Here is a 72,089-nt window from a genome sequence, read left to right on the forward strand (position 1 = left end):
AAGGAGACATTGAAATACATTTCATCCCCACTGATTAACAGTTAGCTGATGTTTTTACTAAACCTCTTGATGAGGAAACTTTTAAACATCTCATCAGTGAACTGGGTATGTTAAATCCTCATTAAACTGAAGAGGCCCTCCAGTTGAGGATGGTCCAGGTGATCCTTGACTGGTTGGAGATTGAACGCCTTGATGTACTCAAAGACTAGTCATTGATCAAATGGATCATATTTTTAGGGGGAAAAGACTCAAAATATTTTTCAAATTAAAATTTGTTTTATTTTTTCCTTGAAAAATGCAACAGAAAGTCATCAGTTGAAACTGGCATCTGGAAAATTTCTCCAGTTTGCTAGTTTGGTCTTGTCTTAAAATGGTGGTCAGCCAGATTTCATAACGTTATGTTTTACTCGGTGGATACTTGTGACACGTGATTTTACTCGAGTGCTTATTTTGCACTCACAAACGTCACCTGACATTTCTTACGTGTCAAGACTTTTTGCTGAAAGTTGCTGCACTTTTTTATGGGAATTGATGAAGTTAGTGGGTGAGTGGGAATACCAGCCGTCGTAGCATTAAATGCTTGATGGGAGGTATTAAATGTTTTTGAATTCTCAAAATTTCTGAAAATCAATTTTTTACAAATTATTTCAAAATTTGGGGACTAAAATATCTTTTCGTATATATTTTGGTAATATTTTATTACCTATATATACCCCCACCAAATATCCTTCTCATTTACTTCACTCAAAATTCCTTTCATTTACTCTTCTAATCATTCATAATTCGAGATCCCTTTCTCTCTTTCTTCTTTAAGTCCAAAACCCTAAATCCAACATCACAAATGGCTCCTAAATCATCATCTTCTTCATCTCGTTCCCGTGATGTGAATCTACTCACTGTTGAGTATACTCCATCACAAAATGTTACTCGTGCTATTGGTGCTCCCATTAGTTCAAAATTAGTTAAATTAAATCCAAATAATCCAATGGCATCTCTTCAAGGGCACCAGGCCGCTGACTCTCTTATTGGGAAAATCCAATCCTTTCTTCGGATTTCTCCCCTCAGCCATGCCTTTTCTCTGAATCCAAGCAAGCTGTTTCACGACTACTTGTGCGAGTTCTGGTACACTGCTTCTCTTTCTGATGACTGCTCATCCATCTCTTTTTCTTTAAAGGATGGGTCAGTCCCGTGTACCATCACCACTGGAACGTTGAGGGAGGCCCTTAACCTCAACTACTGGAGACAAGATGAAAGTCCAGTGGTGATTCCCTCAAATATTAATTTCCGCCAGGTCTTTCTTGACATGGGGAATAAAGAGGTTGTGGAGGGGGATGTATTGAAGACCAAGGGATCTATTACTATGCGAGGGCTTTCACCATCCTGGAAGTACTTCATGGTCCACTTGGTGGAAAGTTTGGGGGGGAGTTCTGGTGGTTTGGACCAGATAAACTCCTTCCAGGAAGAGATGGCTTACTGCCTATGGAATGGACTGAGGGTGGATTTTGCTAATATCCTATTTAGAAGCATGGTATTTAAGTTGAAAGGCAACAGGGGTCCTTGTGTCCCATTCTCTAGATTTCTATCTCTTTGTTTCATCCATATTCTAAGCAGAGAAGAATACAACAATACACAATCCTTATTCTCTGTGCCAGAACTATTAAGGAATCTGGACAATCTTGTGTCCACTTCTGATAAAGTCCAGATCTCCCCTAGAATGCTTCTTGCATTCTCTAGAACTGATGCACCACCATCTGGTGAGTCAGAAAGGCAACTGGGCGGGCCTCAAAATAATGAGGGACCCACTAGTTCGTCTGTCGGTGATGTGACTGTGGCAGAAGCTGGAGACCTCCCTTCAGGTATCCAGGCGGTTCCAAAAGCAAGGAGATCTACCAAAAGTAGAAGAAGATCCAGATCAGGACTTGCTACATCTGACCAGTCACAGCCTGTGACTGTGGTCTCTGAAGCCGCAGCCAGTGATATTGCAACTGAGGAAAGAGCAGTTGTAGTTGAGGCTCCAGTTACCTCTTTCCAGGGAGAAGATGCCTTGGCAACGAATCCCATAACTGATGAAACCACCTCAAACTGGTCGTCAGGAGTCTGAACAACCTGTTCAGCCACCCCCAACATTTATGGATCTTGGCATAAATGAGGGTGAGTTTCAGCTTGAGTCTTCGGATTCATCTGAGATTGAATCTGACCAGGAGATGGCTGATGCAACTGTACTGGATCAGCTCCCTTCTCTCCTTGGTCAACCCCAAGAATCCCAAGTTTCAGTTTCCCCAACTAATTTACAAAGCTCAGATATACCTCCAATATTCGCCTCTCGCCAACTACTTTATTCTATGGGTGTGCCTAGAAATAGACACATCCTAACACCACCGTCGCCGTCGTTCACACCTGAGCATTCTCAGCATGAACGACAAATTGAATCTCTTCCCTTCATTTCTACAACCCCTCCTCTTCTATCAACTGATGCTACTGCAACTGGAGAACCAAATATTGTCATACCTCATCCAGTTACACCTGTAGCTTTTTTGGCTGGTCCAGTGACACCTTCTCCTCAGTCACTGGAAAGCCAATTTGTGTCTTTCCAAGCCGATCTCTCGAACCTTCTCACGAGGGTTGAGGAGATTCAAAAGACACTGGACAAAAACACCAAGTCCCTCTCCAGGTACCAAAAGGATCATATGCAGAATGTCAAAGTGGTTGACCTGGGGATAAACAAGTTCTCTGCCAATAAGGACTTGGTGTTTGGCAAGCTTAATGAGTTAGTGGAATCCTCCAACCAACTGGCAACATCTTTAAGGGAGGCATTCACACTGACTCAATCTGGAGTCACATCATCAATAACCAACCTGCTGAACAATACTGTCAGATCATCAGAGGTTGATATTAAGAATTTGGAAAGGCAGGTGCAAGAGTTATGTAACAAACCTGGCCTAGATGTGACTGAGCTTGGTAGTCAGTTGGCCTCTTCAGTGGGTCTCAAGATTGAAGAAACTTTGGCTGCCAGTGAGAGAAGTTTAATTGAAAAGGTGATGTCTGAGATCACCAAGACTGCAGCGCCCCAGGTTGATCTCACTCCCATTACATCTGAGATCGATCGGTTGAGGTGCAGTCTTGATACACTGGCTAGCAAAGTGTCTGATCATTCCACTGCTATATCAAATCTGACCACTGAAGTTGGTAAAGGTAAAGAGGTTGTGCAGGAAGTTGTTAAGGAAGTCCCTGCAACTGGGCTTTCTCCAGATGATCTCTCCATACTTAAACAAATCTTAAAGAGTCAAGAACAAACAAGTGGCAACGTAATGACTCAGTCACAAGAGATCAATCATCTGTGGAGGACAGTTCGCATGATATGTGGAGTCTTCAAAGAGTGCAAGACAATGCAATCATGGCAGCCTCTAGATCGCTTGCCCTCCAGTCATGCTGATTTTGAAGCTATAAGGCAAGGACTAGATGCTGCCAAGGGGGAAAGTTCTGTTCATGCCCCTCGCACTCTTGTTGAAACTTCAGGTGCAGGGAAGGAGATGGTTGTTGCTACCAGTGCTGAGGCTGGTGAGCAGGTGATTGAATTGTTTGATGATGTGGTAAAGGGGAATGTGGATAAGGGAAAGGCCATTGCTACTGATGAATCTATGGAACCTGCCACCGATGCACCCATGTTGGAAACTGGCAATGTTGATTTATTGCCTCCAGTTACTGAAAGCGAAAGTCAGAAGTTAGCAAGAGTGGGATATCTGGTCAAGGAAAGGAAGAAACAAATGAAGGTGAATCAATTCAAATCAAGAAAAAATCTTCCAACCCCTCTTGTTGATGTAACTGATGCTCAACTCCTTGGCTTGACACTTGTGGAATACAAGAAAATCAAAGAAGATCCAAGGATAGTCAATGCACTGAAGGAGATGCTTGAAGTTGAACTGGACAAACACTATCAAGATGATGAGGCTGGACTTGATGCCAAGTGTTTGAATGTATCGGTGGAGAAGGCCAAAGAGATAAGGTCAGAAGGGATTCTCAAGAGAATTGAACAGGTAAAGAAGGTGATTAGCAAAGTATTGACTCCACCCAAGTCCAAAGGAAGAAAACAAAAAGCTTTGTTAAGGGATGCAAATCTAAGGACTTGGGTAGAACCATCTGAACCCACAACTGATGACATTTGAGCTGCTACTCAAAAACTGAGCACGAGCAAGATTAAACTGACAAATGAATCAGAGGCTCGCACATATTTGTCTGATGTACAGCGTCGAAGGCACAATAGAGGTAAGATCACTGATGTTAAAGTTTCAATCAAGCCTGGTGCTAAACATTTTGTTGTTGAGGTACAATACTTTGGTGGACCTAAGAGAACAACTGAGAACCCTGATGTCCATCAGTATGGTCATTCAGAGCATGTGGAGATGTTGAGGTTGCTGGAAGGGAGGCAGAGGAAGAACAAGGTTGAAAAGGGCTGGGAATATGTATTGCAAAATCTGATCAAGTTCAAGGAAAACATTGAAGAAAGATTAGGCCTTGATCTTGAGGACAAACAGCCAATTTCATCAATTGCAAAAAGAAGGAAAACTGGCGAAGGGCCATCTGTTTAAGTTTTCCTTCTAACTATCTGCTTGTAATTTTATTTACTTTCTTGTAACTTCTTTGTAAAAGTTGTGTATATACAAGTTGCCAGATTGTAACTCACAAGTTAGATATCTGATAAGATCTACAAACAATTAAAACTAAACCCAAGACATTTGATGATCTATAAAAATGTCTTGGAAACTTAATAGGTTTGATCAAACTCAAGTATTTCAAACTTAAACTTGTATAGAAACAAGTTTGAAAATACTTGGCAATATTTCAAGACAATTAGGGGGAATTTGTTAGGTCCAGTTTAAGCTATGAACTGGAGCTCTCCAGCGACATCTGGAGAGCATGCAGAATTGTCCGAAATATTAGAAGTCCAGTTGCATTGTACAGTTTTAGCAACTGATGACTTCCTCCAGTTGAGATTTGAAGACTAGAATCTGAAGACCTTCCAATTGAAGTCAAAGACAACAAATGGAAGACAGAGATTGGCAATGGCAGCGAAGCCCAGTTGACAATCTACCAGATCAATCAACTTGAGATCCCAATGCTCAATCTTCGACTATAAATAGAGGTCCTTGCACAAGCATTTTCACAACTTTGCAAATACATATATTCTGCAATATTGGTGAACTTGTGCAATATTCTCTCAATCATAAAAAGGAACATTTCACAACTTTAAGTGTTTCGATTGTTTAGGAGAATTTCCATGTTTAGATCAATTGTATTTCATGGGTTGTTAGGATATTTACATTCATGTATTATCTTGGTTCCGCAAGAACCTTGTATTTTATTTAAACAATTAATAAATAAAATACACTTGAAAATTACATATTGTCTCACCAATTTATATACTTGCCATTTATATTATTGCATTGCATTGACTTACACATTCTGTTACCTTAATATATTGACTCCTGTTAACCTGGTACACAATCAATCTAAACTGGTCATATCCAGATTAATTGATTGTGTTGCAAAGTTCACTCACCATTGACATAGAGGTGTCTTCAGCACCCATCTAGTAATAGTTGGGACTTATAAGAACTTTTTCCTTTGTTGATGTGTCCACCCCTTTGGAAGTATTCCTGCAACAAGATAGTTAGCCAAATCTGCATACCATGGAACATTAATATCATCAATACTCATCAAATATTCATTTGGGAAGGCATCATCTATATCCTCTTCCCTCAATTCCTCACGGTGAGGATCCTCAAGTCTACTTAAGTGGTCGGCCGCTAAATTTTCAGCCCCCTTCTTATCCTTTATCTCAATGTCAAACTCTTGCAAAAGCAAGATCCAACGGATGAGTCGAGGTTTAGCATCTTGTTTAGCAAACAAGTACTTAAGGGCTGAATGGTCGGTAAACACTACGGTCTTGCTAAGCACTAAGTAGGATCTAAACTTGTCAAAAGCATATATAACAACAAGCAATTCTTTTTCAGTAGTGGTATAATTCTGTTGAGCATGATTAAGAGTCTTGCTAGCAAAATAAATAGGACGAAAATGATTACCTTCTCTTTGTCCTAAAACTGCTCCAACTGCAAAATCACTCGCATCACACATTAGTTCAAAAGGTTGAGACCAATCGGGAGAAACCATGATAGGTGAATGAGTCAAACGGTCTTTGAGAAGTTCAAATGCCTTTAAATAATCCAAGTTGAACTCGAAAGGCACATCTTTCTAAAGCAAATGGGTCATAGGTCGGGTTATCTTAGAAAAAACCTTAATAAACCTACGGTAGAACCCGACATGACCTAAGAAACTTTTAACGACCTTTACATTAGTAGGTGGAGGTAATTTAGCAATAACATCAATTTTAGCCTTATCTACCTCAATCCCCACACTAGACACCTTATGCCCTAAAACAATGCCCTCTTTAACCATGAAATGGCATTTTTCCCAATTAAGAACAAGGTGTGCCCGCTCACATCATTCAAGCATCTTATCCAAGCTGGAAAGACACTTGTCAAAAGAGTCACCAAAGACCGAGAAGTCATCCATGAAAACCTCCATAGATGTCTCCAACATGTCTTGGAATATCGCGATCATGCACCTTTGGAAGGTGGCGGGAGCATTACACAATCCACATGGCATCCTACGATAAGCATACGTGCCAAAGGGACATGTAAAGGTCGTCTTTTCTTGATCATTGGTGTCAATGGGTATTTGAAAGTTCCCAGAGAAACCATCAAGAAAGCAAAAATACTCATTTCCGGCTAACCGTTCGAGCATTTGGTTAATGAAAGGTAAAGGGAAGTTGTCTTTACGGGTTGCATCATTCAATTTCCTATAGTCAATACACACCCGCCACCCAGTAACCGTCCTAGTAGGCACAAGTTCATTATGTTCATTAGTGACAATGGTCATTCCCCCCTTCTTCGGTACACAATGGACCGGACTTACCCATGGACTGTCAGAGATAGGATAAATAATTCCAGCATCTAAAAGTTTAATTATCTCTTTCTTAACGACATCTTTCATATTCGGATTTAGCCTTCGTTGTCTTTGAACAGTTGGTTTGAAATTTTCATGCAAATTAATTTTTATGCTTACAAAATTCAGGGCTAATTCCGGGTATGTCCGATGTACGCCAAGCAAAAGCCCTTCTATGGGACTTTAAAACAGTCATTAACTTACCTTTTTCACTATCCGAAAGTGATGATGAAATGATAACAGGAAGAAGTGACTTACCTTCGAGGAATGCATATTCCAAGTGCTCGGGAAGTAGCTTGAGCTCCAAATCGGTTGGTAGATTATCCACCGAAGTTTCAATCTTCAAACCATCCCTCTCAATCTCCTCAAAAGTCTCATCCTCCGGTGGTGACTCATCGGTGCTTAATTCCATGATCTCTTTCACCATATCCGCAACCATCACTTGCTCCTCTTCACTACAAGCAAGCAAAGCTTCTCCTTCATCCGTGTCCAAAAAATTCATCAATTCCGTGTCCAAAGCTTCATCCTCGTCAATCACATCAATCCTGAAACATAAATCATTAGTAGAATAAGGATGTTGCAAAGCTTTATCAATGGCCTTAATTAGGTATCGTTATCCACATTTATTTGTTGTTGAATAAATTCTGAGGACAGAATTCTCTTAAAGAGGTGATAATTGTAACATCCTCAATTTATTTTGCTTATAATTTAGTTACTAGTTTGTGTTAAGTTATATACTAAGATTCATATATATTATTATAAGATTGTTATTTTTAATTATCAAGTTTACGTCTCTTTTATGCATCAACGAGACAAAGAGAAAGGGCTTGCTTGCAAAATTAAATAGCTACTAAATGGAAAGTTAGGAGGTCGGTTTTTGTGTAGAGATTTATTAGAATATAAATTAATAATAATTAATATACATAAAGTGCTAAAAGATAAACCTAATACGAGTACAAAAATTACTATGATGCGTCAAGAAACAAAGTAGGGTTCTCTGAGTTTGCGCCACCATTAAAACTCGAAAAGAAAAGACGAAGGGTAAATATGACGATCAATGGATGCATGTTATGGTGTATGATGTCGTTAGTAGAAGCCTTTCATCACACGTTCGAACATGGAGAACAAACTCGTCATAACATGTCAAGGGATGTTCATGAGTAGGATGGATCAGGTTTTCGATCTATATGATGGCGACAATCGGTATCTTAATCTGTAGTAGCATGTAGGCTCGATCAACTATCACATTATGGTGCATTGGTGTACGCTACATGCGTGAATGTAGCAAGCTTAATTGGACGTTCGTTCCCACTCTCAGTAGTTTCATGATCAAGTTTTGGGTTAAATTATCATCACACATGGAAATCGTTAGTAAACTTGGAGAAATAGGCCAAGTCACCAAAACGGGTGTTGCGTAGGTTAAGGAGAAGGCTATAAAGAGAGAACGGTGATGGTGCCTTTCGTTTGACATATACTGGTTTCGCCATTGTGCTTGTGGCAAACATCATCGATATAAAGGTAGGCTACTGTGAATATGCTCATATTGTTACTACGGTGAGAAGATGATTTTCATTGAAGTTTCGGGTAGTATGATGGACGTTTTCGAGGTCAGATTTATTATAAACTATAGCTCGTTCGTAGTTTCAACAATTATACGGTATATCGTTATTAGTATTATTAGGGGTGCGGGGAGGAACTAGGATATGTATGATCGAGTTTCTTACGAGTAATTGAGTCAAGTTGTGATTCAGGCTCTCATATTCGTGTTGTGTATGTAAATATAAATATGATGTTGAATATGGATGATCATGTAGCTTAGCAGAACTACATATATTTAAACGAAATAGTAAGGGATGGAAAAGTGTGATTTTTGTACTACTTTCTTTTAATATTTATTCATCAGGTTACTTTAATTAACAACCCATGTTCCATACTCATAATTAGTTTCGTACAATTGGTGGTAAGCAAAAGTGAGGAGTAATGTAGAAACTCGATCAATCGGGTAGGGGGGTTACTCTAGGAATATGCCTAATTACCATCTATATATTCCTCATATAAATTTACATACATGTATACTTGTAGGCAACTTTGTTGATGAGGAGTAAAAGCTTATGTCAAGATAAGGTAAGATAACATCTTTTATCACATGAGGGACAATAAAACATAGTTTTCATAATCTAACTTCCCCAAATTAATGTTTGTATGTTTATATATATTCGGGAATGAATAGGAGGTCACTATGGGGTTGATTATGACTACTATTGATGATGAATGGTAATCTTATGCATGCTATGACAAAATGATCATATGTTTATGTTATGAAATGATGTCATGATGGAATAAAGTAAATGATAAGCTCAAATGTATATGATGTAAAGATAAGACGATATGATGATAATACGATAAGATGTTATTGTGATACAACAATATGATGTCATGAATGATACATTGATACAGTTTTTTATGATTTGACGATGTGATGTTAATGTGCGATGACGATATGTTGATACTTATATGTCTTATGCTTGATTGCATGGCTTGAACACCTAGTCACTAGACTTCTATAGGTTTGCCATGGCACGTGCACGAGTAAGGGCCCTAAAGTAAAGAAAGATGTATGTGATTAGTTTAGGTGAAAGTGTAGCCTAAGCTAATATAAAGTAAAGAAAGATGTTGATATGTCGTATTTTATGCCCATTTCCCATAGCTTAAAGTGTCGTTTAGTAAGTTTTACGAGTCGTTTTCGTATACATTTGGTGCGTTTATGGTATTTGTTAGTGTTTAAGGTGGAAAACAGGTACCTAAGCGATATTTTGCAGAAAATGAAGTTCCTAGAGCAAAATAGGTGTTTACGGATGTTTCACGTGGCTCGCAAGTGAAGAAATGAAGAAAGTCAAATAGTCAATGCTGGTCAACCTAAAGGTGCGACGCACTTTCAATAGTGCGTCGCCGTTATTTGTGTCGAGGAAATAAGTGCTTCGCACCTCAGAAAATGTGCGACGCATATTTGCAATTGACGACAAGGCTAGTCAACAGAAGTCAAAGTCAAGAAAGTCAACCAAAATGTGCGACGCACTTAGTGAAGTGCGACGCACCTGGGCGCCGAATCTGTCCAGTTTTCTGCATCATATAAATAGCTGCAAAAACATTCCAAAAATCTATCTTTCACTTTTCAGACGATTTTAAGAGCTTTTCCTAGGGTTTATCTTTTTTTCATCATTGTGGAGGATCAAAGACTCGTTCGGAATCATTTCGTTATTCGTTTTTCAATCCTTTGTATTCGGTAACAATGAATTCTTTCGTTTTGATTTGTTATTTCATATCTAATATGAGTGGCTAATCGCCTTTTCATCCATCTTGATGGAGTGAGACATTATGTAGGGATTGCACAATATTTATTAATTCAAGTAATTTGATTTAACGTTTTTTCGTGAACTTAATCTATTAATTCTTTGTTACTCAATTATTGATTGCGGATGATTTGTGCTCATTGCTTAGTGACGACTAGGATTTGGGTATAAGTTATTTTGATTGCTTAGTTAGAAGCAATTGGTTCTATGACGGGTACGGTAGAGAGTAATCAATATTTGATAAGAATTAACGGGTTGACGGTTGGGTACAATCGATAGGCAAAATTGTTATCTAAAATGACCAAAACCATTGTTTAACTAGGGGAGTTATAAAAAGGCGTCTCGGTTTGAGTCTCGGTCATTAAATCACTAAATTGAATTTGAACTTCATCAAAAGTGTAATCCTAACATTTTGTTGAGCGAAATCAAGATGGGTGACCTTTAAATTCTTGTTTTAAACTACAATCTCTTTTTCGATTAATCCTTTGGGATTACTAATTTTCAACTAACTACTTGCATTGTGGCAACTCGGCCACAAAACCCCCCATTTTACTTGAATCATTAAACTTTTTACAAATGCTTGTTTAAGTCCTTGCGAACGATCTCGGCTTACCATTTTTCACTTACTGCATACGATCAGGTACACTGCCTGTGAGTGTGTAGTTATCAGTATTTTTCGGTAAATCGTGTTATAAATTTAAAGCTAGATTTCGCACATCAAGTTTTTGGCGCCGCTGCCGGGGACTTGAATTAAGTATTTGTGTTTGGTGATTCGATCCTTCCTTGCATTTATTTGCGAGGAAGTTATTTGTTTTAGCAAATTTATAATTATTTATTTTAGTATAGTTCTTGTAGTTTCTGGTGCGGTTAATGGTTTTTCTTGTAGTGTGTGTGCAGGAGCTGTGTTAGTGGATAAACACAAGGGCCTCGGGTAGAAAGTTAACCAGTCCTTTGTATAATCCCGGGAAGGTTAGAAGACGTTTGATCAAACCAACCAACACCGAAACCTCGGACACCAACAAAATAGACCCAGATACCGGAAACCGTGACCAACCGGACGTAGATTTAGATAAACATTTTTCAACAAAGGAGTCAACGTCCGGAAACCAATTAAGTACTAACTTTTCTGCAGGTAGTTTCTCTTTTAGAACTGGTGAAGATTCAGACGAGGAGGGGAAGTCAGACAAGGAAGATAAAACTGCTACTCCAAGTTCATCTGTAACTCCTCGAGTTAATCAACCAGCAAGAGTTGTAATGGGAGACGAACAACCGGTTAACAATAATAACCGGACTTATGGTGAGAGAAGAAGAGAAGTGCCAACGAACAGGGGCAATCCGATTCGCCCAGCAGCTACCGGGGTGACTTTCTCGATCAAAGGAAGTCATTTAAAGAGCGTGGAGGAAGAAAAGTTCGATGGTGTCACCAAGAATGATCCTTATGCTCATCTTGAAAGGTTTGAAAAAATTTGCAGGTTCTATCACTATGGAGCAAATCAAGATGATGTAGTAAAGCTTGAGCTTTTTCCACTTACTCTATGTGGAGAAGCTAAAGCTTGGCTGAAGGAACAACCCGATAATTTGTACACCACTTGGAATGAGCTTCGAGTTGGTTTCATTGATGAGTTCTATTCCGTAAGAACTCAAAGGAAGTTGGAGAATAAGATCCGGGGTTTCACTCAAGAAAGGGGTGAAGACTTAGTGGATGCTTGGAAGAGGTACAAAGAAATGATCAGGAACTGTCCGGGAGAAAATCTTGATACAGAAGCAATTGTGGAAATTTTCTATGATGGTTTGCTTAATAGATCTCGTAGGGACTTGGCAGGTACTTTTGGTGGTAGTTTGAATAATGTAACTCCGGCTGAGGGTTACAAAATTTTGGATGATATGGCCAAGGAGTTCTCGGATCGTGATGAGCTTGTGAGTAGGAAAGCAGATGGAAAGACTGTGGCACAGTTAGACAGTGGAACAGAATCTAGTTTGGTTGCTGAAGTGAAAGCTCTCTCGAAACAGATGAACGAGAGATTTGACAACCAAGATGCTAGGTTCAAAAGCATTGAAAGAGATGTCAAGGTGATAGCTGATGGATGTGACCACTGTGGAGACTTGCACTATTCGGAAGATTGTCCGGATAGACCCGCTCAAGAAGTTAGCTATGTCCAAAATCAGCAAGGGAATTTTAATCAGAATACCGGTTATTAAAACCGGTCATCAGGTACTTCCTACCCTTCTTCTAATTTTAATACTAATAATTCTGGTTTTGGTGGAAGCAGGTTTAGCAGGTACAATAGTCAGCAGAATGCAAATGCTGAATTGAGAGATATCATGAAGGATTTGGTTGGCACTCAGAAAGCGACTACAGAGAAGATGGCATCTCAATGGGATGCTATGACTACTAGATTGGATGGCTTGGCGAATAAGCTTGAGCAGAACTCGAAAAGTACTCAAGCCACATTTCAGGATATTGAAGCCTTACAAACCGAAGGTGTCTTATCCTCAACGGTTGAAGCAAGGGAAGATAAAGGAGAACTTCAAGAAGTTCGTTGATCTAATTCAGAATGTTAACATTACTGTTCCATTAGTTCATCTGCTTGCAGGTATGCCCAACTATGCAAAGTTTCTCAAAGATCTCATTTCGGATAGGAAGAAACTTCAAGAAGATAAAACGGCAGTCATGAGTGCCGAAGTGTCAGCGATAATAAAGAACGAGATACCCCCTAAGCTCGATGATCCAGGGAGTTTTCTTATTTCTTGTTCTTTTGGTCTTGAGTTATATAAGGCATTGGCCGATCTTGGGGCCAGCATTAATCTAATGCCTTATTCAGTTTATAAAAAGTTGTCTCTTGGTGCATTGACCCCAACCCGTATGAGCATTAGGCTCGCGGATAGATCTTTCCAATATCCCATGGGGATAGCGGAAAAGTTACAGATTAAGGTGGGTCACTTGATATTTCCGGTGGATTTCGTTATTTTGGAAATGGAGGCGGACATTAATGTGCCTCTAATTTTGGGCCGACCATTCCTCATGACCACGGATGCTATCATCCGAGTCAAGGCTAAGGAAATTTCCTTAGGTGTCGGTAATGACCGGGTTGTGTTTAATGTTGATAAAGCTCTTAAGCATCCATACTCATGTGATGAATCTTGTTTTAGGATCGATGTGATTGAGGAGGAAGATGCTTTGGAAAAGGAGCTTATGGATTATTTGGATATGGAGGATGGACAAGCTGTTCTAGCTTGTAGTGAAGAAGAGCATGAGTTGATTGAAGAAATGATGCACGAAATCATGGCTCTTAGTAGTGACGAAACTCCACCGGAAGATGAATCTTTCGAAGAAATAAAAGTTGATGGAAGCATGCGTGTGCCAACATCGGTTGAGAGTCCTCCAACCGACTTGGAACTAAAGCCACTTCTGGATCACTTGGAGTATGCATATTTGGAAGGTACATCTCTTCTTCCCGTTGTTATTTCATCTTCTTTGATGGAGGATGAAAAGTCTAGACTTATTACCGTGTTGAAAGCCCATAAAAAGGCCTTTGCATGGAAGATTTCCGACATCCCGGGTATAAGTCCAGAATTTTGTAAGCACACAATTAATTTTGTCGATAATGTTAAACCTGTTGTGCAAAGACAACGGAGATTGAATCCAAATATGAAGGATGTTGTTAAAAAAGAAGTTTTGAAATTGTTAGATGCGGGAATCATATTCCCCATCTCTGATAGTTCATGGGTGAGTCCGGTACATTGTGTTCCGTAAAAGGGTGGGATGAGTGTTGTTTTAAATGACAAAAATGAATTAATTCCCACAAGAACTGTCACGGGGTGGAGTGTATGCATTGACTATCGGAAGCTGAATGATGCGACCCACAAAGATCATTTCCCTTTACCATTTACTGACCAAATGCTCGAACGGCTCATCGGAAATGAGTATTTCTGCTTTTTAGACGGGTTTTCTAGGTATTTCCAAATACCCATAGACCCGAAAGATCAAGAGAAGACCACCTTTACTTGTCCCTATGGCACTTATGCCTATAGGAGGATGCCTTTCGGTCTTTGTAATGCACCCGGTACTTTCCAACGTTGCATGAATGCCATTTTTCAGGATATGATAGAAACTTCCATGGAAGTCTTTATGGATGATTTTTCTGTTTTTGGTAATTCATTTGAAAATTGTTTGAAGAGTTTTGACAAAATGTTGGAGAGGTGTGAGCGGGCACACTTGGTCTTGAATTGGGAGAAATGTCACTTTATGGTTAAGGAGGGTATTGTTTTGGGACATAAAGTTTCTAAAGAAGGGTTAGAGGTAGACAAAGCTAAAATTGATGTAATAAGCAAATTACCTCCACCTACAAATGTTAAGTCGGTTAGAAGCTTTCTTGGTCATGTCGGGTTTTACCGGAGGTTTATTAAAGATTTTTCTAAAATCACTAGACCCATGACTAATTTGTTAGAGAAGGATGTCCCGTTTGTTTTTCATAAAGATTGTCTTGATGCATTCAACTTGCTTAAAGAGAGTTTGACCAATGCCCCTATTATGACTCCACCCAATTGGTCCTTACCATTCGAGTTGATGTGTGACGCTAGCGATTATGCCTTGGGGGCCGTTTTAGGCCAAAGGGAGGATAAGCATTTCCGCCCTATTTCGTATGCTAGCAAGACTTTGAACCCGGCTCAACAGAATTACACCGTTACTGAGAAAGAGTTGTTAGCTGTGGTATATGCTTTTGATAAATTCCGTCCCTACTTGGTCCTTAATAAGACCATTGTCTATACTGACCACTCTGCCCTAAGGTACTTGTTCACGAAACAAGATGCCAAGCCCCGTTTGATTCGTTGGGTCTTGCTTTTGCAAGAATTCGACATTGAAATTAAAGACAAAAAGGGGGCAGAGAATGTGGCAGCTGACCATCTTAGTAGGCTCGAAAATCCTCACCGTAAGGAATTACAAGAGCATGATATTAATGATGATTTTCCTGATTGAATTTTTTATGAAGATTGAACAGGGTCCTTGGTTGGCTGACATTGCTAACTATGTTAGTTCAGGTGTAATTCCTGATAATATGTCGAAGCAAGATAGGAGGAAACTTCTCACCGAGGCCAAACATTATTTTTGGGAAAATCCGTTTTTGTTTAAAATTTGTGCAGATGGGATGATAAGAAGGTGTGTAGCGGAAGATGAAACACGCCAAATTCTGGAAGCTTGTCACCATGGGCCTACCGGTGGACATTATGGAGCTGCAGTTACCGGTAAGAAAGTTTTTGATGCTAGATTTTATTGGCCTACCGTGTTCAAGGAAGCACAAACATTGGTAGAAGTTTGTGATGTGTGTCAGCGACAAGGTAACATTTCTAAACGTGATGAAATGCCTCAAAACTTTATTCAGGTATGTGAAGTTTTCGATGTTTGGGGTATAGATTTTATGGGACCTTTTCTTCCATCAAATAGAAATGTGTATATACTTGTCGCTGTTGATTATGTTTCAAAGTGGGCCGAGGCAAAAGCCTTGCCAACGAATGACGCACATGTCGTCATTCATTTCTTGAAAAAGCTTTTCTGTAGGTTTGGTGTGCCTAAGGCCTTAATCAATGACCGTGGAAGTCATTTCGTGAATCACCAACTCGCTAAGGTGCTTAAGAGGTACGGTGTAAATCACCGTTTTTCAACCTCATACCACCCGCAAACGAGTGGCCAAGTCGAAAACACGAATCGGGCACTTAAAAGAATTCTTGGGAAGACCGTAGGAGATAACCCGAAGTCTTGGTCCACCAAGCTTGATGATGTTCTATGGGCATTTCGGACCGCCTACAAAACACCGATTGGGACTACCCCATTCCGGTTGCTTTTTGGCAAGACTTGTCATCTTCCTATAGAAGTTGAGCATAAGGCCCATTGGGCGCTCAAGAATTGCAACATGGACCTAGTGGAAACCGGTGAGTTGAGATCGATGCAACTTAATGAGCTAGATGAACTTAGGATGTATGCTTATGATAATTCTTTGTTATATAAGGAACGAACTAAAGTATGGCATGACCGTAGGCTTAGGAAAAAGGATTTTAAAGCCGGTGACAAAGTTTTGTTGTTCCTTTCCAAGTACAAGTTTAAGCAACCCAAGTTGACATCTAGGTGGACCGGTCCGTTTGTGATCAAACATGTGTATCCGTCTGGTTATGGGGAATTGTTTAAATCGGATGGTACTTCTTTTATTGTTAATGGTCACAGGTTAAAGCTTTATCATCAGGAGGAAGAAGATGTGGGAACCGTCGTTCATGAGGTTCCATTTTTCGAGATTAAGCAATGAAGGAAACTTCGAGTCTAGCTAAAGACTCGTAAATAAACGAAGCGCTTTGCGGGAGGCAACCCGTGATTTGTGTTTTTATTTTTTCTGTTGAAATTTTAATGTTTTTAAGGTGTTTATGTCGAGTATTGCAGGTCTGGTGGTTCTCTACGCAAACCGGTAAGTCTTTCGAGGACGAAGCAAAAGGTAAGTGTGGGGGAGACCCGGTGCGACGCATTGTCAAAAGTGCGTCGCACTTTTTGTATAGACTGTATGGGCGACGCACTTTCAGCAAGGTGCGAAGCACATGAATACTCATAAAATAAAGGGGTGTGACGCACTGTCAGATTGTGCGATGCACTGCCACGTGTCATCAGAAAATTCGAAAAAAAAAAGAAAGAAAAAATATTTAATTAAAATGGGCGACGCACTTCCAAAAGTGCGACGCAGTGATGGTCAGATCCGGTCAAATGGGATAAGAGGATAGGGTTTTCTCACTTTTTACTTTTTACTTTTTACCATAAACTCTTCCTATCTTTTTCTCCCACAAGCAAGACCATCCGATTTTTCTCAGTTTTCTCTTTAATTTTCGATTTTATTCTTATCTTCATCTTAATCATGACAAGAACTGGAAAGGTTAGATTTTCTTTTTGTTCAATTTTTATTTTCTTATTTATTCTTTAGGTTTTGGTTTTGAATAAATCTTGTGGTGAATTGATGGATTATAGAAGAGAAACATTGATTAAGGTCGAGGGTTGTAATGTTAATTGTTAATTAAAGATATTCTTGAAACAAATCTTTAGGGATTAAAGTTTTATGAATTTATTGTTTTTATTATTAAACCCTCGATCCCAGAAACCCAGAAAAACGTATGAGTACGACGCACTTTCACAAGTGCACCGCAGTGTGATGTAGTTATGAGGGCGACGCACTTTCGCAAGTGCGAAGCAGTAATTCATTACGAAGTTCGGACTGCTTCGCAGTCCACCCAAAGTGCGACGCACTTTTGGGTGTTTCATCTCTGACCAGTTTAGAGCTTTTGTATCGCAATATATATATCGGGTTTTGATTGTTCGCGATTTTGTTTGATTGTAGGCTGCTGCTACAGGTACTAGCCGTAACCCAAGGCGTGCAACTTCTTCATCCCACACAGGTGAAGAAACATCCGACTCGGCACAAGCTCAAGCTGCCATTGCTTCCGTTCCCGCCCTTTCTGCTCATCAGTGGCTCACTTGGCCTCGCGCTTCGCAAGAGCAGAAAGCCGCCTATAATGCACGGTTAGCAAAATTTCTTTCCAAAGACTTGGAAGCACCTAAGTATCTACCTTCGAGTATGCTTGATATGCTTGCAATTAGGAGAGATATTGAGGGATTTCTTAGGTTGGTCGGGGTAGGAAATGATGAGCATAACAACCCTAGGGAACAGGAATTTCGACTTTGGTATGATATTTTTGGAAATTGGGAATCGGTTTGTCGGGAATGGTGCTTGGAGTTTTACTCCACAATTAATGTTAGTCGGATTGATAAGGTTCAGGATGTCTTTGCTGAAAAATGCATTCATTTTAGATGTGGAGGACGGGATAGGTCCTTAACTATAGCCGAGTTTGGGGTTGCAACTGGAATGTATACCCAGGATTTGTTGGATAATAATCTGTTGTTTAGGCAGCTTCTTAACAATGCGGCTAGGACCGGTTTAGGTTTTTCGGATGGTAGTCAAAAGCTCTACTATAAGCAGATTTCAGGAGGTGTTGATTGGGAAAATGGCATTGGGGCGCGTCACATCAAGTCGCCCATTCTTAGATTGTTTTTGAAGATGATTGTGTATTTGGTTGTTCATAGATCTAATCAGAGGGACAGTATATTTGGAAGACATGTGGTTAATGCGGATGTTTCATGAGGGTGCTCCTTACCGATTGGCTTGTCCACCATACATGGTGGCAAAGCATATGGGTACCCGTGGTATGAGGGATCGAAAGTTGGTATGTGGTCATTATGTCACTCGGTTAGTTAAGTATTTTGGCTGTGAAAATGATAAGGCCAATGCAGCTTATAACTTGAATTGGAAGGATATGGAAGAGTTTGAATACACTGATCTGAAGCGGTTTGGGTTATTGAAGAAGCAATCTCATAGGGATTTATACTCTTTGATAGATTTCGGTGATGTGGCCCCCGAGGATGAGGAAGGGGATGATGGAGATGATGTTGATATGGAGGAAGCTGCTGAGGAGGAACCTGAAGCAGTGAGACGTCCTAAGAGGCGTGTTGCTTCCACTGCGGGAGTTTCTACTTCTTCCGCTGTTCCTCCCACTGATATTGATCTCTCATCCCTTCAGTCTTTAATGGATAGGATGTATGCGGACCAGCAGGCCTTTCATACTAGGATGGACAGTTTTAGAGAGGATGTTGGTGGAGACTTGACGATGTTGGGTTCTGGGCTTGGTAGGGCAGTTTATGACTCACGCCGCTACCAGCCCATGTGGGAGTCTCAGCTTAGAGGCCAGGAGTTCACCCCACCTGTTGATCTGCCAGACTACCATCCACCTGCTATGTTCATACCGCACCAGAGAGTTACTCATGATGGTGGCTTTTATTTCCCTCCAGAGCATGTGGTGGAGGAGGCTCCACGTCATGATCTTGGTGCACTTGGACCGGATATGCCTGTCCGTTTTGGTTCTTTTACAGGTACATACGCTGGCATGGATGTAACGCAGACTGGAGCTACAGAGCGTACCTTCGCGGAGCAGGTGGTTGGGTCATTTTTCGACTATGGTAACCTCCCTGGTTACCAACACTACCCACCTCACCCGCCACCACAGTGAGATCTTTTGTTTGCAGGTTGAAGGATGAAAAGCTGTCAGTTCGCTGTTTTGATGGCTTGTATGATTTGCTTGAACAATTTAATTTTCCGTACTTTTCATTTATATTTGCTTGGTTTGTAATCCACCCTACGGGGTGATGAGACATCGTATTTTCCTTTCCATTTCCGTAGAATAAGTAGGTTGGAATGTTGCATGCTTCACGATTATATTAGTATGTTGGCTTTATTTGTGTTCATGTGTGATAGCAAGGTTGTCATATGCATATGCTGGCAGTAAGTTCAGCGCTCATTATTCTTGTGGCATCATTCGGGCATGGAACACCACTTATACCCGGCAAGTTTTTCTTGTTCTTATTTTGGCTTTTTAGTTTACTTTTTCCTATTTCCCTTATTTGGCTTAGTTTCTTGGACATTGAGGACATTGTCCAACTTAAGTGTGGGGGGGAGGTAAATAGGAAAAAGTCAGGTATTTTTGAAGATTTTGCATGTTTGTCCTCGTAGTTAATTGCTTTTGTCACCTAATTACAGATATAAATGAGCAATGTAACTACACCTTGGTAATACCTTTAATATGTGGAATGTGTTTTGACTGATTAACGTGACATCCCTTCTGGATTAATAACATTACTAGCATGCTTATAGCACCAAAACACCCAAAAGTGTGAGATTGATTGATTCATTGCTAGTTATGATAGGTGTTGCGGTTTTGGAACTATTAACTTCGTAAATTTGTCCCTCTCTTAGGCTTTCGGATTTATCCGGGAGTAAGGGTCTCTTTTTGAGCTCTGAACTAGGATGTGCAAGTTTGAGGTTGATTTTCCATTTCCGAGTTATTTCATTTTCTATGAGTGTGCCGGTGATTGCGTTGATTCTAGAACTTGTCCTTGTTGATCGTTCTGTTATCTTGCTAGATGATAAAGAGGCAAATTTAGGATAAAACCTTTGTTCTTTGTTCATTCACCTTTTTGTTTCGTAAAAAATTTGTTATGTGCATGTTTTGTAATGTGCTTAGTAGCTAACTGCTCTGGTTAGTGAACCACCCGTTGAAAACCCGTATGTTGCACTCACTTTTAGTGCAAGAAACAATAGAAAACTTGTTGTCACTAGCCTGTTCTTTGTTATTAAATCTACCTAAAAATAAACCTTTCCTCGCCATACCGATAGTCGAAGTCCTGGCGGGTTATTGGTTGCCTTTGCTAGATTGGATGGTTTGCGTTTTGCCTTATTATGTCGGGTCGGGATATTCTTATCTTATGGGGGTAGTTTGATTTCGTCATGGTTTTTGGAAAAGTCTAGATTGTTAATCTTAGCATCTTTTGTAATGATTTGTCACTGTTTCTTAAATTTTGTAAGAGAATACCAATTAGTCTGAGTAAAAGTAGCTCACAAAAAAAAGAGAGAATAAAAGAATTGAAAAACAGAAAAAATATATATATATATATAAAAATGAAAAAAGAAGCTTGGGCTGTCAGTTGGTATATCTCCCTTTTGTCAAATCATTTTATGTAAGTTGGTACGTCGTTTAAAACCAACGAAGTGTTCTTAAATTGATATATTTGATTAGAGTGTTTGAGGTTGGCAAGTTTGTTGAAGTCAACACGGTTAGATTTGGTTGATAGGTTGTTTGATTGTCATACACCACAATGGTGTCGGTTTTTGGATCGTTCTATTGGGGTATGGTCGGGATAACTTCTTGGGATATGGACCGTTGGCAACTAATGACATGGGTTTGTTTGGACTAGACTATATGTGAAAAATTTGTTAAATGTTGTGTTAGTCCATTATTTAACACTACTTGTTACCAAAATTTCCATACCTTGTTCAAATACCTTGTTTAACCTTAAAATGTTACAACCCTTAAAGTCTTCTTTTGATAGACGTTATAGGGCGCATGCGCCTTGACGACTTAGGAACGATCCTTGTACAAGCCTATGGTTAAAAGATTATGCATCACAACTTGGCTATTGAGTGATTATTCGAATATTCAACCCCAAAAGAAAGTTAGTTGGAGTAGGATAGGCGAGATATCACTTGCTCGTTTCATTTGTGCTTAGTCGTGTTATTGAGGCTTGTATATCAGTCAAATATTGTCAAACGTTCCGGTTTTCATTTAAGATTAAAAATGCCTAACCATTTATTCACATTCTTAATTATGGTTAAGCTTTTTTTTGATAACTGAAATGTGGTTCCATAAAATACCAACGATTGATTCGTTTTTAGTTTTGGATTTGCTTGAGGACAAACAAGGTTTACGTGTGGGGGGATTTGATATGTCGTATTTTATGCCCATTTCCCATAGCTTAAAGTGTCGTTTAGTAAGTTTTACGAGTCGTTTTCGTATACATTTGGTGCGTTTATGTTATTTGTTAGTGTTTCAGGTGGAAAACAGGTACCTAAACGATATTTTGCAGAAAATGAAGTTCCTGGAGCAAAATAGGTGTTTACGGATGCTTCACGTGGCTCGCAAGTGAAGAAATGAAGAAAGTCAAATAGTCAATGCTGGTCAACCTAAAGGTGCGACGCACTTTCAATAGTGCGTCGCCGTTATTTGTGTCGAGGAAATAAGTGCTTCGCACCTTAGAAAATGTGCGACGCATATTTGCAATAGACGACAAGGCCAGTCAACATAAGTCAAAGTCAAGAAAGTCAACCAAAATGTGCGACGCACTTAGTGAAGTGCGACGCACCTGGGCGCCGAATCTGTCCAGTTTTCTGCATCATATAAATAGCTGCAAAAACATTCCAAAAATCTATCTTTCAATTTTCAGACGACTTTAAGAGCTTTTCCTAGGGTTTATCTTATTTTTCATCATTGTGGAGGATCAAAGACTCGTTCGGAATCATTTCGTTATTCGTTTTTCAAGCTTTTGTATTCGGTAACAATGAATTCTTTCGTTTTGATTTGTTATTTCATATCTAATATGAGTGGCTAATCGCTTTTTCATCCATCTTGATGGAGTGAGACATTATGTAGGGATTGCACAATATTTATTAATTCAAGTGATTTGATTTAACGTTTTTTCGTGAACTTAATCTATTAATTCTTTGTTATTCAATTATTGATTGCGGATGATTTGTGCTCATTGCTTAGTGACGACTAGGATTTGGGTATAAGTTATTTTGATTGCTTAGTTAGAAGCAATTGGTTCTATGACGGGTACGGTAGAGGGTAATCAATATTTGATAAGAATTAACGGGTTGAGGGTTGGGTACAATCGATAGGCAAAATTGTTATCTAAAATGACCAAAACCATAGTTTAACTAGGGAAGTTATAAAAAGGCGTCTCGGGGTACCGGTCTTAATAATGAAACTAGTTATTACAAGAGAATAAAATAAGTTGTTAACTTGATGGGAACGGGGTTGACAATAGATTTGAGTCTCGATCATTAAATCACTAAATTGAATTTGAACTTCATCAAAAGTGCAATCCTAACATTCTGTTGAGCGAAATCAAGATGGGTGACCTTTAAATTCTTGTTTTAAACTACAATCTCTTTTTCGATTAATCCTTTGGGATTACTAATTTTCAACTAACTACTTGCATTGTGGCAACTCGGCCACAAAACCCCCCATTTTACTTGAATCATTAAACGTTTTTACAAATGCTTGTTTAAGTCCTTGCGAACGATCTCGGCTTATCATTTTTCACTATACTGCATACGATCAGGTACACTGCCTGTGAGTGTGTAGTTATCAGTATTTTTTGGTAAATCGTGTTATAAATTTAAAGCTAGATTTCGCACATCAGATGTATGTGATTAGTTTTGGTGAAAGTGTAGCCTAAGCTAATATAATAAAGAAGTCTCGAGTATATGTAAAGTCTTGTGTTAAGCTTAACCCATGCTAGTTCTTCGGAGCTAGTGTGCACGTGGTCACGTGGTGTGGGAATCTAGATACCTCCCCGTGGCATAGTTATGTTTGAGTGTATCCGGGTGGAGTAACTAACCACTACACGCGCAAAGTTCAAACGGTATACTCAGTTGGATCGACTTTGTCTTTCCTTAACGACGATGATGAACCACCGTAAGGTCTACCCATCAAGTCGGGTGTGAGGATCCCATGTAAGGTCTTATGGCCGCCTACACACAACCCCACATCCCTACGTATGTGTGGCTTATGTCACATAGCCTATGTCTAGGCAAAAGAAAGAAAAGTAAAGAAAGATAAGAAATAAAGAAAGTAAACAAAGATCAAAAGTAAAGCTTTATGATGATAGGCACATTTAGGATTACGATGAATTCCTAATGTGTTAACTTATGTAAGTTTCTTTAATGTTGATGATATGATCTTGCTAATGTATGATGTGATGGACACCATAGTAATGTGGTGATCTTAAAGTGCTATGGCGAATATGTGATATTAACATTATGAAATGTTTTTGTTAATATATAATGAATTGACAATGTTTTTATAAACTCATGTTATCTTACTTAGCTTTTAAAGCTAATACTTGCTCTTTTGAAAAACGTTGTTCCCTCAGGTTAAGCAGGTTGAGCTAGTGAAACACTTAGCTTGGTGAGGCGGGTAGTTACTATGAAGAAGACATTTAGTTTTCCCGCTTAGTCATATATGTTAGCCTTATGATGATTGGCTACTATTAATATGACTTATGTATTATTTACATTGGCAATTATGTTGGTGCCAAATCTAGATTATCCTATACTATTTTAATGATAAGAATGTTGTAACACCATTTTTATAAATGAACTATCCATTAAGGGTTAGTTATGTTTTAAGGATTCTGTTTTCCGCATTTCTAAACGCCGTTAGGCAAATGTTTTTGAAAATCCAGATTTTAAAATGACGGGTGTTACATAAGGTGATGACTATACCTAATGTTAAAGTAAAGTGTGAAATGTGGGAAACCTTTCTAGCTGTAGTGTTAGTGCGTAAAAAGTAAGAAAGATATAAATACGTGGGAAACGCTATATAGCTAAATATGTGAGATTGACGTGGGAAGTGTTAAGCTTAACCCGTGCTAGTTTATACCAAGCTAGTGCGTACGTGGTCGCTTGAGTGGCTCCTTGCGGCATAGTTACGTGGGACTAATATTTTCGGGTGGAGTGACTAACCACCAATGTTAAAAGCATTACGGGATACTATGGAAATGACATTGCCTTTCCTAAAAGTTAAGACGTAGGAAATCGTGCTAGTTGTAAAGCTAGTGCGTAACATGTAAGATATAAGAATAAGTTGATTTAGATAATTACAAGAATATGTGAGAAAGATGTACATGTAATTTAAGACGTGGGATTACAATATGACGTGAGATTAAGTAAAATATGCGAGATGTATGATTTAACGATGGATATGCACAATTAGGAGTAAATACTCTACATGTGCTATACGTATATATGTGATATCTTTATGTGTGATATGCCAAGATATGATATGAAGTTACGTTTAAGTGGTAAGTCTATGTTGATATGATACAAGATATTGATTAAGATGTGAGTATATGATGTATATGTTGATATGAAATGAAATGTGATGCAATGTGGGAAAAGGGAAGTGTGGGTTGATCTATGACTGTTGTGGATGATATGTAATGTGATTATGTTTTGATAAGTAAAATATGACGAAGATTTATGAAAGTAAAATGAAGAACGTTTTATCAAAATGTGTGTATTTTACTTAGCTAATTTTATTAGCTAACATTTGCTTTTATGAAAATGTTGTGTCCTTCAGGATAAGTAGGTTTGAGCTAGAGAAAGATTTAACTCGTGAGATGGGTAGATGCAATAAAGAAGATTAGCATAGAGTGTTGAATACTTAAACTTCCCATAGCCTATGTTTCGGCTACATTAATGAATGACATTTATGTTTGTGCCAATACTTGGATTTCATTCATATTGTTTTGATGACGCACGTTAATAACGCCATTTTATAAAGGTACCATCCGGTTACGGACGGAGAAGTTTTAAAGTGATCCTTTTCCGCTACGTTTTAAACACCGGTTGACAAAAGTTTTGTTAAATCCAGGTTTTAAAATGACGGGTGTTACATATAAAATTGGGAGAAAGCTAATCACAAATTATGTTACTGTATCTTAGTATATAACTTAGTTTAATTAACCTTAAGTAATATGTTATGACATGGAAGGGTCACCAACGTAAATTAGTAAAAAATAGTGTTTGTAATTTGTTAGTTATCATAGTATTTTTTACCTTCTATTGTAAAATGAGATGCTTCTAGGTTGTCGTAGACATGATATGTGTCATGTATATTCACTTGGTTATTATTAGTTTTTTTTTAAGTAGAAATTCACTAAAGACACAATAATTAATTAGAGTAAACCTTTACGATTTGATGATTTGAACTCAGGTCTCCCTATCTTTCAAGCCTTCATTGAAAAAGTTTTCCTTTGCCACTAGGTTATTAACACAAATGTCACTTGGTTATTATTAGCTTAGTACGTCTTTATGTGGTTCTTCCACATTGTAATGCTTACCGTATGATATAATATTTATATCGTGTAAACCTTTTCATTCATAACTTTTTTTTTGGATTAATTTAAGAGCATTAAAAAAAAATAAGAATGGACCGTTCTAAAAATAATAAATAATAAAAAAATAACCAATGAAGGATGTTTGAAGATTGCAAATGACCATATTTGTAAATCAAGTAAGACTTCGATCCATTAAAAGAGTGCATGTGTTCTCATATTTGCTGAAAACTGACGTAAATTCTGCGATCACTTACATCCCAATAATAATAAAACCATGCATCGTTTGTTTCTATCTATCTATCTATCTATCTATCTATCTAGTTTACAAAAAATGACCATGGAAGAGGATCATCATCAGTCAAAAACTTGTGTAGTAGTCGGGGGAAGAAGCTTCATAGGAAAATATCTCGTTGTTCGGTTATTAAAACAGGGTAATTGGATCGTTCGTGTTGCAGATTCGGCAGAGTCTCTTAAACTGGATCATTCAGAGTCGCTTCTTACTCGTGCTATTTCTACTGGCCGTGCTTCTTGTTCTCATCTTGATCTTCGTCTTAAAACCTCTATCCTCAATGGTACCATTAATTAACTTTCATTCTTTCTATTTATTTATTTCTCATATTTGTTATCGTTTAATTAAGGGCTCTTTAATTAATTGTTTTTATAAGGGCCCGTGTATAATTTTTCGTGTCTTCATCGAATTGATTCACCATTTTTCATCATCGATCATTGTAACCAAAAGTTGTATGTGTTTAAGTCCAACACTTCCATGCTCTTCCAACCAAGTACTTCAAGATTCTAAAACATATCCTTTGTTTAAGTGTGACATAAAAATACAAACATTTACTATACAGGTTATTTAAATGCCGTATCTATATAAGACGGAAGCAAACAATATGTGTTTGTGTCTATCACGAACCTGCTTTTCTATGCAGCTATTGAAGGTTCAGAAGTCGTATTTTACATGGATGATATGGATTCTTGTAATCAAGATTTCTATTCTGGTTATGCAATAATTGTTCAAGGTTGATCATTACATCACCTTAAAATTGATTGTCTTCTATTCAATACAGTTTTGTTGTTGGTCTTTTGATCGATTTTATTTATTGGACGTTATTTAGGTGCAAAAAATGTGATCAATGCTTGTCGCAGATGCAATGTTAAGAGGCTAATATATAACAGTACCACAGAAGTAGTGTTTGATAATGCACATGATATATGCAGTGGAAATGAGACAATGTTATATTCTTCAAAAGTATTTTCTCATCTGCTCTATTTTTATCCCTTCTTTTTTACATGGAGTATAGTCTACTATTCAGAAGTAACCGGTATAATTCTTTGGTGTCGCAAAGTTTAAGGATTTTTATAGTGAACTCAAGGCTCAAGCAGAGGCATACATTTTGCTAGCTAATGACATTGATGGACTTCTTACTTGTGTTTTGCGCCCTAGTAATGTTTTTGGTCCCGGAGACAAAGTTCTGCTGCCAAATCTCATTGAAGTTGCGAAATCCGGCTGGGCAAAGGTTTGAAAACTACACATTTTTTTTTTTTGTTTTTTTAATTAATTTTCAAATGCATTGCTTCTTGTTAGACTTCAGTTGTAATGACTCTAACCATTGATGGAATAGGATTGCATTTACATGTTTTCTAAACTCTTGTCCGTTTTGTTGTTATAAGGAAGTATGTTTTTGGCTTATTCTTTATATATGTAATAGAGTCTCTCATTCCAGTTCATTATAGGGAGTGATCAGACCTTTTCTGACTTTACCTATGTTGAAAATGTCGCTCATGCCCATATCTGTGCTGAAACTGCTTTGACCTCCCATACGCTATATGTATCCGGAAAGGTAGCATTATATCTTGCTCTCCTTATTCTTTCTTCTCTATGATGATTGATATCATTGACTAAATGTTTAGGCCCAATATATGGTAGGTATTCTTTATCACTAACTTTGAGCCGACCAGCTCTTGGAAATTTGCTTTATGTATGCTGGAGGGGTTAGGCTATTACAGGTAATCTTTTGCTTTTGCAAAAAAGAGTTTCATAAGTAACAGATTAAGTTCTAGTTCTACACACATTATTAAGTAGTTAGAAAGTCAGCATATATATCAAACAGATGGTTAATTGCACAAATGTCTCATAGAGCTGATTTATTAAGAATCGATCAAATGGGTTTTGAGCTATGATCCTTGTATATGATTGCAGGCCTCTCGTCAAACTTCCAGCTGTGGTTGTGAGTTCAATTGTCTATCTCATAAAATGGATGCATTCAAATATGAACTCTGTAGATATTAAGAATGTTCCAGTTCACAATATACTCCAATTAATGTTGCACACCAGAACTTACAATTGTTCTGCAGCAGAGCGACATATTGAATACTCACCAATCGTCTCACTTGATGTAAGTTTTAACTGTTCAACTTATGTAAATAGCTGGCACTCTTTTTTTTTTTTTTGTAAGGGACGGTGTGACGATAAAACGAAATGTAGACTCTACTTTAGTGAGTTGATTGAAATACGTATATGATCTTCATTCTCATATACTCTTTCGTTGATTGTCGAATATACAGGATGGTATCACACTGACTGTCAAATCATTCACTCATCTAGCAAAGGAGTTGCCTTGTACTGTACCTGAAGACTTAATTGAACAATCAAACATAGAGAAGCTGCTGGGGAGCGGAGAAGGTAATAGAACCATCATTAATCTATATTAAGTTACATGAGTTTCTGACATTTCTATAAGTTTTGACTTATTTTCCACCTAAGGTTTCAGTATGTATATGCACATATATGTTTATATACTTTCTACTAGAAGGGGAAAGCACACTAACTAAAAATTGGTATTGGTGTTTAGACTAAATTGCTTAACTACAATCTTTCCTGATATAATTAAACAAGTGATTCCATTATATGATTTTATTTGGATGCAGTTGCAGATATTTTATTGTGGAGAGATGAGAAGAGATCATTCATATCCTTTCTTGGAGTGACTTTTCTATATTACTGGTTTTGTTCATGTGAAAGAAGGTTTATCTCCTCCACTTGTCAATTTCTGGTGCTCATCATAGTTGTGCTTTTTGGATATGCTAAATTGTTACCTAAAGTCAATGGATATGCTAGATTGTCATCTAAACTGTAAGTGAAACTCATAAAGAACACATAAATCCTTCATCCGCTAAAGCATTGTAGTTAATTTTATTTGATTCATGAGTGTGTTCTGCATGTTGAAGGCGGGGGCGTTCAATCTCAAGCAGCTTACCATGTTTTGAGGTATCAGAAATGTCTGTAAGGAGTTCTGTTAGAACCATGGCAACTATATGGAATGGAGTTGGTCATTTTGCTAAATCATTGGCTGAAGGTAATAATTGGAGTTTGTTTTTCAAGGTACTAACCAATCTAAAATTCCATGTTTGTACATACGTTCTAATTATCTGTGATTAAAAAGTTATAATGCTAGATTTTTTGAAGGGCTTTGTATACCATTTTTTTTTTATAATAGTTAACAACATAGATATGTCGAATATTATAAATCCCCTTAAGGCAGGATTTTGTCTGAGCACCTAATAAGCATATACACGTATTAAAAAACATATATTGAGCGAATAATACTAACACCGACACCATTGGAAAGCTTGCTAGAGGCTTGGACATACTTCCCACTTTAATCCAAATTTCAATCTACCAATTGAATGCCTATAAGTAGTTGAATGTCTCTCGCGGATAATACTGATACTCGATGATTGAGAGCTATGAACCAGAACCCCATATATTGGAATAAATCCCAAAAGTCTAATTTCACTTATTTTCTCTAGACACATATAACTTTTTAGTTTTCTCACAGATCATTTCTTTCTTTGCAACACCTTTGATGTTTTCCTTACCCCCACAGGTTATAGTCTCAGTCTATCTATTCAAATTGCTCGTCGTGAACCACTTTCCCACATCAATGGGAATCGGTATGGACTTTTTACATTACCTTGAAGAATAACCTATGTTAACTAACATTTCACTAGAGGCAATAGATCTAAATTAATTCCTAACAGAACTGAAAGACACCAAGACTCTCCTCCCAAACCCCTAAAGCTATGTTATACCACTGTGTCTAGACTCTAGAGGTAAGCAATATAGTCTGGTTGGCTAATAAGTTGGGGATGGGACATGCATTAGTATGTCGAAATGGGTCGGGCTCGGTTGACCCGCAACCTTCCATATTCTTTACTTTTGAATCTTACCAAACAATGCATTATTTGACTGGTTGAATTATGTCCTTCATTTGAGTTTTACCACTTGATGCAGGGCTGGCCTTTTCGTTTGTTTTCTTCTTTGTTTATGAGCAACATGATGTGGAAATCGATGGATTAGTAGGGGTCGTATATGAAATAACAAGGCAATGCATCTTATATGTGACCAGTCCTCTACCAATGCCATCACCATCTCCTCTATGTATCAACACCACTAAATCTACAAAACCAAAGGATCAGAGATAAATGCAGTGATATGATTTGTAAGATTTCTACATAATATTGAAGAGAACACTATCCCTTTTTGCAAGCATTATATATATATATATATGTATATAACGTCATAGAGTTACAACAAACATCCAAACACTTGAACGCTCTTTAAACTAATATTTATTTCTATATTAATGCACTTCCATATATGGACCACCCTGCACTACATTGGTTAATTATGTAGACAATGTTGTGGTACTCTGTAATCACTCCCAGCTAAAAGCAATTGGACTGCTAACAGTGTATTTTCCACCAGTCCATACAAGACGACCATAGCTGATACTTCCTGAAGGCAAAGAAGTAGCAGTGAAGGTCACAGTATACACCTTCTTCTCATTTTTCTTGACGAATTTTAGCACTTCTGGCTCTACTTTGATTTTCACAGCCACAGTCTTTGAGGATACTACAACCCTGTATGTTTCTGGAGTGCCAACATTAGTCAGAGTCCTTGTGTACTTAACAATGGTTTGCCCAGAACTTCCATTTGAAGCCTTTGGTAAAGGAACTGCAAAAGATGGATAGTTAAGATCTTCCACCCTGTACTTCTTTCCCTTGATACATGCAAATTCTCCTCCTGAATATATCTTGATAGTAGTAGAACTGTAATTTAAAGCACAAAGGAAATTGAGGTAGTCAATAGTGGAGGCATCATAGACAAGGCCGGGATCAAGGGCCGAAACTGGGTCAACATATCCTGCACCCTGCTCAAAGGGGGTTGCTGGCTTTCCGGTTGCAACATCTAGTATTTCCTTACCATTTTTGTGTGTATAATAGGCAGTGGTCATAAATGCTGATCTTATTGCTGCTGGGCTCCATTTAGGGTGGGCTGCTTTGACCAATGCTGCCAACCCACTTATGTGTGGGCATGCCATTGATGTTCCTGACTCGATGTTAAATTCCACTCGTCGAGGATCATCTTTTAGTTGAGTAGGACTCCTTTTACCTGTCCAACCAGCTAGAATAGTCACCCCTGGTGCTAAGATATCAGGTTTAAGGATTTTTGGTGTAATTGGATTTGGACCCCTGGAACTGAATTTCGGTACCAAGGGGGATGGTTGGACCCCTAATTTGGTTCCCCCAAATGTAATTTTAGCCTTTGGATTATGATCCGAGGCTATATAGCTCTTTATCACGTCATGAGCTTTCTTATCTACGGACGCTGTTGGTAGAAAGTGGAGGTCGACCTCAACCTCTTTTAAACTGTAAACAGGATTCGCTAGGATCATACCTACACCACCAGCTGCCTTTACCACCATACCCTTTTGCGCACCTGAATAAGCATTAACTTCACACATCACAATTTTGCCGGCAACACTTCCTGGTGGCAAGGAACCCGGGTAACATCCACTACTACCAGTATTGTTACTGACATTACCAGCAAAGACCAGTGGCATGAAGGAATTTGGTAATGGATTTCCAGTGAAAAGAGATATCCCTTTGAATGTCTTTCCATTCCCAAGGGTAACATAAGCAGGAAAATCACGGTCTACAGTTCCTGCTCCAACGGTAGTTATCCACGGGGCAACATTTTTTATGTTTTTAGGAGTGGGCCCCTCATTTCCTGCAGAGAATGCTACAAATATTCCCTGGGATACTGCTACAAATGTAACGAGAGCAACGCTGTCTTGGTCATAACCAGCAAGAGACCCTCCAAGTGACACTGATAACACATCGACACCATCAGTGATCACCTTTTCTAACGCAGCTAGTATGTCAGTTTCAAAACAATCAGTAAGCCAACATGCTTTATAAACTGCTAACCTAGCCTTTGGAGCCATCCCACGTGCAATTCCACGCGCATAACCAAAAAGACTAGCGTTTGTTACTGGACTACCAACTGCTGTAGTAGCGGTATGTGTTCCATGTCCTGCATCATCCAAAGGAGACTTGGATTCACCATTCTGTTCAATTGACCCGTTAAGCGATGCTTCATATCTTTTAAAGAAGTACCTGGCACCTATTAGTTTTCGGTTACAGCTTGATTTGCTGAACCCTTTGCCGGTCTCACACGTTCCCTTCCACCTTCTAGGGATTGGGCCAAGACCAGTATCATCTAGGCTCTTAGTCCCAGGCCAGATACCCGTGTCCACTACACCAACAATCACATCATTTCCACCCGAGCTGAACTCAGGAAGCACCATGTTGTTTCGTTCTAGTCCAACAAACTCGGGTGACCGTGTAGTATGAAGCTCATATATCTTCTCTTCATGAACAGACAAAATCCCGTGTTGTTGTTTAAGCAGCTTAACTTCTTCAACGGTTAGCCTCGTGGAGAAACCATGAATGACGGTGTCGTAGGTATACAATATATTATTCGCCATGGACACTGATTTCATTGTCGTTTCATACCATTTCAAGTGGTTTGAAAATGGCAATGGCATCAGAGACTTGTCCATGTGAACGATATACGTCTTCTTCTGATGTTCTGCAGCTACGTAACTATAACAGAAGACCAGCATTAGTATTGCGATCAGCTGGGCAACATGTTTAGGCTTCATCTTATATATATATAAAGATTTGTATATTGGATTTTGTGTGGAGTCAACGAATTTGTTATTCATATTTATAGTATAAAGGCAAGTCACTTTATTTACTGTCAATTGCTAAAGCAGCATGAACTATAGTGAATTTATTTACTGTCAATTGCTAAAGCAGCATGAACTATAGTGAATTGAAAACATGAAGGTTTCAAATCAACACGCACTAAATAAGGGTTAAAGAGACATTGCAAAATAAATCAACCAATTCTCTTAAATAGTTTGATCACTGATTTGCTTCAAGGTGGGTACCAAAGTCTGGAGTTCGAGTATTGCTCATTGACTTTTCTTTCTTTAGGGTTTAAAATGAAGATCCATCTATTTTAGGAGTTCCGCAATGTGGCAAGGTTTAGACAATACGTGAGGGTTACCTGCACAATCCGGTGACGGCAATAGGTGGTGGTAGTGGCAGTGGTGGCTATAATGACTTGGTTATTAATGTAAAGATAATTGATGTAAAAGATGAAATGTAATTATTTTAAGGGTTAATTAATGTATGTTGTAAATAAATTAAGAGTATTAGGGGCAAATTTGCTAGTTTTCAGCCAATCCAATGTCGCCACGTGTTTTTGCAAAAAACTAGCCAAAACTTGCCAAATCACATGGTGTAGTGAAGATAAATGGCCCAATCCAAATCACATGGTGTAGTGAAGATAAACTAGCCACGTGTTTTTGCAAAAACTAGTCAAAACTTGCCAATCCAATTTCGGAAACACTTAGGCCGATTGGTGCTTTGACAAATGGCCCAATCTGTGTCTGACAATCAAGTGAAGATAACAACTTGGATTGTTGATAAGGACAAATGACGTGATTAGGAAGGTTCCTAAAATCTAGGTTGGTGGTTGGTTTTACATATGCGTGTCCATACTCTCATTGGATGATGAAGAATGTGTTGCAGTAATTTGGGGATCACAAGTACCATGAAAGGCACTATCAAATATTCCTTTGTCATCCAACAGAAATAGAATACGTGGCTTCATTGGATACCAAGTGAAGATGGGCTTTCGCCTATAAAAACCTCATTCCTTGATTGCATATGTGTGGCATTCCTGAGAATTATTCTCCACATAAGTTTTCTCTGCTCCTATACACAGCTTAGTCTATCTGAGATCAGCTTTGGCTGATTCTCTTGAGTAGAAACTTGTTGATTGTAATTTGTCATTTCAGAGGTGTAACACCCATGAGTTGATCACGAAAGATTTTTAGTCAAATTAAAATTTTAAGCTTGAAAATACGACCTCGTATTGTTAGTCGACATCCTAATTGTAAAATGACTTCGTAATTTTGTATCGACATCGTAATTGTAACACGACTTCGTATTTATGAATCGACATCGTAATTACGTAGCAGCCTCGTATTTTTGATTTGGCCACGTATTCGTGTTTGACATCACATTTTTGAGTTAACATGGAAGCACCTCTGTTTTACCCTACATATAAATAGTCTTATTCTCTCACAAAACCCTCATTCCATCAACTTAGCCTCCAAGAAAAACACACACAAACCCTTACTCCATTTTGCTACCCCAAATTGCTACCTCACCTTTACTACCCCATTTTACATCAAGTTTTATGAAAATCAAACCTTATTTAGTTTAGATTTAGCTTTAATAACAGTGTTTTTACATCCTAAACATCTTTACAAACACATATTTTACAGATTCAAGGTATAAAATCAAAACCTACTTTATGCTCTTCATTTTGGTATTTTTGTTTTTTCTTTTAATACACACACTACACCCGCCAAGTATCAAACTTTTTACATTCTAAACATTTAGAAACATATATTACAACTTTTGTCAAAGTTTCGTGTGATTTCGTTAACAAAATGTTGAGATTTAAGGATTTTTATACAATTTTTGTAAGCTTTGTTCAAATGGGTCTTTAAGATTTAAGTCCGTTATCGAGTTTCCGACTTTAGTATTGTTTTTCCATCATATTTGTGGGTCTAAAAGTACAATCTGATGTTAAAAACACCTTCCAGATCAAAAGAAACGATTAGGGTTTTCTAGAATGAATTTTGGGAAGAACAACCCAGTTTACGACCCCATCAATTTGCGACCTCGTATTTCCAGTTTGCGACCTCGTATTTCAAATGTGACCTCGTATTTCAAATGTGACCTCGTATTTCATTTGTGACCTCGTATTTCTAAATAAGACCCCAGATTTACTAGCCTCTCAAATTTAGCCTCTTAAATCTAGCCTCTTAATTTCAGTTTTGTCTTTTAGTGAAATAAGACCCCAAATTCAATTTAAGACCTCAACTTTCAATTGAGACTTCGGACTTCCATTACTACCTCGATTTGGTCAACTTTGGTCGGTTTAGTCAACTTTGGTCAACTTTGGTCGGTTTAGTTAACTTTAGTTGATTTGGTCAACTTAGTGAAACTCATAATTTGGTCAATTTTGGTCAAACTTATAAAATTGGGTCGAAATCAAACTAGCACGCTTTTGGACAACTTAGTCGACACTTGGCGACACGTTATGAGCACGTTTACCTATAGTGAATGAATACTTAATTATGATAACTTGAAACAGATTGTTGCATACCGGTTACTTGCTTTTTGATATCTTCCGTAGCTTAATCTTGTTGCTACCGCTCAGGTGAGTTTTGTAGCCCCCTTTTTACACTTTTTCATGGGGCTGAAAGGATACAAACTATTTTTCTAATAAACTGTATTTACTGGAAACTATGCTATGATGATTTTGGAGAAACATATTTTGAATACACATATGATTACTTATATTGTATATATATTTGGTAACTTATTTTGGCTACATATATGACTACCTAATTTGGAAACTCGTGCCTTTGTGTCTATCATCATTTATGGCTATTTAACTGTACTGTATGATGTGCACTATGATACTTGGCACTTGATACTTGATACTTACGTTGGAGTTTGAGATGCTTGAGACTTGATACTTATGGTGAAGTTAGAGGCACTAGATACTTTATACTTATGTTGGAGTTTGAGATGCTTGATACTTGATATTTATGGTGGAGTTGGAGGCACCAGATACTTGATACTTGATACTTGCACCTTAGGCCTGGTATATCGTAAGTGCTGGTGACATAGAGATACTTGATTCTTGCTATCATAAGTAAGTTGATAGCCATATTGCTGTGTGGATCTTGATGATATTTCGACCTGGCACAAAACTTGATACTTATTACAAAACCTACAAACTCACAACCATTGTGTTAACGCTTTTGAGTATCCTTTCAAGTGAGCATGTGAATCGTATTAGAGGTGGCTAAAGAGCATAGCAGGGTGACCTGTAGCAGACCAGACTAGGGTTTTGGAGCTGCATTAACTCATGTTTTGCTATGGTTGCTATATGTTTAGACTATGACATTATGCCTTTGAGTTATTCCCCTGCGTGGGAGTTTATCTTTGTTTTATTTTGAAGCGTGACTCTATGATAGATATTTATGTTTGAATTTTATGAAATGCATGTTATTTAAGTATTCATGTAGCTACTCTACGTAACATCCATGACGCGTGTACTATGCATCGCATCCCGAGTTTTCCGCCTTAGTCGGGGTGTGACAAGAGGGTTGTTTAGATATCTATAGTTTATCTTGTTTCCATAATAACCCTGTAATTCTTTGTATAGATTATTTCTTAATAAAGAGTTACATTGAAAATTACAATCTATGTACAAGAATGTCTTCACTGCTTTACTCTTTTATTGATTCTATTCTTTACTTATTTAATATATAATCCGGGTCTTTAAAACGTTTTTAATAAAAGTTTGTAAAGGTCAAATTGAGTTGTATTCACCCCCCTCTACAACTACTCTGGGTACAATATACTTTGATATATTGATACACCTTGGGACATATCAATTGGTATCAGTGGCTAAGAATTAACTTGACTTGATCCTAGCTTATTTTATTTAATAGTAAAGCAATATGTCATCTTATGTTGATAATGGTTTTTTAACCAGACCACCCATGTTTGATAAGGATGATTTCAGTGGGTGGAAAGGCCGTATGTCTTTGTTCCTTGAATCTACCGATAACAATATGCCTGACATCCTTGCGGATGGTCCTTATGTTCCTACACAGACTATTGTGGTTGAAGCTGTGGTAAAGGAGGGCTAACCAACCATTTCTGCCACAGTCAAATCCATTGTTAAGGACAAGGCAGATTGGGGGGATGAGGATAAGAGATTGGTAAACTTGGATGTGAAGGCTAGAAATTTCATTGTCCAAGCTGTGCCTAAAGACATTTACCATTCTATTAAAATGTGTTCTACTGCTAAGAAAATGTGAGGAACATTGACTGTCATGTTTGAGGGTTGCTCTACCTCCATGGAATCCACCATTACTACTTTGACCGGGAGGTACGAGAGATTTTTCTAATTGAGAAATGAATCATTAACTGACACTCATACCCACTTTAATGTTTTAGTTAATGATTTAGCTGCTGTTGGAATAACTAAAAAAAACGAAGTTTTAAAAAGTAAATTTCTTAATTCTTTGCCACCTAAATGGAATAACTATATTTCTTTTGTCAAGCTAGGTTCTGTTTATTGTGATCTTGATCTCCCTGGACTCTTTGGTTTGCTTCAAAACCAAGAATGTTTAGAGGCTGAAAAGTTGATTGCTATGGTTGATTCTTATAGTCAGCCTGCTACTACACTTGTTGCCTCGATGACTGAACATCCTACCTCAATGAGTAATGAGATCATTCCTTGTGTCAATGAATCTGCTCTTGTGATTTCTAACACTAACTTTGTTTGCTTAGAATCTGAATGTGATGAATCTGATGGTGAAGAGATAGCTAATTGATGTGTGAAAATCTAGTTGAATTAAAATCCTTAAAAATACTCCGAATCGAATAACACACACAATCAGGCAGTGGACCCGTCTGTATGCAATATAGATTAAAGCAAGTAAAGGTTCGTTCCACGGAGACTACAAAGAGCTAGAGAGTTTTAAGTAGTTAAAAAGATTTTGGTTTTTAAAGACACCACGTCATCTTGATTTTATATTAAAAGGTTAGTTGATTGAAAGAGTTAGAAATTCCTGAGAATTTATCGATAGACTCGAACAAAGAAACTCACTTGGTGGCCAACAAGCTTATAACTCTATTCAAACCCATTAACTAACTAGGAATCTTAGAAAATTGGCACCACCAACGTTTAATAATATTTACCCCAATTAATTAATTTGTTTTGGTTAAGTATTAACAATTATGTCTACTTGAAATTAATGTGACTCCATCAACTATTAACTCCAATTAACAAATCGTTTCCTATAATTACTATGCCGTTTACTATCACTCCATGAACTAGCACCAATTACTCATAGACAAATAATTGAAATCAAACTTATATACTTCCGACGCAATCGACAAAGCATGTAAGAATCACCAACAAGCACAATAATATAGAACAAGAAAATTATTCATTAAGATCACGACATAACGTTAATAAAATCAACTTGAATTAAAAATATGCAACCATAGTCAATGTATCACTTCATCTCAGTGGATGACGAATTATTTAGCTACTCATAATCATAAACATAGCACAAAGAGTAAAAGTATAAGAGAACATATTGTACCAATGTGTAGAAAACAAATAGAAGCTAAGAAAATCAATAACCGAATGCCTTGAAGCTCACGAACAACCCTTAGACCTTGATAGATGAAAAAGCTGCTAAATATTGCCCCAAAGAACCCTAAAATCGACTAGAGGTGATTGTATATCGAATGTGAGGGTTTTGGTCTTGTATTTATAGTGAAAAATAAAAACTCCTTCAGCCGACCTAATTTATGCGCCGCACAGATATGCTATGCGCCGCACAAACTCACAGTTTTCCATATTTCAGACTTTCCTTGCACGATATGCGCCGCATAACTCCTGTGTGCGCCGCACAGGCACTTTTGCCAAATTCCCTGACCAAAATTACGTAATTCTGTGCGTCGCACACCACTTCCATGCGCCGCATAAGGCTCCGAAATTCACAAAACTTGTATTTTTCAACTCCTCTTCACTCGTACTCGTCCAAGAATCATCCTAATGCATCTTTTAACCTTCCAAATGCCATTTCTAACCAATGTACCTGTTCTAAGCCTACAATCACTAACAATACCTTCAAAGCATCGAATATACATATAATTTGCACATTATTAAGCTTAAAACGACTTATAAACGATATGGGAATATGCATATAAATGGACATATCACTAATGAAGTAGCCATGTTGGCTAAAAGGATCAGAAGGAGATCCTTTGGAAAGCTTAAAGGGAAAGGGAAAATTGGTCAAGCTGATAAGACCAAGAAGCCATTTGACATGTCCAAAGTCACGTGTTACAAATGTGGCAAGACTGGACACATGGATGGTGATTGTAGATCCAAAGAGTCTTCTCAAGTTGTATCAACCAAAGGCGGAAGAACTGAGAAATACTCAAAGCTCAAGACCAAATACAAAGCTTTAAAGGCACAAGTGGCTGAGCTAAGTAAAAAGATTGAAAAGGATGAGAAGAGTATGGTAGCCAAAGATTGGGATGAAAGTGCAACCTCATCTGATGATGAGCTGTATGAAGATGCCAAGTGCTTCATGGCAAAAGAAGCTACACAGAAGTTTGCTGAAGATCTTGTCAAAATACAATAGCAATCTGAGTCACCTCATCAAGCATCAACTACTCAGACTGCTTCACTTGAGGTAATTCTCTTTTCCAATCTGTCTAATAATGAAAAGTTGTCTAGATTAAATAAGTTGGGTGATGATGTACTTTTACAAAAACACTTTAATCAAGAACTTAAAAAGGGAATTTTTGTGTTAAAACTTGATGTCAGTTTTAAAATTCACACCGTTGAGAAACTGGAATCTGAAGTGAAAGCTCAAAAACAACTAAACTCTATTTTGGTCAAAGAAGCTAAAGTTTCAGAAGAAAAGTTTTTGAAAATTAAACATATCACTGAGTCATGGTGTATCTGTTCTAAAAGAACTGCTAAGTGACTAAATGTGCAAGTTCCTCATCAAATCCAAGCTATCTTTGATGGTGACTATGATAGGACTATAGCCATTAGTGAAGTCTGTGCTATAGAGCCCTGTTATCAGCCTCCTTCACCTCCTAAAGTCCAAACCAAAGGGAAAAAGTCTAAAACAATCAAATTGGTTGAGAAGTCTAGTATTGGGTATGATGATCCTGAAACCATTGGTCAAACCGTTGCTGAAGCTGTGTCTAAAGCTGATAAGGTTGTTGAGTTAAAACCTGAGGAAAGTCTTGACTTGTCCAAGCTGACCATTACCCAATCTGTGTCAGATTCAAAGTCTAAAACAAACAACAATGTTCAAAGAAAAGCAAAAGAAAGATTAGAGATCACAGAGTTCCAAAAGAGAAAATAAAACTTTTAAAGAATGAGAAGTCTGGTTCTCAAGGAAATTTGTCACAAGCCAAATATGTGTATGTTTAAAACAACATCAAACCTGACTCAGACAAAATGATTTCTAAATATGTTGAGTCCAGAACTGGTGAAATTTCTTCAAATACTAGTTTACTTGAAAATGTATATGATCCTAAAATTGTTGATCAAAGTAAATTAAGAACTGAATGTAAGAAATCTAGAATAGGCAAATGTTTTGCTAAAAACGAAACTCTAAATGTTGCTAAAAAGTACTTCAAATCTGGTAAAGGTCAGATCAAGCAACAACGGGTGTCTAAGTGTGATAAGAGTACTAGTTTTGTTTCCTAATCTGAGTCAGACCCGATGGTCAGCTCTAGTGAACCCATCCTTGGATGGGTTCCCAAAAAGAACTAATCTCTTATTGAAAATGCAGGGCTATCATGATTCACATACCTGGCACTTGGACAATGGGTGTTCCAAGCATATGACCAGGTGTAAGTCCCTGCTCTGTAGCTTTAGGATTCACCCTGGTCCTAATGTTACATTTGGAGAAGACTCTCAAGGAAACACTGAATAATTTGGTATACTTTCAAATGGTCCTCTTACTTTTAGAAGGGTCTCGTGAATGCCTTGAAGCACAATCTATCAGTGTGAGTCAGTTGTGTGATGCTAGTTATGAAGTTAGATTCCGAGCTGATAAAGGAATTATTCTTGATTTAGAAGGTAATATGGTTCTTATTGCAAAGAGGGATGATTCTTTGTACTCATTTGATATGAGAAATCAAATACAAAAGAAGTGTGTTTCATGTCAAAATCTTAAGATGAACTAAATTGGTTGTGGCATAAGAGGCTGTCTCATATGAATTTCAAAGACATCTGTAACACCCCGACTAAGGCGGAAACACGAAGTGCCACAGAACGACATGGTAGAAAAGATTTAAAGATAAAACATCAACATTAAGTTTCAAATATCATTCGAAATCAAAAGACAATAAGTTCAAGATGACGTTTTAGAATCCATTACATAACCATAATCCATAATGAAAAACAAAATGTCCGCATTACAAGTTCACCGAATAACAAGCAACACAAATCCAAGAGGCGGTCCAAGCTACGAACCTAATGCTCTAAACCTGAAAAGCATGAAGAAAAAGTGTCAACTACAAGAGTTGAGTGAGTTCATAGGTTTATACTAGCAACATATTTATATTCCAACAACATTCAAGGATAATATGCCATAAAACTTTCAAGAGTTCATTCATAATACTCATACCCAAACCGTATGTTCAAAACACAATGTCCAACCACAATTGATTTCAAAAACATTCAGCCAAAGGCATAATTGGATGAGTAAATGCTTGAGCCACTACTAAGACCCTTTCACGTCCAAAATAATGATAATAATAACTTGCCCCGAAAAATTATGATGTAAAGGCACATGTTGTCAATCATGTGTAATAATTAATAATTAAGAAGTCGTGCCATGGAGACGACTATATATAAAGTAGATTAGAGCACCCCACGACCGACACCATTGAAGGCGGCCATGTAGGCGGCCAAACAACCTGTCGCCGCTGATGTGAGTGAGGGGACGAATCCTAGTTGCGCAACTCTCTAACTACAGGCCTCAATGAGTTAATAATAGTGTAGCAGGGACTAGACTCTGACAGTATTCAAGCTCATCATATAACATATATCACATTGAACATACATCATAAATCCCATTTCATAAACATTCTTTCAAAGTGTTATTTCGTAAAAGATAACAATTTTAATTACCATGCTTTTCACCCGAAAGTAAAACACATAAAAGAGTTGAAAGGGGGGCTATGACTCACTTGTTTTGAGAGCGATAGAGAGCTGTTCAAATGCGTGAAGAGTGTCTAGTGGTGTCGCCCCTTAAGCAAGCTTAAACCATGGTATTCAAATATACACAACGTAAGTGTGTGTTGCATGAACTTGTAAACTAGATCATGAGATGTACGCTAGTAGACTTGCCCATCTTTGGTTGTTGTTTAATTATGGAATTCAACTACATTATGTTGTTCATCTCCTTTGGTTGGAAAGTATTTGGTGATAAAGGTCATTTATACAATTTTTGTACGTTTATTGAAATTTCGGTAGTTTAACTTTGTTTTATATATATTTTCCATTGCATACTTTGTTTAATAAAAAAATTTGACATTTGTGTTCTTATAATATTAATGTTGATATCTTTTACTGATTTATAATTATTTATTTAATTACTATTATTTAATTAATTATTTATTTATTTTATTGATTTATTAGTTAAGTAATTCCTTATAATTATTTTTAAGTCCTTAAATTATTTCTAAAATTTATAGATAATTATATGTGGATTATTTACTGATCTTTAAGCCTTTTTATTTGTAATATTATGATTTATACATTTATTTGTGCATTATTTCTATTTATTTACTAATAATGATTAATTAGTGATTTTTACTTAATAATTTACTTTTAAATTGTATAGTTCTTGTTCCTTTGCTTATAGTTATTTTTCTCCAGTAGGTTTTGGTCACTTTTATCATTAGTTATGTAGTTTTGATCAGATTCATGATTTATATATAATCAATTAATTAATTTATATATCCTTTTAATTACCATTTTAATTCATTAAATCATAGAAATTCTTACAAATCACCACAAAAGCTTTTGTCTAAAAATATCAGGCCTTTTAGGCAACTTATATAAATAAAAATTTATATCAATTCAACATCTCTTGTGTCTTTGTAATTTGAGGACTTTTAATCATAAAAATCGTTTACCGAAATAACGTTTTAAGCCTCATTTCTTAAGCAATTTAGGTACTTCAAAAAGGATTTTTGCTCTTGTTTCATTTTTTTCAGAAAGTGCATCATATTTTGATGGTCCAAGTCGTGATAGTGGTGGTGGTGTGATATGTGCAAATTTGTGCTTTCAGTTGGTGATTATTTGACCCGAAAAGGTGATTTTTGAGCTTGTTATTGCCATGCATCAAATGACTTAAATTTTATACTTTTGAAAAACATTATTTCCAGTAGTTTTATCATATTTTCTTGCTCAAAAGATTATGGTGCATGTGTGTGCTCAAGATGCATTTTTGCAAGCTTTCGGTTTACGATTTCAAGCATATTTTAACAAGTTTTGATTCAAGCTTTATATCCTTGACATTTTGTAAATTTTTCCAGAATATTTAACATCAAGATTATCATATTTTTCACTTATGACAAGCTTAGCTTCATCTCATAATCCAACAAAAGATTCAACTTTCTTAAATCTAACAAACATGCAATTATATCAACTTTTTAACAATAAATCTTTATCCATCTATAATCCTTCATCACAAAAACCTACTTTTATGAAAATTTCCAGAAAAACTCCAGAAAATATGTACCAAAAATTTACATAAACATGTTTATCTTTTCATGCAAAAAAGGTTATCTTACAACTATCAACATATATCAACACTTTTGATGCTACCTTTTATAGATCTAACTTTCCAACAACAAAAGTCCATATCTTTATAAAATTTCCAGAAAATCAAACTTCAAAATATATAAAAATATGACCATCTTTCAAAGGAAAAACTACTTTAAAAACTATATAATCTATATCTACACTTTTGGGTCTTAAACTAGTTAAATCCTTAGATATTTCTTCATGGATTCAACATGCATGAGCATGGAAAGAAAGATCCTATCAAATTTGCCCTCATCAAGTGTATATTCAAAAGAAAACATAACCTTTTGATAAAACTTTTTTAATATGAACATAAACAAGATTAAACTAGTAAAGAGATGAAGATATATACCCTTGAAGAACACTTTTGAAGATGGAAAATATGCAGAAAATTCGTGACCTTTTAGAGCCTCAAATAACCCTTTCTTTGCTTGAAAAACACCCTTAAACCTTACCTTGATTCAACCCTTACTTAAACCTAGAAGATTCTTATTATTATTGTTGGTTAAACTTGAGTTTTGTCCTTGTTTCTTACCCTTTTTTTTAAATCCAAAAATTATGAAAAGAAAGATGAAGGAGAAGAGTTTTGAGAAAGAGAGAGAGGTATGTGTGTGTATGGGAAGTGAAAATGGAATTATGATGGAGTGAAGGTTAAGTGTAAGGAGAATTAAAGAGTTGGATGGATTTTAATTGGGTGAAGTGTGTTGTGAATGGAGGGGGGGACGGTTTGGGGTTGGAAATTACAAGGGATTTTTGAATTATTTTGAAAGTACAATGTATGTGTAAGTGTAAGTATATGTATGTATGTCATAGTGTAAGTAAGTGTAAGCATTTGTACCTAGTGTACTAGTTGTGGTCCAAAGTTGTTTATGCAATACATTTACATATATATATGGCCGAAATTTTTGTATGTGTATAAGTATATTCTTGTGTTTTTAATTTGTCACTTTATTCATGTCATAATCATGTACTTATTTGGACATATATATATATATATATATATACACTTATTATTATTCAAGCATCTTTAAGTACATAAGGATTTATAATTATATTTTTAAGATAGTCATTTTATTTCATGTCATATTTACATAGATTGGCTTGGTGTTTAATTTGTTGGACAATTTATAAGGATTTTAATTGTTATCTCAACTTGTGAGACTTACGTTATTATTATCGTGACTCGATTGATCATCTCTAAAATTTTTGTTCCGATGTATTTTCATTAGGTAAATCTTATAGCATATCACTAGCTTTAGATTACTAATTTAGGACATTATCTACTAGCTTCAAGTATAACTATGGCTTGCGGGATCATAGACAACCTAACTAGCACGTATACAATATTTAAAAAAAAGTAGGGTTGTTACAACATCAACAAGATGTGTAAGAAAGAATTGGTGTCTGTTCTTCCTGTGATCAAATATGGGAAGCACAAGTTGTGTGGTGCTTGTGCGAAAGGCAAACAACACGAAGCCACTTTTAAGTCAATAACATGCTCAACCATCAATAGTTGTTTATATTCGCTTCATATGGATCTCTTTGGACCAATAAGTACTCTTTCCTTTACCGGAATGAGATATTGTTTGGTCATAGTTGATGAATTTTCAAGATATACCCGGGTTTTCTTTCTCAAGCACAAGAGTGAGGTTGCTGACAAAATTATTCATTTTATCAAGCAAGATGGAATTCTCTACAAAAGGCTAATTAGACAATTAAGAAGTGATTATGGTACTTAATTCAAAAACATCACTCTTAACTCATTCTGCAGTGAAAAGGGAAATTCACAAGTCTACTCAGATGTCAGAACTCCTGAACAAAATGGTGTTGCAGAAAGAAGAAATAGAACTCTTATTGAAGCTGCAAGATCTATGATGGCTCAAAACAATGTTAAGTCACACTTCTGGGCTGAGGCAATTCACACAGCTTGCTTTACCCAGAACAGATCCCTTATTGTGAAAAGACACCAGAAGACTGCATATGAACTTTTTAAGGGAAGAAAACCTGAAATTGGTTTCCTAAGAATGTTTGGAAATCCTTGTTACATTCTTAATCAGAAAGACCATCTTGGAAAGTTTGATGAGAAAGTTGATGAAGGTATCCTACTTGGATATGCAACAATGATGAAGGCCTACAGAGTATACAATAAAAAACCAAAATCATTGAAAACTCTGTAAATGTAAGAATTAAGAAAGAATGTTCAAGCTCTGGTTTTTTATTCTTACATGAGAGTTTCCAGAGCTTGAACATTCTTTAATGTTCCAATCTTTAATGTTCCATTCTTTAATGTTCAAACTCTGTAAATGTAAGAATTAAGAAAGAATGTTACATCCTATAGAAGAAGAACATAGTGTTCCAATCTTTGAAAATATGCAAGTTGGTTCCACACCTACTGAAGAAATGAATCTCATTCCTGTCTAAGTTGACTCAGACTCCCCAACTCCAGTTCAAACTGAACAGCCAATTCCACAAGCTGATCATGCTGAACCCATTAATCTGAATCAGTCTGATGTTCCAATTGCAAATAATTCAACTCATATTTCAAAATGGAAAAGAAGTCATCCAATAACCAAATCATTGGTGATCCTCTTTCTGGTGTTAAGAAAAGAAGAAAAGCAACAGGCAATTTTTGCATGTTTGTTAATTTTGTCAGTAAGATGGAACCAACTGATATTGCTGAAGCTTTGGCAGATCCATCTTGGGTAAATTCAATGCAAGATGAGCTAACACAGTTTGAAAGAAACAAGGTTTGGGAACTTGCTCCAAGACCATATCACAAAACTGTCATTGGAACCAAATGGGTCTAGAGAAACAAAATGGATGGAAGGGGTTTTGTGACTAGAAACAAAGCAAGATTGGTTGGTCTTGGTTATAGATAGGAAGATGGAATTGACTATGATGAGACCTTTGCTCCTGTGGCAAGATTAGAGGCAATTAGAATGTTCTTGGCCTACTTTGCCCACAAAGGTTCCTAGGTCTATCAAATGGATGTAAATAGTGCATTTCTGGATGCGTAATTGGAAGAAGAAGTATATGTTCAACGACCTTTAGGTTTTGAAAGCTGAAAGTATCCTGATCATGTGTTTAAGCTTGACAAAGCTCTATATGGGTTAAAACAAGCTCCAAAAGCATGGTATGATACTTTGTCTAAATTTCTTTTGTCTAACAAATTCAAAAGAGGTAATGTTGACAAGACTTTGTTTGTGAGAAATATAATGGTGATATACTACTTGTACAAATTTATGAAGATGATATCATATTTAGGTCTAGTAGTGAAAGTGATTGTGCACCGAATTATGTAATCCCAATGAATGGGACTATGGATGAAAGAGGTATATGGTAGAAGGGACCTTTAAGAACTCTTAAGGGTTTGCTGGAGATTCCCCTAAGGTAGGAACGGTGTTCCTTTACGCCAACTAAGTTTGTTTAAGTGGTTGTCGAATTGTATTCGACTTTAGGGTTTGTATAAGGTTTTGATTTGATCCTTGATCGTATATGTTAGGGGTTTATTCGGTGTCGTTCTGAATAAGTGATAATCGAAGTATATCGATTATGGGGGAATCATCCTCTTTTTATAGGAGGAGGTTGTTGGAATAAACATGGTTTGATTCAAGGGAAAATACTCACCAGATGATCCTGTGGAACCTGTAAGGGCATTAAACATAGTTGCCATTGATTTCGGGTTCCCAAAACAAGGTGATTGAATAATAATGGGATGGTTGAATTTGGCTGTAAGTGATGCACAAATTTGAGAGGAGAGAACACACGAATTTAGGGTTTTATTATGTGTAGGGATTAACCTAAACTTAGGGTTAATTACACTCTATTTATAATGAGAGTAATTACACATTCAACCCTTTAATATTTACACATTCAACCCTTTCGGTGTTTAATGTATGTACCACTAGTCCTCTTAGTTACAATCACCTAATGGGAAACCCTATACTACGTCTCTAAGAGTAAATACGCCCATCATATATTTACTTAGACATAGGGATTTCAGTTATCGTCAATTATCATATCAGGAATGATAAACGATCAGTGACGGTTACACTAACGTGGTTCCAACAGAGGTTCCTTGGGTGAGAAGGTTAGGGTTTGCCCTATTCCTTCTTTATGTCAGACTCTTCTTACCATCTTTATCCGATCTTGTTTCCTTTAGGAATTTACCCCTTAGAGAGATCGAACTAGGTAAGAATTGTATTTGTTTTTTAGAAAGGATTTATGTTAATCCTTTTGTCCTTCGTCCATGCTTAAATCCTTCGTGAGAGAGCTTCGTATTAGTTATCCTTCGTATAGTGATTCGGAGGGGTACATTGTAAGAAACACTTTGTAAAAAGTTTTCTGAATTAATGTTTAAAAATTATGAAATGAGCATGATGGGAGAACTAAACTATTTTCTGGGTTTACAAGTTAAACAGACTTAAAATGGAATTTTCATAAACCAAGGGAAATATGTTAAAGATCTCTTAAACAAATTTGGTTTTAATGATTGCTCACCTATGAAAACTCTCACAAGCTGGGTGAAGATAAAGAAGGAAAATCTGTTGACACCACAACTTATAGGGGTATGATAGGCTCATTACTTTATTTAACTGCTAGTAGACCAGATATTATGTTTGTCACATGTCTCTGTGCAAGATATCAAGCTAGTCCTAAAGAATCGCATCTGAAAGCTGTAAAAAGAATCTTCAGATACCTTGAAGGTTGTCCCAATCTGGGTCTTTGGTATCCCAAAGACTCGGGTTTTGATCTAATTGACTATTCAAATTCTAACTGTGTAGGCTGTAAGATGGACAGAAAAAGCACTTCAGTAGCATGTCAATTGCTTGGCAATAGACTTGTAAGCTGGTCCAGCTAAATATGTTGCTGAAGGAAGTTGTTGCTCACAAATTCTGTGGATGCAATATCAGCTTCAAGACTATGGTGTTACTGCTTCCAAAACTCCAATACTTTGCGATAACACCAGTGCCATAGCAATCTCAAACAATCCTGTGCTGCATTCAAGGACTAAGCATATTGATATAAGAATTCATTTCATTAGATATCATGTGATGAAAGAAGATGTTGAACTTCACTTCATTCTGGCAGATAACCAGTTAGCTGACTTGTATACAAAACCTTTGGATGAATCAAGGTTCAACTATCTCATAAGTAAGCTGAGTATGTTAAATATGTAAAAGGCAGTGAGCTAAGTAATAACAAATCTGACCCCTTGGAATTTTCAACAAGCTTGGGGGTAAGCTGTGTCTGACCCAGACTACCCTTTCATACTTGATGTATTTTCAAGAAAAAGAGGGTAAGCTGAGTCTGACCTAGCTTTGTGGTTATTTTTGTTATTAAATATCTCAGTGCGTTTTATTATTTTCATTATTTTATTTGGTTTACTTATTTATCCATTTTCTATATAATTGGAAAGTGACATGTGTAATGGCAAAGGGTTTTACTGCAAAAAGTACCCCCACTACCTGTTCATTAACCAATAAAATTTTTTCTCTTTCTTCCCTCTCAAACGGTTATTTTAAATAAAACTTATTTTATTAAAAGTATAAATACTCATTTTTAACCTAAATTCTAAATCACTCCTTATTTCTCAAATCGATTTCATTCTTCTCTTAATTCTGTGTATTGTTCTATCAATATCAATTCTCATAAATTTTCTTTTAAATGGCTTCATCATCTACTTCTTCTAATAACTCTCAATCTACTTCTTATGAATCTGGAGTTCAATACCCAGCTCCAGTAAGCGTTAATAAGCTTTCACCCTATGAGGTGGGAGATAAGGTAGTGGTTGTTCCCACTGATCTTGATACTGATAAAATCAAGATTGTTAGCCTCGTCTCTGCCAATGTTCATCCTCCTTCTTGGGCTGAAGGATATGATGATGTGGTGTCATTCTTATGGCATCATCCTTTTGGTAAAATGTTGATTGAAAAGCCAAATGTGGTGTTCAAAGACCTTCTTTGTGAATTTTGGGCAAGTTGCTTCGTTGGTCAAACAAAGAGATACTGCAATCTATGGCACTATCCTCAACGGTAAGAAAAAGGTATATATTTCTTTAAAGAGGATTAGGTCGGTGTTTGAGTTGTCATATATGCCTAATGATATTTATGAAAGTATTGTGTCTCATATTGATGCCAAAAGTGTTTTGCAAGATGTTGGCTATACTGGTCCATTGGCTTCAGTAGTTAAAATGAAATACTTAACTGGAATAGGGAATTATCTTTTAAGCACAATTTCAAAATCTTTGCAAGTATAGGTAGGCAGCTTTGACCAACCTAATGCTTTAGAAATGCAGATTTTTCATGCAATGGTCACTATAACCAGAATAGATTTTGCTGCTGTGATTTTTAAGGACTTAGTTGGCCTAGTCAATAATAAGAGTCTTACCATACTTTATGGTAGGATTCTGCTCTCATTATTGAAGCTATTCTTGATAATGATTTCAGTCTGGCAACTGGTCAGACTGTTGAATGTAAGGCCATTAATAACAATATTTTCAATAGTCCCAAGGTAACTGCGCAGGGTCTGACGCCAGCAATGCAAATTTACCTTGACTTCTGCAAGCAAAGAGCAAGAGAACAAGAAGCAAGTGAGGAAGCTGTCCCTTTTTCGACGCGATCTAAGTCTCACACTCAATCTGCTAATCCGGGGGACCTAGGTACACGTGCTTCTGAACCCTTAAACTCTCCCAAATCTATTCATTCTTCTCCTGCTAAAGAGGGTGAAGGGTTGGCAACATCATTAGCCACCCTAGCCACACCCTCATCCATTTGTTCTAAATCCGACTCTAAAAGATGCATTGTTGAGGACTTAGTACCCCACAGTGTCAAAAAGAAAAGATCTAAAAGGAATTATGTATCAGCTTCTAGGTTGACAAATCTACAATCATAAGACTTAAAGTCCCCCAAGGTGTATTGGAAGTTGAGTACCATTCCAAAGCTAACTCTGCCACCCAAGCTGATAAACTGAAATCACCACGCCCATCTGCACTCTCCTAAAAGAGTGTAGACGAGAAAAAGGGATCACCTACTACTACCCAACCCTCCAAAAAGGGTGAAGGTATTGAAACAAAGACCTCCTCCCAAGGTCATACTGTGTCACCACCTAAATCACCATCATCAGCCTCCCAAAAGGTTGATGATATCATAAAAGGGACAACAGTGGATCCAGCCCAGATCCAAAATGATTTAGAATCAATGCACATCATTTCTGAGGATGCTCAACCAAAGGATAGAAGTATTGAACGCCGTAGTGACACTGCTTCTTCTCCACAAGCTGATCAGACTCTTCCATTCTTACAATCTGAGTCTGAACAGGCTGCCAATGCCCCTTCTAGATCACAAGGAGGGGTACAAGCCTCAATAATTCTCCCTCGGGATACTTTGGTGCCACAACACACCATTGTTGAAGGGCAATCCTCTACCATTGACATTACACCTAAAGGATCCGTATCTGCATCTGTCCTTGGACAGAGGGATTCTATAGGTTACTTGGCCTTCTTTAAGGAGGTCATGGCAGCCCCTTGTGCAACAAAGGGAAATATAAGTGGTCTTCACGTTGCAGATAAGAAATTAATCACTATCTTCGGAAGTGATTCTTCATTCGATGATGTGCCTTCCCATCCATCCTCAAGGGATGCTCTGATGGAAGATGTCAGTGGAGAAGTTGATCAACACATTCCCACTGAAACTCAGTCTGAATTACAAGTTAATTCTCCTTAGACTGAACAACACATTGTCATTTCTGACAAATCTATTCACGAGACTCACTCTCATGAGAAAACTTATCAAAACTCCCTTAGCCTCCACCCCCTACTATATGAGCCTAATGACCCTGATTTTAAGGATTGCGGGTTGCTCTTTCCAGAGTCAGTGGCCTTTAGGGCAACTTCAAGTTCTTCTTAAGCTGCCACTATCTCATTTTTGGATGTGGTGGGTCAGCTTACTGAGTTCACTTCAACCTATAAGGTTGAGAGCTCAAAGCTGACTGAAAACTTGGAAAAGATTCAAAAGGATCAGGAATTGACGAATAAGAATGTGGAGAAACTGTGCCAAGATCAGACTGCATTGGAAGAAAATTTTAAGAAGGCAGTTGACTTGATGCAGCAGAACCAAACCAAGCTGATAGAGTCTTTTGATAGTCTCACAAAAGCCATGAGTGAAGAAAAAGAGATAACTAAGAGCACTCTGGGTCAGTTTGAGAAAACTGCCAACAAGTTCACTAGAGATGTCATAATTGAACTTAAATTTGCCAACAAATCTCAAGCTGATTTCAAGAAAGAGTTGGTAGATGCCTCAAAAAGTGTCAAATCAAACTTTGCTACCCTCCATGCTGACTATGTTGATCTATACAGAGCCTGCTGCATTAACAACTTCAAAATTGACTTGATCAACATTAAACTCAGTGGAGTTTTTGCTACTCCAGTTAGCTCCTTCCCTGCTGATGATGACAAAAAGGGGGAGAAGAGTGCTACTGATATTGAACAAGAGAAAGCTCAAGTTGACAAGGAAGTTGAAGAATATCTGAAGAAGCTAAAAGAAAGAGAGTATAAGGAAAGAGCTGAGAGGGAGGCCAGTGATATAAGGTTGGTTGTTTTTGGTTCTAAGGTGGAAGCTGATAAGGAGATAAAAATGCCAGAGTCTAAGTCTGGTGATAAAAAAATAGTTGGAACTGTGAGTGAAGAAGCTGGTGAAAAGGGTGAAACAATTGAGGGGGAGACTGATGTTGTGATGAATGTTGTTGGAGAGATAAGGAAGGAGTTCGAAGTTGAAAAAGAAATTGAATTTGAAAAAGAAATGAAGTTGGAAAAACTTCCTAGGCTAACCCTGCACAAGTTGTGTCATCTCAAGCTAACCCAGCTCCTAAAAATAAACTTGCAGAATCATCCTCCAATGAAGACAAAACCACCTTGGGATAGTTTATGTTGAAGAAAAGGTCCACTGAAGAAGGGTCAAGTAGTGTGAAAGTCTTAACTGATAATGAAAAGGATAAGGAGTTTGCAGTACAACAGGCTCCATTACTTGGGGTAATAGTTGAGATGGCATACAAAATTTTCAAGGAAGACAGATTGCAAAGAGAGAAGATGTATATGATTAAATCTAATCCAGATTATGCAAAGGCTCTACAAGAGACATTCCATAAAGAATATGAAGAGCTTGCAGCCGTGGGATCAAAGAAAAAGGAGGGCAAAGGCATACGCAAGAAGAAAGTGGTGATTCACACTAAACCATCATAGAAATTGAAAGTTGTGAAGAAAAGTGTAGAAGCTCATGATAAGTGGGAAGCTCTGGAGAAAAGAAAGGTGTTTGAAAGACTCAATTATAGAAGATATCCAGAGCTGATCACTAAAGTTCAATTGAAAAGGAAAAGAGGACAATCCATCCCCTGCATCGGGATCACAATAGAAGGTTATGAAACAAGTAATGAAACTTGTGATCTTGACAAACTATTTGAGCTGGGATACATTGAGTGGGTGGAGCTGCATAATATCATTACTGGTATGCCTGCCATCCATCAAGAGACAGTTTAGTAGCCATTGAGAAGAAGTTTGTTATTATTGTCAAATTCAAAATTGACATCACTAGCCTTCCAAGACCAAAAGCTTATGATATAGATGATGAAGATGAGTCACATAAGCTTCTCAAGAAGAAAAGGAGAAGACATGGAAAAATTGATGCTCTTGAAGGTGATCACACAGATTCATTAAGAATTGAAACCCATCAGAGTTGCTTGGTTTGTTATCTCTTGAAGCTCTTGACAAGATTCTCAGTCATTTCAATCTGTCTCTACCTGCTGGTGTTCAAGAAGCAAGAAGTGGGTTATTCATTACTGAACCTGAGCATTGTATGTACTTTGTAAATGCAAGAGGCCAATTGGTGTTTCAAAGGACTACTGAGATGAAAAATGTACCACACATGTACCTATTTACCTTGTACAGATTTTGTGTTGCTTATAGTGAAAAAGGTATTGGGTATGAGCAGTTCCTTATCAATGAGGGTCTAGATAGAAATTTGGATGTTACTATTGCCCCATCTTATGAAGTGAAACAAGAAGCTGTAGAGGTGATTGGGGAATAGTTGTCTGTTTTGTAATATGTTTCATTTCTCAATGTGAAATTTAGTTATATGAATTCAGTTTCTTTGTTAGAAGTTCATATCAGATCAAAAAGAACCCAAAAGATTCAAAGGGTCACAAGTTGTTGGTTATAAAATTTTTTTATTCTTTGTAAGCTGATAGTTAGAAGTGTGTTTGGTTTTGTCATCATCAAATAGGGGGAGATTGTTGAGTCCCAATGTTCATTATAAATTTGGTGAATACAAACCTGATATATAAACACTTAGTAATATTTTGGTTCTTGTAATCTGATCTAGGTCAGACTAAGCTAACACAGCTTACGATCTGTTTCTGACCCAGATCATGCTTCATGTGAAACAAGTGTTGTTCAAGCTGCATCAACAATGGTTACAGTATTCAATTCAAGTCGAAGAGAAGGATCGAAGATAGAAGACCAAGCTGGTAGTAGAAGTCAGCTTGGGATTAGCAGTCAGCTTCGAAACACTTACACAGATTGGTGCTTTAACAAATGACCCAATCTGTGTCTAACAATCAAGTGAAGATAACAACTTGGATTGTTGATAAGGACAAATGACGTGACTAGGAAGATTCCTAAAATCTAGGTTGGTGGTTGGTTTTACATATGCTTGTCCATACTCTCATTGGATGATGAAGAATGTGTTGTAGTATTTTGGGGACCAGAAGTACCATGAAAGGCACGATCAAATATTCCTTTGTCATCCAACAGAAAAAGAATACGTGGCTTCATTGGATACCATGAAAAAAAGGGCTTTCGCCTATAAAAGCCTCATTCCTTGATTACATATGTGTGGTATTCTTGAGAATTATTCTTCACATAAGTTTTCACTGCTCCTATACAAAGCTTAGTCTGTCTAAGATCAGCTTGCCAAAGTAGCCAAAGAGCCAATAATGTGTCAACGGAAAACCGACTAAAATTAGCCACAGTGCCAATAATGTGTCAACTACACCTTTGCCAAAGCCAAACAACACTTTGGCCGTAAAAAGTGAACATTTCTGGCCGGCAACCCCAAAAAGAGGGTTTGCGATCTCACCGAAATAAGGGTATTGTATATTAGGAGCATCGGCAAGTTTTTCGGGCATGGATAACGGCAATAGAATCCAAGAAAAACATAGGATCAGCCTCAAAATCGAAACCACACCCCCTCCCCCCTCCCCCCCAAAAAAAAAGAATAAATAAGGTTTCCGGTGATAGAAAGCTTTTGTCACAAGAACAAAAAAAAACGGTCACAAGGCACGCTCTCCCACGTTCACAAGGATCGTCCAAATGTGACTGGTTCATATAGCCGATCCAACTTGTCAATGCTTGTCGATGCACGTACTACAAGGTAGCCAAAAAGCTTAAGGTAGCCGAACCACCCTTGCCCTTTATAGTTATATTAGATGGATATATTTAAATTAGTGAATAAATGAGAGTAATAGTTTGAATAGATAGCTTTGGAAAATATTTTAGGTAAATTATCGGTAGATATAGTGTGTGAGTTGATAATGTCTTGAAAGTTAAAGGTATTTTGAGTTTTTTAAAAATAAAAAGTTATAAAGGGGGAGAGATAATTTGTATTATAAAAGAGTAATAATAATTTTGTCCTCATGATATACTTGCATAATTCACATTTTCCAAAATATTAAAATTAAAAACTCTTACCTCATACCTAGCTTTTGGCGTAGTGGCCAGTCGGGGTATCTTCTGGGTATCTTGGTGAGAGGGGATGTTGGCTTGGAGGTCATGGGATTGAATCTTGTATTCCCCATTGACCTTGGGCATTTACCTCTTTAGCGTAAAATGGGCTCTTTTTTGGGGTACTAGCGGTGCAAGGCGCCTCAAACCCTAAGCATACTGCACGTTTGGATGTCACTGCTCAGCTCGATTGTAACACCCCACCATTGGCGAAAACATGATGTGTCATGAAAAGTACAACACGATATAGAATTACATAGATACTGCTAAATGAATCAAAATATAGTAAATATATTCCTAAAAACATGAGTTCAAAGTCAAAACAATGCTAAAATAGCTTATTACAACCAAGTCCATAAAGAGATAATCCAAGGCATGTAGCTTTAAAGTCTGACAATAAATAAAGGAACACTAATCTCCGAAGTTCAAGCCTAGCATAGCAGTCTTTACCCCTGATTAACCTGAGTAACTGAAAAGTATATTAAAATGTATCAACACAAAGGTTGGTGAGTTCGTAGGTTTTAGTTAAAAAGTACAATAATAAATAAATCTTATGTCGATTCTTTAGAAACAAAATAGGTAGATGTTCAATATATAGTGAGCAGAGCTACGCCATAGTCCAAGTACTCAAAGTGTGGCCTTACGATACCTGCCTTAGATAATGATATGTGGCCTTACAGTTCAACAACTTGCCTTGGTGGCCTTACAGTTAAACAACTTGCCTTAATATAAGTCTCCAATGCACACAATAAGTACGTCTCAATAAGCACAATCATTAAGCACATAATCACACATACAAACAAAAACAAGCACGTCACATGGCATCAGTAACTCTATAAGAACCAGCTCTATATTGAACATAAATAAATATCGACAAACTGTTTTAAAAAGTAGCAGTATACTTTCCACCCCAAAGTACGTAAAAAGAGGGGCTACGAAACTCACCTGAAAAGTGTTATGAAAGTATAACGAACGAGCACGACAAGCACAATCAAAGTCCACGACAATCAACACCTACCAATAATACATGACAAGTCACAATGAAAGTCTTTGGTCTTAAGTCTTAGCCTATTAGAAATGCCTTTAAGTGCACATGTCTTTATTTAATTTCTAAAACGACGTTTGACAAAATTTGAATAAACCGAACAAGAGTCTGGATTTGACAACAAAGTCCTTTATTAAGTTCAAACACATTATTATATCAATACAACCTCATTTGAAATCATTTTATAGTTCAAAATAAGTTTCACTCGAATTTTAATCAAAACTAGACGAAATCGGAGATTTTACCGAAAAGCTTACGAAACTGAAACAAGTAGAGGTTGAGCTCAACCTAATGGTTGAACTCGACCAACTAAAGCCCAAATATGTTATTTTAAAATCTTTTATTCATATGTTAGCCAATTGGACCAAAACTACACCTTTTGAGAAAACTAGTCAAGTTTAAGAACCGAATAAGCGCGTATGGACACGATAGGCTAATGAAATCGACTATATGAGTAGGGAAGTGGTTGAACTTGACCATGGCAGGTTTAGTTTGACCTGGACAGATGTCAAAATGATTCTTTTCTAAGTCTTAAAGGTCCGAGAGTTAAAACATGTCATTTCGGGTCAAACTAGGAACCTTACAAGCCGTTTAAGCGACAAAAGTCAACAGAGGGTCAACCTAGACCACCAGAGGTCGAGCTAGACCAGCCTAGGTCGAGCTAGACCTGGCCGGGTTCGGATTCATACGCGATTTGAGCAAAACGAACGATTTTGACGCGATTTTGTTAAAATAACGAGATCTAAGGCTAGCCAATTCATACCCATGAGTCTTGATTGCACAAAAGTGTCACAAATCAGTACAAAAAGGGTGAAGTTAGACCGATTTCATACATCATGTGATCGACAATTTCACAACCTTAATCTTGGATACGAAATCGACTAGTTTTAGAGTCTTTTAGCCAAGTAAATGATATCTTCAATTCTTGTAGTTTCACAAAATCCAAATTACATGAGTGCATAATGTATCAAATCAAAGCCTTAATCAAGGTTCAATTCGTTTCTTACACACAATTGTAACCGAAATTGCACAATCAACAATCAAAGACATGATTCGCTTAGCTTTTGATAAGAACCGAAAGAGTAAACATATATATACATATAAAAACGAATTGGAGAGATTAAGAATAGAACTTACACAAGTTTTTGATGAAGAGAATGATAATATTCACTTGTTTCTTGATCAAAGATTGAAGCCTTGATTGATTGAAAGCGTTTAGAACCGAAATCGAGAGAATGATTTAAGAGAGGATTTGAAAGACAAACTCTTTTCTTTTCTTGTCTATAAAGTCTGAATTTTTTGTGAAGAAAGGGTGTTTTTCAAAGAAAACCTTAGAGAGAAATCTTATGTGTGTAAACCCTTTGGATGGAATGAAAGATCAAGTTTATATAGGCATGTATATGGTTGAATTCAACCATGGTCGAACTCAACCAGGTCGACCTCAACTAGGTCAAGCTCGACCAAAATCTGGAAAATAGGCTCTTTTATGAAAACGTGGCCGCTTGAATTATCAAAAACGGAGTTACGGTTTGAAAGTTAAGACCAAAACAAAATCAATACGTTTTTCTGTTGTCGACTCGTTTAATTAATTAAAACGACGCCATATACGGCAAAGGTAAATGATATCCGTTGATTCAGCTTAATGTTTTGAAAGTTCATTTTAACTTTATTTGGCATTTCTATGAGGCAACTAGTCTTCTTCAATCATTTGCTCCAAGTCTTAAAAAGATAAAGGCACTAGTACTCAATAAACATGTCTTGTCTTATTCATACTTTAATCCATATAGCCACACGTCTAAAGACTTAAATTGATAGTTAATGACCTTCTACAAACGGAAAAGTATAGTCAGACGAACGCTCAGGTGACGGTTGTCTTTCACATCGATAGAACAACCTTCTCACCCGCCGTTAAAAAAAAAACTCGTACCTCATACTCTCCCTTCTCTCTTTATATATATAGATATATAGTTAGATAAATCTTGTATAAAATTTTACGTTTTCATTTAGTCCCTGAATTGCTTAAGATGTCTTTATCATTTATTTTATATTAGCTTAAATCAACAGTCTAACTTAATTTTATATTTAATATATTTCAATTTTATAATTATATCGTACTACCTTTTTTTATATGAGAAGTAATAATTATATCCACTACTACATAAAGATTATAATAGAAAGATCCACCACTACAAAAAGATAGATAGAGACGGATGACAAGAATAGAAATGAGTCCTTTAAGCCAAATGGTAGACCAACAAACAAATTAAAAAAAAAAATTTTACAAACTTGTATTTCAAATTAGGTAGACCAATTATATATAACACTTCTTTATCTTTTTTCATTTTCATTCTTAATTTCATTGGTGACACATCAATTTATAAAAATTTATTTGTAATTAGTTTGTGAACCTAGCATCTTTCAAAGTTATATCTGATGATAGCATTAATATCACTAAACATATCGTCTATAAACATATCAGTAAACTCTTCCAATATACTAAACATTTAAAAAAACACAATAAACCTATTCTGCTTACAACCTAACATGATGAAACCTAACTTGCCAATATCACATCATCATTTATCTATACTTTCTAATAAAACAACACAGCTATTTTTATTTTTAAACTTTATCTTTGAAAAACCAAAAATACCATTTTCCTTTATTCACTAATTTAAACATTTTCACCTATCATACAAATAATACCCTTAATGAAATAATTAACAGTATAGATCCCTTAACACTTAAAATAACTACAATATTACCTTTAACATCAATTACTATTACATTCACCACTAATGTCATCTTCGCCCCCAGAACCGTTCCCACTGTCGTCTCCACTGCTTCCCCAACCGCCATCACCACCACCACCTCCGCCATCACTATCCCTATCGCCGCTGCATTGCGTGATAAGTCTAATATTACTTAAAAAAACACTATTATTAAAATACAAACGCATGTATGATTAAAAAAATTAGATTGAGATTCTCTAAAATTAAAACCCAACTTTATTAATAAAGTTGGTATCTTGACCATTGGATTAAAATTAAAGGCTCAGATTCAAAAATCATATTTGAATCTTGACCCTTGATTTTAATCCAAAGGTTAATATGTGTTCAACTTTATCTATAAAGTTGAAAACAACTTAAGCTCATAAAAAAAAAATATTATACGCAGTATAAGAAAAGTGGCTGGCCCACTACATAAAATGCCTTCAATATGTTGACGGACAAATTGAACTAGGAAATCGTTTGGCGCACTGGAACTATAAGTCTACAAACGCAACAAAGTGATACTTCCGTATGGTTGACATTTTGAGAGATTTTGGCATTGGAAATAATTTTATTCTGTTGGTAGGCTCCTAGTAGGTCCATATGAAAAAAAAAATGGAGTAATGGACCAATATCCACCTTAATGGGTTGATGTCTTTATAAAAACATGAGGAACACATGTAGCTAGCCTTTTTACCATATCATATTCACCTAAATAGTTTTGGCTAAAATAAAACAAACAAATAATAGGTTTCTCTTTATTGAAAATTACCGTGCATCATGAAAATCATCGTGCATCAATAACTTCGTGAATCTTTTTACATCAATTTAAACATGATTTAAAGGTCAAGATCTTGCCTTATTTATATTACTTTAATACTTATTTTACGATACTCAACCCCTCACCTAAATTCCTAAAATGTAAACATAGTGAAAAGACTTTAAATTTTTCTTTTGATGCATTAAAAATCCCTAAATAAACATAGTGTAAAATTAATTATTATTATTTAAGCGTTTAACAACACATTGATCCGTCAAAATTGAGTTAATTATGTTTTTTGTTTTTTGCATCTATCTTAACAACACATTGACAAAATCTAGAAAATCACGTTTTTTGTTTTATGCATCCATTTTAATGAATATGCATCCAAGATGGAAGCACAAAACAAAAAACATCATTTTTTAATATTTTGACGGATCATTGTGTTATTAAACACTTACATAATAATAATTAGTTACATACTATCTTAGTTTATGAACTTTTAATGGATCAAAATAAAATTTTTAAGTGTTTTCACCGTGTTCTCATTTTAATTTCAAATTCTTGAGGGGATACCAATTCAAATTGGGAACCCATCAGTTCAAGTTCTTGAGGACCGTGTTCTCATTTTAAGGTTGGATGTATTTGATTGACACCCCTTAGTTTATTACTATCTTATGTGTATATATTGTTTTATGCTTTGTACCCAATTTAATGGATGTCAATTCTCTTTTTGATATTTTTTTTTCCTTTTCATTCCGTAGTGATTGGTAGTGATCACATTGAACTCCTACTAAAAGTTTTCTACATATACAACGATGCATTAGGATTGTTACATATTTGCAATTTTAGTTTTGTTTTAAAAGAAGTTTTCACCAATACAAATAAGTCTGATAGTCCCGACCAGAAAATATTAGTATGCAGGTTTGAAATATATATACGTATATATAAACAATAGAGATCCATTTGAATGTTGGTAAGTGGTTTTTATACTTTTTCAGTTTTAATATAATATCCATTAGTCATAAAGACCGATTAGATAACATAAAAAACTCAGATAAGAGTTTTTTTCCAAAATAGTTTAATGGGGAATTTTATTTACCAAATTAGTATGTTTTTAAAAATATTTATTATTTTGGTTTAAAATTTAATTTAACATTATATAGTATTATGGTATTACATCATTATACATTAAATCTTTACAAACAATTATTTTTTTATAACCTCCACCAATCATCTTACATTATATTTTATTATATGAAATTGATTAAAACTTTGAAATTTAAAAATACTGAAAATAACTAATTAGTAAACTCTCTAAATAATCTTTTTCACAAACTATTATTATGATATTATCTTTTTAAAACCTTCGTCAATCATCTCACATTATATTTTATTAAATTTTTTATGGAAAATGATAATGACAGCCCTAAGGGCTGTTATTAACAACTTATTACATGCTTAAAAACTTGTACATTATATATTAAATACTGGCCCCCTGATTTCCCTAACAGCAAGGTACAAAATTTTATGCGCCCAATTAATTTTTACTGACAACCCTAAGGGCTGTCATTAACAAAACCCATTTTTTATAACTAATAAGTAAACTCTTTAAATATCTTTTTTAAAATTTGATTTGTTACCGAAATATATAAGATGATTTTGTAGTTATATTTTAGACACTAACTCATAAAAGATAAACTTTGCATAAGATTTTGAGGGTTACCCATGCCGACCCATTTAGCCAATTTTAATAATAAATGGTTTTCTAAAAATTAAAATTTTGTAGCGGTATTTGAAAGTCGGATGGTTATGGTAGTATTTTTGAATCCGATTACCAAATTATTCATTTCATTTTAACCAAAAGTCCAGATTATTCATTTCCTTTTAACCAAAAGTGTAAGTGTTACTCGTATTTATATATTTGTAAATATGTAATTTTGATAACGATTTCGAATCTCATTGCAAAATTATTCAGTTCAACCGTTAAATTTACAAATTAAAAAAAAAAAAAAATTTATCAGAAAGTTTCAATTTTTTTTTTCCAAAACACATAAAAAAAATTGACAGTTATTACATACGTATATGTTGTAAGAAAACCAATTACTATTATTGTTATTTTTATAAAAGTTGAATAACAACACTATAGCGGGTGAAGTAATGTTAAATTAGTTTTAAACCTAATGAAAAAATTGTTAACTTAAGTTCCAACCCAAAATGGTAAATATTTTTAAAACTATACTAATTTGGTAAATAATTTTTTTCCATTGCACTAGTTTGAAAAAAAACTCAGATAACATGTCTCTATGTGACTTTTAATTTATGTGTTTTAATTTTATATATAAAAGTCATATATGTCATAAACTTTCTAGTTATTTTTAAATTGTTTAGGTGTGGTTTTCGATTAAGAAGTTCGATTAACATTAAAAGTACAATTATGTTTGGGGATCTTAATATTACGAGGGTTAGAGACGTCAATGTCAAACTTTACATATTACTGTACGTGTTTAATAACCTTATTGTCTCCTAAGGAATTGTCCGGATGATAAAGCTAGTTTAAATGAATAAAAAACTATTAACAAAAAGAAAAATTGTATATCCGTGTTGCTAGTACCTGCAAGAAAGAAGAATAATAAAACATAACAAATAAGTAACCTAGGTTTGTGCTGAACACAATAACCTTAAACGAATTCATGGATTTTGTAGGGTACAGTGGTGTACTAACTCAAAATAGCACTATCGTATGGTGGGCCGAGCGGAAACATGAATAGATTGGAACTTAACCAAGAAACATAAACAGAAAAGCTACCGAAGTGGAGTTTTTAATTATGTTTCGGACCAACACAAAACATGAAACTAGAAACCACATAAAATAAGCCTTGCTGGCATTCATTATCTCATACTTATTTGGAATTTCATACTAATCAAGTTGACATGTGATGTGTACAATACGTCATACAGAAGACCTATCATTAGTAGCGTAATCAGGATTAAAAGTAACACGTAGCACAAACAGTTTTATCACTAGCCTTCTATCGCGGTAAAATAATGATAATGACCAAATTGTTACATTTTTGCGATTTTCAAGGTTTTTTTCACTACTTTTTATGCTTTTTAAGAGTTTTTGACACTTTGTTGTTTTAATTTTTCATTTAGTTGCATAAATATGTCATGAGTTGTATTATTAGAATAATCCTTTAGAAGTTTAAGGTTTTATTACATTAACCGATATCTTATATTTGTTTGACCTGTAGCATCAATTAAATATACATCACCTTAAAAAAAATTTACACTACATAGATCTGATGGAATCGTAACCCGGGCTACCCCTATAGTGTATGTGGTGCCGCCTAAGCTCATCACGCATGGTGTATGTATGTGTTGTCATCGACCACATTTTTTTAATAACAAAATATATTAAAATAACAGGCAAATAGCAAACCATTAGTTGGCCAAGAGAATAATACAAGTACAAGAAAATACAATTACAAATAGCAAACCATTAGCAACCAATTGTAGATAAGTTCTTGGACTTAAAAGAGTGAGAATTACAAAAGGGTCAAAAAAATTCGTAGCAATTACATGGACCCAAGATACGGGAAAAATTCTCACCCAACGGAGGACGAGCGACCGATTTTTACTCCGTGTTATTTTTAATGTAATCTCATATATTCCCCAAAAAGAATGACCAACTAAGTGAAATGCAACTGACATTTAAGCCAATCCACTTAAAAAAGCCAATTCTTTTTGCATCTGCTGAAGACAAAGTGTAAACACAGAGATTTTTTTTTTCTCAAGTTTTTTGCCTTTACCCATTGATTTTCACTTATTTTCCTAATTAATTTAGAAGTTTTAGTTAAATTAGTATGGGTTGGATAATGTAAAACAAATATTAAATTAAAACAAATAAGACAAGATCTTGACCCTTAGATCATGGTTAAATTGATCCACGGAGTAATTGATGCATGATGATTTTCATGATGCACGGTGATCTTAAGTGAAGAGAAACCTATTGTTTTATTTGTTTTACTTTAATAGTTGTTTTATTTTACCTGAAACCTATATATATATATGTGCAAGTTATTTTAAGACCACTTATTTTAGGACCATGCTGTACTAAATTTAAAATTAAAATGTACTTATAACTATGAATATTAAAAATCATAAGCTTCTAAAAATGGTCGGTGAGTTAGTTAGGTTGGTTAGAGGGGTAAATGAGTTAGCAAAATTTTACAGGTGGAATTTGAGAGGGTTAAAATTTTAGAAGCCTGCCCCTTACTTTATTGACAAATAGTGAAGCACTAGATTTATCCCCATGTTAAATATGAGGATTATTTGTGACATTTGTAAGATAAAATAAAATGTTAAATATGTTTCAAATGTATAAAATGTAGGTAAAATCAAATTAAAAGAATATAATTCAAAACATTGAACTCATATATTGTATTTAATCTTTTATAATACCTTTTTGTTGACGATATTTGTCTATAATTTTTGATCTGACATTTGTATGCTTATCATCATCTTAGAAATAATTTCGATTGAACTCATAATAATATTTGTAGACAATATTTGTTCATAATTGAAGCGGTTTGAGTTTTAGCATGTTATATCGTTGCACAATTAGAAAAAGGACCAGGATTGCAATAATTCTAGTAATGGCCATCAGAATACGATCAGATTTGCAGCAGTTTTTTAACAAAATTTAACGGTCATCAAGAAAAGGGCCAAAATTGCAACGGTTACATTCTTCTATATTTATTAGTAAATTATCATGTTAAGGTCAAAGATACAATTAAAGATAATATCTTTTTCCTGATAAAGATGATCCCAAAACAAAAGCTTTTAAAAAGTTTACACGTGGCAAGCAATCACTTTTTCCTAAAGCAAGAATTCGTAAAAATAAATCAAAAAAAAAAAATTCTTCTTTTAATTTTTATGCCTAACCATCGCATCTATGGATATTAAGCAAAGGAGTTTTTCTTCTTTTTTATGCCAAACCGGAGATAACTATTGAAATCTTTATTGCAATAATTTTCTTTAATCAGGTACACAAAATATCTATGAAGATACTTTGTAAATCCATGGATAATCTTGATTTGAATTACTTCCATTTCAATCAGGTTTAGATATAAAATATAAAAAATGGTTGGCCAAAAATTCATCAGAAAACCTATGGGGATAATACTTGCCAAGATTACTAAGCTATTTAAGGTATCAATTTTCCTATTTCAATTTAAATATTTTTGAGATTTAGGGTTCTTATTATTATAAATAATTATTTTCTTAACTTTCCAAGTTTTAGGGTTCTTATTATATTGTTTCCTCTCAACTTGCATGTTTTTTCTTCTCCTTTTCTGAACTTGGCGATCAATTTTTCTTTTTTAATTCTTTTTGATGTGTTTATATCCTTAAAAATTCAAATTAAATGATGGACCTATTAATGGAACGCAAGATCAACTAGAGAGGAAATTTAGTTACCTTTATACTCATAAAGAGATTTGATTGTTTCAAAAAACACACATTGTTTGCTACACATTTATTCAGGTTCTTATTCAAGAATAAAAACACGTATATAAATTTAAAACATCACTGCTTTTAGGTACCTTTTTACTCACAGAGAATTTGATTGTTTGCTATTATAATTCTTATTTCTTAAAGTAATTATGGGTTGTTTATATGTCTCCATCCCTAATTTACTTGGCCATTATTTTTTTGAGACCAACGGATGTCAAAGGGACATGGGTTTTACATGATTAAAGGCGGCGATTCAACACAGGGAAAATAGGAAAACTGGAAATTTCTAAATGGTTGGCGGTTGGCCCCGATTCAACGCATGATCGATGAAGGTCTAAAATGCTAATATGAAATTCAAGCCTTGGTCAGGATTTATTATTTAGTTACATCATATCCTCATTGTTCCCAATGTTAAATTCAATTATTTGAATTGATACGTTAAATGTGTAGGATATAAGGTTCTTAGTTGCAACTCTTCAAGTCTAAATATACTTCACGACATCATATTACTCATGAGTAAATATTTTTTGTGAGGTATAATAATGCTTCATTTTGAACTTCAGATTAATAACGAACTTTCTAATATGTTATATGTAACTGTAGAAATTCATATGTATTTGGTTTTTTGTTATCCAAAAGAACGTTGTAGCTAATCGTATTATTCGTCATTGATTTTTATATTGATTGGGTTTCATGGTATGCGAAAATGATAATCTTGTTAAAAATTTTCAAATTAGTTCTCGAGTTGGTTATTGGCTTATGCCCTATATATCATTGCCAAACCATTTTGATTACTCTCACTTTTGCCCCTTTAAAGGTGATGGAAGGCAGAAACAATTATTATATTTAGATACATTTACTTGAATAAATTAGAAAAAGGTGATGCCATAGTTTGGAGCAAACAATTCTATATCGTTATTGTCATGGTTATACTGTCATAAAGGATGGACTTGGTTCCATTGTTGTGAGGCTACTTTGGGTCAACTAAGTTAACTTGTGTAGATTACGATTGCTACAAAATATTTGAGGTGTAATCGGACTCTTCCATCAATTATTACTCCTCTTGCATATTGCTTCTCCGTGGATAGTGTATACTCATAACATGTGTAAATACAATAACAAACATTTTGATGTATGTGATTACTTTATATTTATAAAATGTAATTTTCTCTTTTATTTTCTTATCAATATTACGCAATTGCTTATATATGGGCAACATTTTCTTTTGGTAGAAACAAATAAACTAGCATACCAAAGAGGTATGTGGATATTTAAGTGATTTCCTTATGTTAATGTGTTTACAGAAATATGGATATAGTTGGTACCTCATGAATCTATTCTTGGTGTAAGTCATTTAGCATATTAATTATGATGTAGAATATATCTTTTGTACATTGAATGATCCTTTGTGTGAAGGTCGTTTTGATGGTCTAATTTTACCATAGTTAGGCGATTTAACTGATTAAGTGATTGATGCTTATAGCGTATTCCATGAACGAACTAAGTGAAGAAATTACTTTCTGTTGCTTTTATAGAAAAATATCTAATGTTTCCTTTGATGGGAGACTATATATTATGTGAAGAAGTGATAGATTTACTTTACCCTTCAAATATTTACAGTCCAAAGTTTTCTATGCAGAGCCATATAGGTGGAAGGTGAAACTAACATGGAGATAAAGTTCATGTATAGGGGGTGGCAAGAGGTAAGGAAGAATGGCTAAATAAATAAAGGGGTTGTATATGTGCCACTTTTTTCTTCCTGCCATGTTGACATCTATATTCTAAGGTATTGTTATTTCACTCACACGTTTAATTGCATTTTTGTTTGACACACATTTGCTAAAGTTCAATAAAATATATGTTTTGACCTTTTATTTTGGCTAAGATTTGCGTTTCTATCAAGTACACATGTTGTAGAAGCTCTCACGAGAGAGTGGCATTTCATGGTTCCTACGGGAAGGGAATCTGGGATAAGCTTGCAATGTCCATCTCTCCAATGTGTTGAAGTGCAAATAACAGTGGCCAAGACAAGTACTTCTAGGAACAGAATACAAGTTATTTTTGACTGGGATTTATCATGATACATTGGGGTTTCTCATGAGATGCCTCAAAAGAGCATGAGCTATTGATGTACAAGCTTCTTATTTCAAGTGTGTAAACACATGTCATGTTTTAGCTAACCTTCGAAGCTAATTACCTAAAAAGGTTATTGGTATTGTATTACCCTATGTAAATGTTCCAAGACTTTTTGATGGAATCTATTGGTACCTATCTGAATAAATTCATATGTATTCTACCCATGTATATTGTATGAAGTTAGTTTTCATGGAAAATAAATATACGATATTTTTGAGTTATGTCTAGTGTGAAGTATTGTAAGGACTTTAAAATTATTCTAAAACATATTGGTGAGAAAATATATTGAAAACAAACAAAGAGTTCCAGTGATGTGGGATGCTATTTGTGTTATTTAGTCATTGTGATCTTTATCCCCCCTTTCATACTAAAGGAGGAAACTCAAGTGATATCACAAGTTTGACGTGTCAATCAAAAAGCTCTTCCACATAGGTTTTATGATGTCAAGTTTTAGGTATTTTGTGGTGTTTTTAGTGTGTGTGGGGGGTATTTTGGGAGGGGGAAATAAGGCAGGTTTTCAAATATGGCTTTGGCGGGAGTAGGGTGGCTAGGTGTGAAGGTGGCAGAGTGATGGAGGGTGGGAAACGCATGCAGGATTTCAAAATTGGGAGGGGAAAATAAGGCAGGTTTTCAAATATGGCTTTGGCGGGAGTAGGGTGGCTAGGTGTGAAGGTGGCAGAGTGATGGAGGGTGGAAACGCATGCAGGATTTCAAAATGGCAAATTGGCGGGAGTTGATATATATGGGGATATATATGTATGTTTTGTGTGTTGGTTATAGCATGTGTGTATACTTACTTTAATTCAAAAAAGAGTTGGATTATAATGAGAAATTTGAATTATAATAAAACTCTTATTTTAAAAGGAAAACTCAATTAGGAAATAAGGGTCTATAAGTGCACGTCTATGTCAATAGCAGTCTAGATTGTTTGGGCTTATATTGTAATATGTCTTTGTCATGTGACTGTCATTAATGAACTTTGTATTATGCATACAATACTAGATTAAGTCTAAGTATTAAATGTGTAATAATATTCTGCTATGTGAAATACGACCTCGTAATTGCAGGGTTAATTACGAGGCCACCATATGGGAATACGACCCCGTATTTGCTGGGCCAAATACGAGCCAATCACTTAATTACAACCTCGTATTAGTGATGGGCTAGGCTTGGATTTACGACCTCGAGTCGCTGAAGCCTTTGGGAGGTTTTCCTATAAATACCAGAACCCTAACAGAGATTAGGGTCAAACATTTGTCGAGTTATCAAGCATATTTGTGTAGGTAAATAGGTCAAAGGTCGGTCCGCTAGCCCGCCTGCAAGGCAGCAGGTGATCTAGGGGCTTTCGTTGTGAATCACCACGTTATAGAGAGGGATTCCACACCTCTAGATAACGGGATCAAACTATTAACGATCCGCGTCAAGGGGACTTACAAGTGGTATCAGAGCCTCTTGGTTTCATACCGGAAGGTAATAGTTTGTTGGTGATAGACAACATTGACTTATGGTCGTTTAGACGTGATTCTTTCACGAGTTTACGACCGGAAATCTTGTTTGAGGTATATCTTGGTGTTTGCAGCAGTCGAAAGAGTGTTTTTGGCTTTTAGGGTTTCGAATTCAAGAGAATCATCGGACCAACATCGTATACGACCTCGCGGGCTCGTATTACCTCATCCAACTCGTATTTCGACTTGGGTAGCTAATTACGACCTCGCAGTTCAATTACGACCTCGCCAGTTCAATTGCGACCTCGTATTTCGTTTGCGACCTCGTGAGCTCAATTACGACCTCACAGTTCAATTACGACCTCTAGTTCTAATTGCGACCTCGTATTCTTGGACCTCGTGAACTTTACGACCTCGTTTATTTTTAAGCAGTTCGTGAACTTTACTAGCTTTAAGAAAATGACGTCACAGTTACCCACAAATTATCAGGCGTTAATAAATCAAATGATTATGATGGATCATGAAACTGAAAAGGCCAACTCACCACCAAAGTTGACAAGCCTTGACAGATACTTCAATTGGAAGGGCAGATTTGAGTCGTACTGTAGGCTGATGGATGTGAGGATGTGGATGTGTATTACTAAGGGTTATACTCCTCCAACAGTACCAGGTGAAACTTCAAGTTCGAGCGGTGATAGGCTTGCTTCATATGAGCAAATGGATGTCGATAAGAAGAAAGATTATGAAGCTGAAAGCAAAGCATTGGGCTCGCTTCAAATGGCTCTCCAAGGGGAAGTTCTGCATTTGTTTGAAAAGTATGATACAGCAAAAGGCTTATGGGATGCACTCAAAGAGCATTGTGAAGGTGACGACGATCTCAAGAAGAGTAGGAAAGACTTGTTAAAGAAGCAGTATTATGTGTTCACTAGCTTCAAAGATGAAACTCTTGATGAGATAATGGTTCGTTACAGTCATTTGCTGGTTGAGCTTGCCTACTTTGGGTATAATCCTTTGGGTATAATCCGGATCAGAAGACGTGATCGAGAAGTTGTTGGAAGCACTTCCTATCAAATGGGAAGGATTTATCACTTCTATCCAACAAATTCCCGACTTCAGTAAATAGACTCTGGAACAGATTATTCGAAAGCTGAGAAGCCAAGATATGAAAAGAAAGTCGAAGGAAGCAGGCATCAGTGATTTTGTTAAGCGTCCTGAACTCTATCATAGCAAGACAACCTTTCCTTCCCTAAGATCTTCAAGTGGAGGGATTACAGCCTTCTACAGTGGAGATGATGAGAAAATGAATGAATTCTGACAACAACTTGTTGTATGTAATTTCTCTGGAATCAGCGATTGTTGTGCATAATGGTAATCAGAATAGTAGTTCTCCAAGCTTGGGTTTAACAGGTATGCCGATGAGCATAAGATCTGCAGAGGGACATCTGGGCATGCTCACTTCTTTTGTGTTGGCTCTTGAAAAGCTAATTGGAGGAAAACTGACTGATCCTGAACTGGTTAGGGAGGATTACAAGCAAATTGATCCAGACAATCTTGAAGAAATGGACCTGAACTGGCAATTGGCTATGTTGACATTGAGAGTTCAGCATTTCACTGATAGAATTGGAAGGAAGGTGATTGACGGCAAAGTAGGGTTTGTTAAAACCAAGGTGAAATGTTTTAACTGTGATGGCTTTGGACATTTTGCAAGTGAGTGTCAGAGGCCAAGATGGGACAACAATTCAGCTACAGGTCGTCAGAACTTCAATCAAAGTGGTTCTATTGCTGGTCAGAATTCTGGACGTCCATATGCTAATACTGGGAACCGCAGCTCAGGAGATGTTGACAACTCAAGAGCATTGGTGGCTCAGTCTGATGGTACATATAATTGGGGTTCGACTAGTGTCGATGATCAGAATCATGCATTCATGGCAGAAATACAAGACTTTGATGGAGGGATGAACGATCTAGTTGATAATTCATTCGACTATACATTGTATGCCAGCACAAATGATCATGATGGTTTTCATCAGAGGGTAGAAGAGGAACCGGAACCATCACGATCAGTAAGAGCTGAAGTAAGAGGAGCCTCTACTGAGGCTGAAACATCCAATGTCATAGAGGGTTCCACAAAGGCTGAATCTAGTTCACAAATGCAGAATAAAGATAAAGGTGTAAAGATTGAGATACCTGATGATCTAAGCACAGAAGAGCTTGTAAATTTCGTAGCTAACCTTGAAGCTCCTGAACAACATGTAATTTTTTTCTTTACATCCTATTGTTTTTGTGTGTCAGCATAGCATAGGCTTATCTAGCGAAGTAATTGACCTTAAAAGGGAGTTTGAATCAGCTAAGACCCGTTTATATGATGCTACTAGTGATCGGATAAAATCTGAAGAAGATAGGTTCGAATCTCTTAGGGTTGAGTATGCACAGTTACTAGGCAGAAAGCAGGTGCTGGATGCTGAATTTGAAAGGGTAGGTAAAGAAAGTGCTAATAAGGACAAGGAATTAGCAGATTTTAGGGTACAAATTGTTGAACTAAGTGAGAAATTAAATCAAAGGAGAGACATAGGAACCATGATGGGTCACCTTAGAGATGCTAAGTCTAAAGGTGAACAACCTAGTTTTGTCCAGAAATACAATACTGTGCCTCCACCATTTAGTCACAATTACGACAGTTTTCAGAACCTGACCTTAGAAGAATCAAATAAAACTGAATCTGAAAATGTGCCCAAGACTACCCCTTCTGAGACTAAATCTAGTGATGTTCCTATTCCTGAGACATCTAAGTCAGAGGAATCTTAGAACAAGACTAGTGTACCTAAGGCTCACTCAGACCTAAGTGAAGTCAAATCGACAACAGATAACAAA

General features: G+C 36.3%; 2 protein-coding genes and 1 long non-coding RNA gene across 3 annotated transcripts; 1 reads left to right on the forward strand and 2 right to left on the reverse strand.

The window, feature by feature from the left end:
- The first annotated feature begins 26,221 nt into the window (after positions 1–26,221).
- LOC122606208 (3beta-hydroxysteroid-dehydrogenase/decarboxylase-like) lies at positions 26,222–30,426 on the forward strand. Its single transcript, XM_043779167.1, has 12 exons — positions 26,222–26,462; positions 26,823–26,912; positions 27,009–27,142; positions 27,240–27,410; positions 27,618–27,734; positions 27,821–27,900; positions 28,094–28,289; positions 28,459–28,576; positions 28,822–29,014; positions 29,146–29,275; positions 29,781–29,847; positions 30,188–30,426. The coding sequence occupies exons 1-12, from the start codon at positions 26,222–26,224 to the stop codon at positions 30,376–30,378; spliced, it is 1,728 nt and encodes a 575-aa protein (XP_043635102.1). The 3' UTR covers positions 30,379–30,426.
- A 7-nt stretch (positions 30,427–30,433) lies between these two features.
- On the reverse strand, positions 30,434–32,950 carry LOC122606207 (subtilisin-like protease SBT1.7). Its single transcript, XM_043779166.1, has one exon. It carries the CDS (start codon positions 32,901–32,903, stop codon positions 30,612–30,614), a length of 2,292 nt encoding a protein of 763 aa, XP_043635101.1. The 5' UTR covers positions 32,904–32,950; the 3' UTR covers positions 30,434–30,611.
- An 8,295-nt stretch (positions 32,951–41,245) lies between these two features.
- On the reverse strand, positions 41,246–44,400 carry LOC122606289. Its single transcript, XR_006324851.1, has 3 exons — positions 44,124–44,400; positions 42,148–42,217; positions 41,246–41,442 (listed from the first exon to the last, which is right to left on the reverse strand). It is a non-coding gene; the product is annotated as an uncharacterized LOC122606289 (long non-coding RNA).
- Positions 44,401–72,089: the final 27,689 nt, after the last annotated feature.

Source organism: Erigeron canadensis, chromosome 6, assembly GCF_010389155.1.
Source record: "Erigeron canadensis isolate Cc75 chromosome 6, C_canadensis_v1, whole genome shotgun sequence".
Classification (NCBI taxonomy): domain Eukaryota; kingdom Viridiplantae; phylum Streptophyta; class Magnoliopsida; order Asterales; family Asteraceae; genus Erigeron; species Erigeron canadensis.

Excerpts from the sequence above, each read along its gene's own strand:
- LOC122606207 (XM_043779166.1), bottom strand. The coding sequence starts at position 32,903 with ATGAAGCCTAAACATGTTGCCCAGCTGATCGCAATACTAATGCTGGTC.
- LOC122606208 (XM_043779167.1), top strand. The coding sequence starts at position 26,222 with ATGACCATGGAAGAGGATCATCATCAGTCAAAAACTTGTGTAGTAGTC. Across the intron at positions 27,735-27,820 it reads CGCTATATGTATCCGGAAAG|GTATTCTTTATCACTAACTT; the intron begins GTAGCATTATAT and ends AATATATGGTAG. Across the intron at positions 29,848-30,187 it reads TCCCACATCAATGGGAATCG|GGCTGGCCTTTTCGTTTGTT; the intron begins GTATGGACTTTT and ends CACTTGATGCAG.